The sequence below is a fragment of the Heteronotia binoei genome, chromosome 3 (genome assembly GCF_032191835.1).
Source record: "Heteronotia binoei isolate CCM8104 ecotype False Entrance Well chromosome 3, APGP_CSIRO_Hbin_v1, whole genome shotgun sequence".
Classification (NCBI taxonomy): Eukaryota; Metazoa; Chordata; class Lepidosauria; order Squamata; family Gekkonidae; genus Heteronotia; species Heteronotia binoei.
Window position 1 is genome coordinate 162847913 of NC_083225.1, and position 72089 is coordinate 162920001.

Here is a 72089-nt window from a genome sequence, read left to right on the forward strand (position 1 = left end):
TTAGGGTGGACCTTACTTAGCTTCTGAAATCTGGTGGGCTGGCCAAGGTTAAACAGGCCAGAGTGGCCATCAGCTACAAACAGAAGCTGTTATATATTTTTTTCAAAGAAAATCTTAAAATCTTAGCTAGAAGGATCCGTTGCTGCAGGTGAGACAGTGCTCTCCTTGGCTCTGCCATAACGATGGCCCTGTAAGGTGCTGCATAGGACTTCCTTGCTTGCTGTTCTCTGAGGGCCATGGAGTGCTGGAGGCATACAACCAGGGTGACTAATAATCTTTCCAAGCAACCTTTAGCCCTCCTTATGGCACATAATTCAGGAATTGTGACAGATGCTCTTTCTTGAGACCTCTGCAAAACTAGCAAGGGTCCTTATCATTGTATTCCATAATGGTTTGAGGGCAGCCAGCAACTGTATAAACTCTTTGTGAGTAAACCACCAGAAACAATAAAACTTCCATGCAAGGCGTGTATGGATGTGTTTTAGTACAAACGGAACAAAACAAAACTAAGGAACACTGAGCATTAAGTACAAGAAATTTCCTTGACTATTACTTTTCTTCTCAGCGTTCGACTCCTAACGATGCAGAGAGAGTAAGGAAGGAACTGCTTATGAAAGGAATCTTCATGGTTTCGATCATCTACTTCACCAACCTCCTTTCCCCAGTGTTACACGGAGCTTCAGCTCAGTTTTTTTGACATGGATCTACGCATGCTCTCATCAGCTGCTGCTGAGAAGAAAAGTGCTTACCCACCTTTGTGTCTACCTTGAGGAAGCCATTTCATAAGGCTGTTGAAAGACTGTGGGGAAATTTCTTGTATTGAATGCTCAGTGTTCCTTAGTTTTGTTTTGTTTAGCTTGTACTAAAATGCATCTACACGCCTTGCATGAAAGTTTTATTGTTCCCGGTGGTTTACTCACAAAGTCCATTTATTATATCAGTTCCAGTTGTTTTGATCATTGCTGTATAAACTCTAGCCACTCTGTAAAGAGTGAAAAAGCAAGATCATGTATCCAGGCCTGATGCCTACTAGGTTAGCTGGTGAGCTTTTTTTTGGCAGAGAAACTGGCTATATTGGAGTGACCTCAGTTCTTCCACTTCATTGATGTCAAAGCATGTCAGATGGACACAGCACCCCTTCCCCCTCTCACTGTCTTGCCATTTAGAATGCTGCTGGGTTGTGTGTGTGGAAATGCGTAACAGTGGGGAAAAGGGGGATTATGAACAGGGAAGACAATCAAGGTACCAACGGAGATTCATTCTCAGCTGCCATGCCTGAAGAAATTAATCATTCTTTGTTGAGGGAATGGGAAAATGTGTGCTTACTGCTTAAAGAGGTTGCCTCAACATACTAGATTACCTGAAGTATCTATTGTTTCATGGGTTATAGTTATTGGAGACATAGTGACTATCAATGCCATCCTAAGTAGATCTACGCCCTTCTAAGTCTGTTGAAGTCAGTGAGCATAGAAAAGTGCAACTTGGAGGAAGAGGAGGAGGAGATTGGATTTATACCCCACTCTTTACTTAGCGTCTCAGAGTGGCTTACAATCCCTTTTCCTTTCCCCTCCCCACAACAGAAACCTTGTGAGGGTATGTAGGGCTGAGAGGGCTCTCCAAGAGCTGCTCGAGCAGAACAGCTGCAAAAGAGTTATGACTGACCCAAGGTCACTCCAGCAGTTGCATGTGGAGGAGTGAGGAATCAAACCTGGTTCTCCCAGATAAGATTCTGCACACTTAAACCACTTCACCAAACTGGCTGTCCACCAAATTAGGATTGGACTGTAAGAAATAGAGCTGAGCCAGAATTTTCTGGTTTAAATTTTGCTTCTGCAGTGTGAACCCAGATAACAAGACCTAGGAGTTCTACCAGCTCTTTACTGACCTTGCTCCTGTGCATTTAAAAGCAGCCCAGTATGCAGAAATTTAGCAAGCAAAACCCTTTTCTCTCATGGCAGTGAAGTATTAGGAAAAACTTTACTGTCTAAATTTCTGCATGTCAGCCTGCTCTAGATATGCATGAAGGAGAGTTCAGAGAGCCAGTGCCTCGGATTGGTTGGCATGGCAGATGAAGATGTTCAAATCCCACTCAGCCACTGGTTGACCTTGGGCCAGTCACTATCTCTTTGCCTCAGGTAGCTTGCAGGGTTGATGTAAGGACAAAATAAGAATTGAAGAGCCATAAATGAATTCCTTGGAGGAAGGCCAGGAGAAAACAAAACAGATAAAAGATTGTTTTATTGTTTTTATTGGCCAGCCAACATGTCGGCAAGTGTAGCCTTACTGGGTAGCATAGTGTCTAATTCCTGGTTTCCAAAATACAGGATAATACCTTACAGGCCAGGGTTGTTGTAAAATGGAATAAAAAGAATATATATAAATGGTATCCACTGTTTTGAAATGCTGTCTAAATACATCTTAGTGTACTTTTCTGACTCTGTTTGATATGCAAAATCCCCCATAAACCCAAATTAAAATCCTTTTCATGCTCCAGAGTTTTGTTTTGGTTTCTTCTTCAAAAAAATAGATGCTGCACTGATCGTATCAGAAATGTATGCTTACTTCTCCAAGTTTAGAGGGATGATGAATGCTATTTTGTCAGTGAAGCTTCTATTAATGGACCCTTTTTGAAGACTGGTATTGCTGGTTAAGAGTGGCTTCAGAAGACACAAATCTGCTCTGAAACATTAACTGGAGAGCTAATGTCATCCTCCATCAACTTGTCTGGGAGGCTTATTCAGTGTTCATAAATGTGTAGCCCTTGGCCACTATGTTTTTATTTTAAAGCTTCTGTCAATGTGAGATATTTAACAGCCGAAATATGTTATGTGAAAATGTATAACTGCTGGAGTCTCTATCCATCTTAATTGATAGGAGTACATCTGTGGATTTCAAAAGGATTAGGACTGAATACTAAGTAATAGAATTAATCAGAAGATTCTATGAAAATCTCCTGGCACAGGCCAGTTGGCAGAATGGGGCACAAGCAGTTGTTGCTTTGCTGATCCTAGCAATGATACTAAGGGGATAAAGCAGTATCTTTAATTGACCTGTTTCTGTTGGTTTAGGAGTAATTAAAGTTTGGAGTTACAATAGAATGTTATCACATTAGAGTACTGTTTCTAGCAACCTATACTGGATTTTTCTTGCATTCTTTTAAAAAGCAATTGGAGGCTGGTTGTAAAAAATCATTCTAATAGTGCAACCCTAAATTAGACCATTGACTTCAACAGGGTTAGCAGGCTGTAACTCTGCTTAGGTCTGCACTGCAGAATGAGGATTTTTCCCACTGCTATACTGACCTAAGGCAGGGGAAATCTTGGATAATTAGGAATATGTTGTGTTGCTCCTAAGAGAATCTTACTTACAAAAATGATAAGAGTTTGGGGTAATTGCTATCTTTGCTTCTGTGTAACTGCATGGATATGGCCATTTTCATTGTGTGTTTTCTGGTTTCTTTTAACAAGGTCTCCTAGGGTGGGCAACTGGTTAATCTAGCATAATATTCTAAATCTGAAACTAGCCAAATATAGATGCTGCAGGATGGTGACAAGGTAAGGTTTGGGTAGAATATAAATAGTTTTGCCATATGAAGGAAATATGTTATTTGAGCCTGCAAAGGTTGATAGAAATTAGTGCTGAACCTTGGGTTGCATTGCTAGAGGGCAGTGGGTGAGCCCCTCTCCCCTTTCTAGAATACATGGGGTTATTTCTCAAATGCCTCTTTCTCTGGACAGCTCACTGGTTCTATACATGGAGAGGGACACATTAGTTAAGACACAGGAGATCCATGGCTGAGATAGTCTAAGGATTTTCTTAAAGATTAAAAGCAGAATGTGGACTCCAAATCAGACTGGAATCACAGCACTGGAACGGCGCCCCCCCCCACCCCCAAATATTTGCCTAAAAGATGAGAAGGAGGAGGAGGAGATTGAATTTATATCCCACCTTTCACTTGGAGACTCAGAGCAGTTTATAATCTCCTTCCTTTCCTCTCCCTACAATAAAAACCATATGAGGTAGGTGGGGCTGAGAGAGCTCTTTGAGAATTGCTCTTGAGAGAACAGCTCTGAAAGAACTGTGACTGATGCAAGGTCACCCAGCAGCTGCATGTGGAGGAATGGGGAATCAAACCTGGTTCGCCAGATTAGAGTCCCCTGCTCCTAACCACTACACCAAACTGGCTCTGACAAAGATGTTGCCAGATGAGCATTCCTTGAAAGAATGCCGTAAACTGGGTGCAGTGACAGAAAATTTCCCATAGATACCTGCCTCATGATGGCCATGGACACTTCATGATGCCAGTTGATTCCTCAAAGAAAATATAACTTTGCCCCTTTAGACATTTAGCTGAATGTTTAAAGGAGTAGCTTTTTTTTGCTGAATCTTGTATATCCTTCATAAATCTAAAGTGGTAGTTCTGGTAGATGTCTTTGGAGTCAATAAAATATTTGTGATGATTGAAGAGGTGGGAGCTGGGCTGAACTGATTCAGTGTATTCTGCCACCTTAAGAAAGGTACATCCATTGAGCTCTGCTGCACCACTGCTGGCCTGTTATAAATCAAGCAAGGCTTTGCTTGATCATGGCTGTAGGTAGAGGTAATGCCTGTTGCCTCCTGTACGGCCAAGCATGAACAGGTATGTGGTGTGTCCCTGTGGTTTGACTTGGAACTGGCCACAACTGCTTGAGTTGATGTCTTAGAGAACCTCTCCATGTCAGGAAATGGGTCAGGACCTTCTGTGCCTGGACATACAGATTCTAGCTTGTGATCTGCTCTGTAATTTATTAACTGGATTATGTATTAATCTCTTGAGGACAATGATTGAAACCATTCCACTAATCAGCATGCTACAAAAGTAATTAAGGGTTTATTACACTGACAATGCGCCAGCAGAGTTAAAGTCTTTTAACTTGAGTACAAAGTCTTAAAAGCACATTGGAGTTTCAGCAGGAGTATTAAAATATATTAAAATATTTTAATGAACTGTATTGTAAGCAATTTTAAAAGTAAAAAAGTGCCAGAGGAAATGGAAGCTGCTAATAATATATCATTAGAGCTTACACAAAATAAATGTGTATGACATGGAATCAGATTCAATAAGACCACTATTTTTAGGGCCATTTCACCCAACCACATGTGGCCTGTTGTGAACGGCAACTTTTAAAAATGGTCATTCACTTTCTTTAGAATACATTCCGCTTCAGACAATGAAATGGCACTTATTTAGGTCCCCCAAACTGCCAAAAGGGGGCTGTATGGTTACAAAATGTGGGCTGAAATGTTAATTGGAGATATGCAACCCACTGACAAATTCTGAATGCATTTACTCAACCTAACTTCCTGCCACTGCTGATTTGATTATAGCTTATGAATGGTCTCTTATTTTTGTAATACTTTCCATTTTTATTCTAGCTTCTGTTTATTGCTGGGTTTTAAAATCCCTCTCAAAAATTAGTTCAAAGATTTTAAAAGCAATTTAACAGTGCTGTTCTAAGTATAGTTACACCCTTCTATGTTCATTTTCAGTGGTCTTAGAAGGGTATTTCTATTTAGAATGGCAGTGTAAACCAATAATGAAAGAACAGCTTCAGGTATTTTTAAAGTATAAGAGAGGCAACTAGAGATCCTGGGCCAGTTTTGGAGGAATGCCATTATTGAGTCTTCAGGAGCCAATAAAAAGGTAAAGGTAGTCCCCTGTGCAAACACCAAGCTGTTACCAATCCATGGGATGATGTCACATCATGGCGTTTTCTTGGCAGACTTGGGGTGGTTTGCCATTGCCTTCCCCAGTCATCTACGCTTTACCCCCAGCAAGCTGGGTTCTCATTATCAAACGTAAATCTGCACATTAATCTGAATCACTACTGGAGTTTCCCATCTTTTAATAGGAAAAATCTTTCAGTACTTTGGCAAGAGTGACCATCCTTCATTATTATACCAGAGATGGCATGAAGTACAGCTGGTCAAAAGCTGATTTGGGAAGCTTGTTCTAAGATGAGCTTTCCATTCCTCATGTTGATGGAATTTAGTTTTGATTACAGTACTTCTAAATAAAATTAAGCCATTATTTAACAGAAACAATACAGTTTTTCCATGGCACCTCTTTGGGGAGCTAGACCCGACTAGTTCTCTTCAGTTGTGTAGGTGACAGGGGGCCAAACTAAACATTGCTGTCGTGAAAAAGGATGCTAACACTCCATGGAGAGCAGCAAAATTGGGGAAATTACTGGCCCATAGCACAGGTTCCACATGGGAAATGGCCAGGGATGGGATAGAGGCAGCAGCCCTTCCTTCTTCCTGTGGCACTGTTCTGAGCCTATTTAGGCTCTCCTTTTTCTTTTAGACGCTGTCCCCCACAACTGCTGAATGGCAGCAGAGAATGTGATTTGTGTCCGGGAAGCCAGATCCCACTCTTTAAAAAGAGTAACATTTAATTTGGTCCCAACAAAACAACACACCAAGATTAAAACAGATTAGCTTGCTGACTCCAACAAACAAATGGGAAGGGGGGCTTTTAGAACAGAGGGTGTGTCAAGCAAGAGACTATAGATCAGGTTTAGGGATATGTATTTATAGGAATGAATCCAAACGAAATTTTCTGCTTTCAAAAGGCACTTCTGTCAGGAGAACAGAACTTTTCTGCTCCCCCTCTCTCTGCAGCTCATGATCTCCCTGAAATGCTCCTCTGGGGGGCACAGGGGGCAAATTCGGGATCTGCTGTGGAAAGGGGGCAATTGGCAGAAATGCCACCTATTCACAGGGAATTTTCTCTGGATCCAGCCCATAGTCTGTTAAATATGCTTTTCATAGCATATGAAGCTGCCATATATCATTAGGCTGTTGGGCCATTTAATTCTGTTTGATCTATCAATATGGGCCACAACTGTCTGAGATCTCAGGTAGAGAAAGGTTGTTCCCCACTGCCATCTACCAAACATTCATAGAATATACCCTCATCTGAATTTAAAATCTGCATACAAAGTTTAGGTGTTAAACTCCATGATATTAACTGATTTCTATTTGTTAACTAGGTTTACTTTTTCTGGACTTGACAATGGTTTAGCCCAAATGTTTTTTATGGCAGATTCCTCCAAATCCCATCTAGTGAGAGAGTCTGTCCTTGTGGGACGAACAGTCCAGATTCTATCCAACATATATTGCTGGACTGCCAGCTATATTCTAATCCTCGGAGGAACCTGTTTGGAAATCTGTCTCTACTTCCCTGTAACTTAGTGAATGGGATCGACTACCGTTGCTTACTGAAAGATAATGAAATAGAAATCACATGGGCTAGTAAATTTCTGGAGAAGTCCATTAAAATCTATGCAGGGCATGTTCGCTATAAATTCTATTAGTTTATTGTTCTTATTCTTGGGCTGTATATATTTCTGTCCTCATTTCATATTATGCCTGAGTATGCCAATAAAGGGATGATGATGGTGGTGGTGGTGGTGGTGGTTTAACTGTTAGTTGTATCTTTAAGTCAGAGTTTTTTGACTAGCTACTATAAGATCTGTGCAACAAAATCATCCCACTTTCTCTCTGAAGAGATTCTTTCCTGAATTGCTTTATCATCCATGCCAACCATATCTCTGCAATAAAAAGGTTAGAGACGTTCTAAAAAATTAAAGCTGAGAATTTAGAGGAGTTAGTAGATTAAAAAAACTTTGCTGTGCTATAGTGCAGTAGTAATTATAGATTTTTTTAAAAGTCCCCCAAAAGCTCTCAAATTATTATTATTATTAATTGGATTTATATCCCGCCCTCCCTGCTGAAGCAGGCTCAGGGCAGCTGACTATAAAGGGTGATGCAAGTGCAAAAGAAATGGTGATTGTCAGAGGAAAGTACACACAAATTTCCTGTGTGGGATATTATGAGGATGATGACTGAGAAATGAAGAATCCTCACTATTTAGGTGGGGCCTGGACTGCTATCCATACCTAGCAGTTATATGTGCCATATAGCTGCTTTGCACAGAAAGCAGCTAAGTAAAAAAATGAGACCCCTATATGAAATCCTATAGGTGAGTGCTTTTGCCTTGCCAGCATCACATTTAAATAAAGAATCAGTTCCCCTTCACCCACATTTTCCAGTTTCATTTAAAACAAATACTCTACCACCAGCTTTTGTTTCAAGTGATTGGGAGGCTGCCCCACCAGTGGAGAAACTGGGGGAGGAAGAGACTTCTTTGGGCACATTAAATGTGACTTCATTTTATTTTAGGAATTCTTTGTGCAGTCTGCATTACGAGATTATAGTAAGTAAGTAAAATTTTATTTATATCCCGCCCTCCCCCGCCAAGCAGGCTCAGGGCAGCTAACAACAGCAAAATAACAATACATTTAACAAAACATTAAATTAACCCCAAACCGATTAATACATTAGTTAAAACAGTTACTAAGTCTAAAAACATTAAGTTAAATCTGGCGGGGTCTTGCTTTCCATCTTTCACCCTGACCTGGATAGCCCAGGTTAGCCTGATCTCATCAAATCTCAAGCTAAGAAGGGTTGGCCCTGACTAGTATCTGGCCAGGAGACCTCCAAGGAATACCAGGATTGTGATGCAGAGGCAGGCAATGGCAAACCACTTCTGAATATCTCTTGCCTTGAAAATACCACATGTGGTCCCCATATATCCACTGGGTGGCAAAATAAATAAATTCTGCCACTGGGCAATCCTGTTCTACCAAAGCAGCATTCCTGGGCTAAACCAAATTGTGACTTCACATAGATTAAACTGCTTGAGGGAGCCTTACCTGAACCTTGCAGAGACCAAACTGTAGTCTAACCCTAGGGATGGGATATTCAGCATGGCAGTTTCTCTAATTTGTGAGGAATCCAAGGGTGTCAAGTGTCTAGCATAGCGGGAGAGGCTGCAAATGAAACGTTCCTCATGACCCTGAAAATCTTGACAGATGGTGTCCACAAGCCTGAAGACGGCCTAAATAGGCAAAATATTACATGAGAGATCCTCAAGACGTTTTCTACCAAAGGGATTAGATAGGACAGGTGGGTGGCTAACTGAAGAGAGAGAGGAGGAGAATGGCATGTGTTTGACAGTAATAGGATCACTGTTGCCTTCTGTTAGCTAAGGGCTTGTCTGTAGGTTCATAAATATGGATAACGGAACATTAACATACCAGAACCTGCCCCCAAGGTACCCATAGGCAGCTTCTGATTAGAGTTTTGGATGAGTCCTGAGGATTTAATGATTTGAGAGCACTATAAGATACAGCTCACTGCTGGATTCCCTTCTGCCATGCAATACCCATACCACATCCATTTTATCATCAGAACGTCTTTCTTGCTTTTAGCCAAAGGCCACTACAAGTTACCAAACCAAAGAAAACAAGAGACAATAACATACAAAGTTTAAAAAGTACAGACCTCAAGAAATTAAAATTAGCAATATTAAAACAGTAGAACATGGATTTTCTGGACTTAACATAATTTAAAAACAGCCTTTAAAAGAAAATGTCAGATGCATGGAAACTGACTTTTGCTTGGATTTTCATAGCTGCCAGTACATTTAAAGAAATTTTATAAGGTACTTAGGAATAGTCTCTTAGCCCCTATACTGGGGTCTCCAACATGGTGCCTTTGGGCACCATGGTGATTGCTGGCACTTTTCTTGGTGCCCACCAAATGTTTTTAGAAAGTGGATGGGGTTAGGTGAGGCTTGTGCCCAGCAGGGCTTCTGACTTGCTGTACAAATTAAATAATGTTTCAGAGGCAGCTACAGTATTGGTTTTATTCTCTTTCTTGCTACTCGTTTCCAGTGTATTTTTAAAAAATTCTTACTCTTGTCTCTGGCATGTGGGCTTCCTTTGTAGGTGACTTGCTTCATTCTCATGGCTGCCGTTTTGTGGTTGGGCTCCATCTCCCATGGTGGTCATTTTGTAGTTACACCCACCACCTTGAGTCCAAATTCCAAATGTGCCAACAGGCTCTAAAAAGTTGGAGATCCTGCACTATATTGTCCCAACTTTGGATATCCTGGTAGAAAGTTGATAATAGGATATGAAAAGCAAAGGAAAGCTGGAACAGCAATTTTTTATTTTGCTATTGACTTCATATTGAGACTTTCCAGGCTGTGCCTTGACTTTGCAGCTTTCCCCTTGCCCTTTATTTGATCTTTCAAGTTCTGCCCTGAAACACCTGATGTGCAGTGCTCTATCCCCAGTTCCTCCCCCATTTTCCCTTTTGTAGTTTGCACCATATCTGACCCTGACCCTTCCCACTTTTCAGAACAAAACCCAGCTAACCTGCTCAAAGATTATTCTACTCCAAGGTGTGTTTGCAAATCTGATCTTTCTCACTTTGCAAAATACCACAGGTCTTTATCAGAACTGGGTCTTAGTGCAGCTACTTGCTGCTTATTTATTTATTTAGAAAAATTTTATGCCACCTCTCCAGAGAACCTTCCTGGGGCAGCTTACAAAATAAAACATAAACACTAAAAGTATTTAGTTAAAATCCAACATTAAAAATCCAGCCAGAGCATAAAAAGAAGATTGCTGAGCAGTTTAAAATGAATAGCATTTTTCAGACTTACAGCCCAATCCTATGCAGCGTTACTCCAGCCTAAGCCCCCCCAAACAATCAGTTTAGATTGGAGTATCTCTGGATAGGATTACTCTGTCAAACACATTGTAAAGATGATGTTGGATCAACCACTGGGTAAGCAGAAACGTTTTGGCTAGATGCCTGAAAGAGTAACAGAGGCACCAAGCAAGCTTTTAATGGGAAGGATATTCCGCAGGTGAGGTGCCAGTACTGAAAAAGCCCTGCTCTGGTTGCCCCTCACCTTACTGCTGAAGGTAGGGCCACAGATAACAGGGCTTGTAAGGCAGATCTTAATTGGAGGCTGAAAAATATAGGAGGAGGTGGTCTTTCAAGAACCCTGGCCCCAAGCCATTTAGGGCTTTAAACCCAAGAAACTGCACCTTTTGAATTATGCTCAGAACAATCAGGTAGCCAGTGCAAATCTTTTAGTGCTGGAATGCTGCTGCTGAATTCTTTATATCTCTCTCAGGTGGGGGTGGGGCAATGGCAGGTCTGAGTCTCTTCAGAGCAGAAGAGCACTTAAAGAGTATTAAGGATTGGTGGCTCACCAAGACACAGTCTGTCAGTTGCTAGTTCAAATCCATACAGGCTACTTGAAGAGTGCTGCTTTTATCAACCAACTTAAACGAAATAATATGTGGGAGCAGAGCTTACTAGACTGACATAATACATTTAGCATCTCGAAAGGGGGTGGGGGTGGGATTTCCACTTAGGCTGGTGCAGTTTTTCGAGGACTATTAAACACTGCTTCAAACTGAGATATATGTCCGCTTCTGTGATTTTCTATCACCCAAGGAAGTACATTTAAAGAATTGCTGTCTTGTAGCATCCTCTTTTATTATGCTTACAGGCTGAAATATAACTAGTGACTCATATTGTCGATGTTATATTTTGCTGACTGCTTCTATTACACAATCTTTAATTGGCATAAAATATTATGGCAGTTGAATTCCACTGCTAAAAACTGAACACACTCAAGGCTAATAAAATTGTTTTGTGCACAAGCATGTTTGATTTAGTGGCCCCTCTTTAATTGAAACAGGAAGACAAGTTGAACAAAATGGGCTTTCAAACTTGAGCTCAGTCAGTACCTCATACTTTTCTTTTAAAGTTGTATTTACTAATATTACCAATGGCATTTTTCCCTTTTAAAGAATTATCTCTGTGCTATAGGTTTGCAGCTGAATATAGTTTGTGGAAATATGCAGGCGTTTTTGTCTTTTTAATTTTTTGAAATTCAGATTGAGTATCTGCAAGAAAGGCAGAGTATAAATGAAGTGAATAAATAAGATCCAACTTGTTGGTTAAAACCAACATCTGATTCCTCAGCTCTGTACCTCCTAGCCAAGTGCAGCTCTATCTGTTCCCAGGATCAGGAACGAATGTTCCAATCATAGAGATGATGGCTTTGTGCGTACTTTGTGTGATGCAGGGTAGAGCCTCTGATTTGCATGGGGAAGATCCCAAGTTGAGCTCCTGACATCTCCAGCGGAAAGGTGGTGTGAAAGCCCCTGGAGAGCTCCCGCCAGTTACAGTAGACAATGCTGACCTTGCTAGACCAATAGTCTTTGGTACAAGGCAGCTTCATGTGCATCCAACTTATGGTGCTGTGTCCCTCTTTCTCTCTAAGCACGTTGGCACAGTACACTGATAAGTATGCAGACAAGGCTTAAAGCACCAGCAATAGTGGCCACGTGTTTGCTCACTGGTCTTTTCTGCACATATGCTTGTATTCCAGCATGACTCTGTTTTGCAAAGGGAGGGATGGGGGGAGGAGAGAGAGAGCATGCCCTGGCCTGGATAGTCCAGGCTTAACCCAGACTCATCAAATCTCAAGAGCTAAGCAGAGTTAGCCCTGGTCAGTATTTGGATGCTTCACTGCCTTTTCTCTCTTCTCCACAGCAATATTTTATCTTTCATCCCTTACTGCTGTGCTGGTTCACCAAGGATAAGTTACTCTGAGTAGTGGTCTATAACAGGGATGTCAAACTCATTTGTTATGAGGGCCAGATCTGACATAAATGAGACCTTGTTGGGCTGAACCATGTCGGACTGGGCCATGTGTGTACCTATTTAAGATTAGGTAGCAGAGATATAAATTTTATAAAGGACACAGACAAACACAAATATATATTTTTTAAAAAATTAAAACATGCTTAAAACATTAGCACTCATTGGTTTTAAAGATACTTTCTTTGTATTTCTTCCATGGGATCCAGGGAACTAGGAAAGGAAGCTCTGACTCTTTCCTTCCTTCCCCAGGGGACCAGGAGGGGGAGAAGCCTCAGCCAATAGAAGGAAGAGAGGCTTGGCTCAGTAGCTCTGCAGTGTGATTAAGAGAGCCTGGCAAAGCAAGGTATCCCTCCCCTCCTTTGTCCCTAAGGGAGGAGCCTTTACCAATGGAGAAAATAGAGGTTTTGCTCTGTAGCTTCTGTGCAATTGAGCAAGCCTTCCAAAGCAAGCTGTTATGCAGAAGGAAGCAAGAGAGAGGGAGAAGGAAGCAGATGACAGCCAGTTGCTCGGGGGCCTGATAGGACCCCTCCGAGGGCCTGATTCGGCCCCTGAACTGCATGTTTGACACCCCCGGTCTATAATTTTTATTCTTTTATTTATTTAGTTTTACAAATCATTGTCTGATTAGTTTGTTGGGACTTAACATAGTAGTTTCATTATCATCAACATTTATTATAATTGAAAGATCAGCCAAAAACAAATTAACCTCAGAGTGTGCATAGAAATGTAAAATTAATATACAAAGATTAAAATTCATAACTGGGACTATGGAATAATTAATTCTACACAAAAATATTAAAATGTTTGAAATATCTGCTTCCTTATGGACAAAGCTTCAGCTCAGAATTTGGCCACTTTAGAGGTGGTCTCATTGGAGCTGACTGCAAGGAGATACGTTTAGAATTTACATTTTAGTTTCATGCCAGTGACTATATTATACTGAGATACCATAAGGAACAGTTACAAATTTTCCTCTAATGATACGCTAGAGGGAATCAAGTTATTCCCACATACATTTTCACCGTCTGTAAATACTATTGACACTAAACAAAGCTGATCATATGGCAGGGCCTAATCTTTTGCCAAGAGAGAGAAATTATCATTCTCTGTATAAGAGAGATTTATCTATGCAATGCCCAGAACCCATTATTAAAGGTCATTTTTAGGGTACACTTTGGTGGCACTGAATGGCAGTTAAACTACAGACCAGCCTATAGAAGCTCAGCTCCCCAAACAGCATGTCTAAATGTACAATGTGTGTCATGGCTCTGTCAGCGTTGAGACGGAAAGACAAAAGAATGATTCTCAAAGGAGGTCTGTTTCATCTGTTTGAATAAATGCAACAATTTGATTTGTTTACCCAGATCTCAGCTCCCTGCCCCCCCCCACGCAAACTGTTTGGCTAACCTGTTAGTCTCAACTCAGACTGATAAAACCAGCTAATCTGATTAGTTCTCTCTCTCTTTCCCTCACACCCACCCTCGGAAGAAGGAAGGCTGCTGGGAAAAACGGGCCCTCTCCACATTTTAAGGCTTCAACTTGGATCAATAGGTTAGGGATCTGCAGAATGCATCGTGTGGTGTAACCCAAGTGTGGAGCCAGCCACAGTGCATCTCAGTGGGGGAAGGAACATCCATCCATTTTCTCACTGGGACTTTGGGATCACGTGAATATTAGCCATGTTCCAAGTCACGTTCAACGTGGTGACAGAGAAAGTTACCTTCACCTTGGCAGCCTGCCCCTCCATCTCATGGAAGGTAAGCTTTAAAAACGTACTGAATGTGAGGGAATTTAAAGAGGAGGAAAGATGGAGGAGGTTAGTCTTTAATATTGCCAAAGGCTAGAGAGGATCACAATAAAAGGCTGTGCATTCATTAACTCCCTCACATTTTCTCCTCTGAAAATCTCTAAACTTTGAGCAGTGTGAACAGGTTGATTGTCCCTCCAAATCTTTTTTGATTTTTTTTTGCTCTGACTCTTAACATTCTATGCTTCTATTCTTGTCACAGTGTTGAGGGGGGGGGAGGGGGTCTTTTGGTTAGTATACAAATCCATACATAGGGAATTCCCAGAGTGTGTGGCAGCCTCTGCTTTGTCTGCGGGTGGCCTGATTTTGCTGTTCTTATGACTGGCAGGGGAGGCAGCCAATTTATTATCGGATATATTGAATTATGTTAGGAGGGGATCAAGCTGTAGTCTAGTCTTCATTCAGTTTAAACAAAATGAAACTTGACAATATGTCCATGCAATGGGAGATGTGCAATGTGGAGACTCCTAAATTTGCAATAGCTAGAGTTGTAGAAGGTGCTCTGAACCTATTTCTACCTACTTCTTCATTACTCCACTGGCTTTTGTGAGATTCCATTCAGGAGGGTTTTCATCTTTTGAAATAAGAAAAATACCCATGATGGAAAATAGAATGGAGGTTGCTGTTGGGCTGCAGTTGGTATAGGCTGGGCCAAGAACTTCCCTGAATGAAATTAATAACACAGTCTGGCTTTCCTGTGCCACAAAAGGAGGATTTCAAGTCAGCTCCTACTTCATGGATTAATTGCAGGGTTTGTATCCCCTGTTCAGGTATACATGTGTTGAATGTACCATGAAAATTACTCAGTGTACATATTTCAAGGTCAAGCATACACTCGACGTGGATTGTACATGTATTTGCTGTAACTTGGGAACAGACCTTAAGTCTCTTCCTTGTGCTCTTCTTGGTTCTGTAACATCCTCAGGAGGGAAGGTGGCATGATATAGCCTGATCTCATTGGAAGCTAAGCAGGATAGGGACCTGGAAGGGAGACCTCCAAGGAAGACTCTGCGGAGGAGGGCAATGGCAAACCACCTCTGCTTCTCACTTGTCTTGAAAGCCCCTTGCTGGGGTTGCCATAAGTTGGCTGTGACTTGGTGGTACTTTACACACAAAGAGAGAAGCAGAATTTCTGCTACCTGAAGGCTGCAATTGCAGATTGTTGTCAGGAATATTACAGTACATGTTTGGTAAATTACATTGCACATATGTTCATTCTGTCATGCGCAATGCCAAGCACTAGTGATGTCTTACATATCAATGTATTTTGTACAGCTATTGATTTTTTGTGAAGAGGGCAGTGGTGGGATTCAAATAAATTAACAACAGGTTCTATGCCCAGAGTAATCTTGCCGATATTAGGCCGATATTAGGACGGCCTCCCCCTCCCACCTAGTTATCTCCACTTGCACTTAGGTTCGCACCCCACCAGCCACTTCGGTCCCTCAGTTGTCTGACTCACTACTTATTTACTCAAGATTAATTAATTTGAAAACCCACCCTAATACTCCCTCTAATTGATTAGTCGAAAATTAATAAATTCATTCCCAGCATTATTAATAAATAATCTCCCCCATCAATCTTCCCAATTAATAAGCTAAAAATATAAATATAGATATATATTCCAATATATAAATATATAATAATAATTACATTTACCAATCAATTGACTAAAAAACCCCTGATTAATTAATTAATAATAAATTCCAACTAGTGGTCAGTAAAATCTTATAGTCAGTGGGATGGAAGTCCAATTACTAAGTCAAGTTGAGTTAAGGAGGTCGATGATATATATTGTTCATGAGTGCTGTTCTTAAAGTGCCAGTGCGTTGTTATCAGAGTGCAGTTCGCATGGAAGTGGCTTTCTTTGGGCCTGGTAGTACTCACAGCTTGGCGACCCGGGGGGCGGGTGAGACCTCCCCCGTGTCCTCCCAGCTGCTCAGTTGAGCCCCTACAGCTTCGGCCAGGGAAGAGCACAGCCCTGTCGGCACCACCTCTTCTCTGATCTTTCACAGCTTGGCACACACCCCGGGACTCCCCGTATCATCTGAGCCCCGTACAGGGCTTCCCAGTTGGGGAGTTCCCGGTTGCCCGCCCAGCCGTGCCCAGGTAGTGTTTGCAGGGTGGGAAGGTGGAGAGTGGGGGGCGAAAGTTGGGGGTGCCTACCGAGGCCGACGCCCTGGGGGCAGTCCGCCACCTCGCCCACTCACAATACTCTGTTCCTCGGCCTCCGTCTGTCACAACCTCCGGTCACACCATGCAAATACGCTCGTTGTCAGCGGCGTTCTCGCTGCACCACCCGGCTCTGCACTCCTTTCCCAGCACTGCTCAAACTTCACACACACTCGACTCCGCTTGCCCATTCATCCAGAACCTATGCTCGCCTGCCTGTCACACACCACCCGTTCGTATGGGTGTGGGCGTCCCAACCGCTCCGCTCTGCACTCCCTCCACTCGCCGGCCGCTCCTCTCGCCATCCGACCCTGCCTGGCCAAACAGCGCAGTCCAGACCGGCGTCTCAGCCTCCTCCACACTCGTCGTGAGGCCCCACCTCCTGAATCCACCAGCTCGTTGTTCTAAGGCCTGGTTTTCACTCCTCTGCCCACCCGCAGCTTCCTCGTTCTCTCTCCCACGGTTTGAGCCCCGAGCACAACGCCAGTCCTGCTCGAGCTCCAGCTGTGGCAGCTCTCTACACGGTTCCTCCCTTGCCTCCCCGACTCTCCATCTCAGCTGCCTGACCGAGCTGCTCACCTTAGTCCACGGTTACAACAGCCACAGCCTCCAGCAACCTCCCATTCATTCACAAAGCAGCGTCTTTCGCTGCACACTCCACCCGGCCGGCTTCCAAGACCCCCCCCCCCTCCAGCCAACTCCTTGTGCCTTGCCGCCCCATCAGCGACCTCCGCTTCGCACAGGCCACACTTCCCGGCTCTCCGTCCCAGTCGCCCGGTCAACCGTCCAGACCGCGGTTGTGGCGGCCCCAGCCTCTGGCACTTCCCGCACGCCTCACTCAGCCAGCTTCCAGTGACTCTCTCTAGCCACCTCCCTGTGCCCCCACCACCAGTGCTCCTCCAGACATGCTTTTCAGTTGATAAGTAAATTCAACAGACTCTACGTTTATGTAGTTTCGGTGTTTTGCTGTGTTTTTGTTATTTTTCCTCGGAGCCTCAGCGCTCAGGCTCCTCACCGCGCCACCATGTTGATTAGCAGATTAAAAGAGTTTGTTTTAAAAATTAACAGCAGGCACCAGGCCAACAAACGGTTCTGCCGAACCGATAGCACATTAGGTATCGGTTCTATAGAACTGGTGCGAACCTGCTGAATCCCACCACTGGAAGAGGGGTGTTTTGATAATTCATCTGTGGATATATAAATAGACTATATCTGAATTCTCTACCAAATGTAAATACCTTTCAATTACCTTCTGCAATAGAACAATCTACAGCAACCATTTCTGCACAAGTTGCACTGGAATTTACTGGAGTGGAACAAAAGCACAGTGCTGCAGTTGTGCTGTGCTGTTTACTTCTGCTTGGGACCTGTGTTGGTCAGGAGATGCTCCTGGTGGATGATGCTGTCTGTCCTTTTACTTCTTCTTGGAAACCATGTTGCTGAGAGCTAAGATTGTCTCCGTGCAACCAAGAACTTTCTTAGTGTATGGTGTGAAACTGAGTGTTAACTGTCGACCATGAGAATTAGTACCGTGTAAGATGTTAAATAATGGATATGGGGGGGGGGGGGTTGTAGCAGGAACTCTTTTGCATATTTGGCCACACCCCTCAAGCTTACAGGGCTCTTAGTACAGGGCCTACTGTAAGCTCCAGGAGGATTGGCTACATTGGGGTGTGTGGCCTAACATGCAAAGGAGTTCCTGCTACATAAAAAACTCTGATTGATATTATGTTTTAAGATCTTTTTTTTTTTTACTTCATTTATACCTTACTTCATACCTTACTTTATACCTTACCTTTCTTTACAATAGGGAGTCAGAATGGCTCACAAACAACATTATCCTCTGATCCATTTTGTTCTCACAACAATCCTCTATGGTAGGTTAGGCTGAGATGCTGTGACGAACTCAAAGTCACTAGTAAGCTTCCATGGCTGAGTGGAGATTTGAACCTGAGTCTATCGGATACTGGTAGTCTGACACTCTAACCACGCCAATACACTGGCAAAAGAGAAAAAGCACAAGGTAAATCTAATCTAAATCTTACCTCAGACCAATTTCGCACTCAGATTACCCCACTGTCACGTTCCTCTTCTCCGTGCAGCGTCCTTCAGATTTCCCACTATCTGCTCTGGAGCTGCAGCAAACATTGCGGTTTTCGCATGGCAAACAGAAACTGGCTTTTAGCGGTTTCCATTTGCCGCACGAAAACCGAAATGTTTGCGCAGCTCCGAGCAGATAGTGGGAAATCTGAAGGACACTGCGCGGAGAAGAGGAACGTGACAGCGGGGTAAGCTGAGTGTGAAATCGGTCACAGAGTTCTGGTCTCATCTGAGATCTTCTGGGGGAAATTTTGAAATCTGCAGTTGGTCAGTTTCAATTGTGTGTGGATGGAAAATGTAAAAAGGAAAGAAAAAGAGAGCTGTGTATTTGCAATAGTGCTTTGGGTATTCTCTCCTGAATAGCAAGGCATTCTCTCTAACTGTATCCAGATAATAAAGATGCATTGCCCATGCAAAGGGCTAAGGGGCAAAAATATTTGAATATACAAATATTTTATAGATGTGTCATATAGCAGCACAGTAGACAAAGTTAATCTCTTTCCATTAATGTTCTCTTTGTAAACGACTAGTTAATTGACATTTTGAACCATTTTAGCATTTCAAACTCATTATTTCCTCTATTCCTATTTACTTTTTGTCAAAGGATATTAATGAGGTCACTTTCAGTGGCATCTTAATTTTGCGTGGCATGAGCCCCATATTGCTAGTAATTTTTTAAAAAGAAGATAAGATTTACTGCTTTGGACCATTAAAAAGAGAGAAAAAAATCATTTATGATGTATTATATGTATTACCTACATCAACGAAATACATACAGCCAATAGAGTCTCTAGGCTGAGCTATGAATCAGGGAGCTCCCAGTTTGAATTTTCCCTTTAAGTTGATCTCATTAAGTGGTCTCGGGCAAACCACTTTCTCAATACAATTCACCTTCCGCGATACAGAGTTAATATTCACCTACTTTACAGGCTTATAGTAAGAAATAAAAGAAGAAAATGTTTGTGAAGCTCTTTGAACAGTTGAAGGCAATACAGTAATCCTAAATAGTTGTTTTCAATTTGTCTTGGGTTACTTAATTGTTGGAAGATGTGCTGTGAAGATGGTTTTTCAAAATCATATTCTTTTTGTTTAATCCCTACCCCATCCCTGTACCTAACTGTTACACTGCAGAATCAGCCTCCATTTAATTATTTTGCGAATTTGATCTTACAGGTAGAATGGCTGTTGTGAATTCATAGGTGCCAAGTAGCATCTTCAGGTCATTTCTTTCCAAATAGCTTGAGATATTACTTCAGCATTCCATTGGTTTAATAATGTATGACAGCAAACTGGGTCTGGGGACTCTAAGAGTCCATGAGGTTATCCTAGAGTGGCTGTGAATCCTTTGTAAGGACAAATGGTAGGCCTCTCTTGCATCCATCTGGCTCGAGGAAAACAGAGCTCTTTTGGATTTCTTGGAATGGAGGGAGGGACTCTCCATCTCAGAGAAGGGGGCAGCATTGGCTTTCTACAGTTTCAGAGAAAGGAACTCATAAAGCAGCAACTCCCTGCAGCTATCTAGCCTCCAGATCACTTGTTCAGAGAAAGTCAGGCTGAAAAGTATTTAAAATAAATACCTCTGAGCACTAGACAGAAAATGCATTGTTTGGTTGCTGGGAACAAATAACTCAGCCCTAGAAGCTCTCTGTTGGTTGACTGGCACCAAGGAGGTACTGTCATCATTATTACATCTGATATACAACACAGTTGGTTTGTAGTATGGAGAAAAATAGATACCATTTTTTCGATCCATAGACCTTTTTTTGTTATCAATTCACAATTGACTTATGGCAACCTCATAGGGTTTTCAAGACAAGAGACAGACAGGTGGTTTGCCATTGCCTACCTCTGCATAGCAACCCTGGACTTCCTTCATAGTCTCCCATCCAAATACTGGCCAGGATCAATACTGCTTAGCTTCTGAGGTCTGATGAGATTGGGCTAGCCTGGGCTATCCAAGTCAGAGGATAGAGACAATAATAGATACTGTCTATTTTGGAGACTCAGGTTCTGTGTGATGCTGGTCTGTTTCTGTGAGCGGCTCTGAAAGTTTTCCCCTTCCCTTTCTACCCCTGTTTAGCTGATCTTTACATAAGTAATTTATAAAGGCATTTCTTGCAGCCTGGAGTGCAAAGTTTGTTATAATCAAGGAGTGATATTGATTTGAACTTTTGTCAGGGTCTTTTGAGCTGAGGCCCCTTGCAATTTCTTTTCTTTTTCTTTTTTTTAGTTTTTGAAAAGTTTTATTTATTTAGGAATAGGAAATAAAAAGGGGTAAGGGGCAGAAGTACATATTAGTCTTATTCTGCATACGAAATATTTTCAAAGAATATAAGTCTACATCTGCAATGCTTTCTTAAAATACATAAATTGCCTCTAAACTATGCATCATCAACATTTTGATATTTTATGTTATAAATCTTTTTGTTAAAATGTCTATTGAATTTGACAATTCCAATAAAGGAAATTTAGTGTTACAGAGTACAGGGGGGGTGGGAAGAGGTATACATTCACACCTGTAAAATTACTTTAAAAATATAGGTCTACATCTGCAATACTTTCTTAAAATACATAAATTGTTACATATTATTGTCTCTCAATTATGCATTATCAACCTTTAGATATTTTGTTTTAAATCTGTTTGTTAAAGTGTCTTTTAAATTTGATAATTCCAATAAAGGCAATCTTGTAATACAAAGTACAGGAAAAGAGGAGATATGAGTTCACACCAGAGAATCTTAAGAGTCTTGAGTGTCTAGCCAGGCATAAAATTTCATCCAGTGCTTTCTTGCTTCTTCCTTAGATTTCCCAGCCAACAGTTGGGACAAAAAGTCCAGCTCTGCTGTTTCCAGGATTTTTCCCACTAAGTCCATTCTCGTGGGAATTTCCTGAGATTTCCATTTCTGCGCCAAGAGAATCCTGGCTGCTGTGTTGAAATGTGCCAACAAATGTCTCATTTCTTTGGAATAGTCCTCAGGAAATATATTCAATAAAAACAATCCTGGTCTGATTTGAATCTGTGTCTTCATAATTTTCTGTAATAGTTCATGAACCATTATCCAGTAGTTTTTTACCGTCTCACTTGTCCACCACATATGATAAAAGGAACCAACCTGTTTAGTACATTTCCAAGATTTGTTAGACGTATTAGTATATATCTTACACAATTTCTGTGGAGTCAAGTACCATCTATAAAACATCTTATACAAGTTTTCTTTAAAAGTTAGTGACCTAGTTAATTTAACATTGAACTTCCACAATCTCTCCCATTCATCTAATGTAATATTGTGACCAAAGTTTTTCGCCCATTGAACCATACCGTCTTTAACCACTTCGTCTTGCGTCTTCATCTGTAGTAGATATGCATATAATTTAGAGATTAGTTTTTCTTGAGGGCCTAGGAAAATTTTATCAAATGGGTACTGTTCTGTGTTAAAGCCTATCATCTTGTCTTTGACATACCTAGATTCGACTTGCATTCTCAACCACCAATTCATTTTAATGTCCATGTTTTCCAACTCCTCACTGGTTTTCAGTTGATTCTCTTTTCCCAACAGGTCATCATATCTATAACTCTGATTAGGTTTTAAAAGATTTGGATGAGTAAATGCTTCCACTGGAAATACCCATCTTAGAATTTTTTGGTAAATTTTCGTTTTTAACCATGACCGTGTATGATACAAAGATTTCTGAAACCAATGGTTCTTAAAATAAAAATGTCCTTCAAGTCTTTGATATCATAGATATGCATGCCAACCCATAGTGAGATCATGTCCCTCTAACTGCAGTTGTCTCTTGTCATTCAATAGTATCCAGGCTCTTACCCACAACAGCACAGAAGCTTTGTAATGCCAGTCTGGGAGGCCCATACCTGCTTTCAGTTTAGAGTCTTGCAATATCTTTAGTTTGATTCTAGATTTTTTGCCTTGCCAAACATACTTGGAAACATTCAATTCTTGAAAAAACCCACTATTTAAAAATATTGAAATAGTGTGAAATAAAAATAACAACTTTGGAAGGATATTTATCTTTATTGAGGCTATTCTTCCCATTAAGGATGAATTCAAATCATGCCATTTTTCCAAATCTTTTAAAATTTCTTTAAGTAGTGTATCATAATTGTCCATTTTTAAACTGCTGCACTTATTTGAGATAAGAAAACCTAGATATTTGATTCTTTTCTCATGCAAAACCTCCTGATTTTTGTTGAAGAGATTGGATTTGTTCCATCATCATATTTTTTGTCAAAAAATTTGTTTTGTGGTAATTGATCTTCAGTCCTGCCCAGTAACCAAATTGAGTGATCTTGTTTATAAGACAGTCTATTGAGTCTATTGGTTGCTCTAATATAAAAACTAGATCTGCGAAAGCTCTCAGTTTATATTGTTCACCTTTAATCACCGCTCCTTGATACTTGTGTCTTCTCTTATCTGATTATTCAATATCTCTAGAGATAGAATGAAAAGTAGTGGTGAGAGTGGACAGCCTTATCTTGTACCCTTTTGAATATTAATTGCTTCTGTTAATTCACCATTCACTGTGGAGGAGGAGGAGGAGGAGGAGGATATTGGATTTATATCCCGCCCTCCACTCCGAAGAGTCTCAGAGCGGCTCACAATCTCCTTTACCTTCCTCCCCCACAACAGACACCCTGTGAGGTGGGTGGGGCTGAGAGAGCTCTCCCAGAAGCTGCCCTTTCAAGGACAACTTCTGCCAGAGCTATGGCTGACCCAAGGCCATTCCAGCAGGTGCAAGTGGAGGAGTGGGGAATCAAACCCGGTTCTCCCAGATAAGAGTCCGCACACTTAACCACTACGCCAAACTGTCACCCTTGCTCTTTGAAAAGAGTATATTGCTTCTACTGCTCTGAAAAAATTTTCACCACATTCCATACCTTTCAGTTGCTGTAACATAAATTGCCAACAAACATTATCGAATGCCTTCTCAGCATCTAAACAGATTAATGCCAGTTGTTTCTCTGGGTGAGTCTCATAATATTCCAAGATATTACAAACTGTTCTGACATTATCTTTCAAGTATCTTCTAGGAAGGAATCCAGCCTGGGCTTGATGTATTGTAGACTGCAGAACTTCAGACGTTACGCCAATATTGCAGCAAAGATTTTATAATCCACATTTAAAAGAGCAATTGGATGATAATTTTTTATATCTTTCAAATCTGCACCTTCTTTTGGGATTAAGGATATTGTAGCTTCTTGTCAAGAAGCTGGTATTTGACCTTCATCTTGAATCTTTTCAAGGAGACGCTTAAATGGTAGCAGTAAAGACTCCTCATAAGCTTTGTAGAATTCCGGAGGCAGTCCATCTGGGCCCAGGGCTTTGCCATTCTTTTGAGATGCCATTACGTCTCCAAGTTCTCTTGTTATTGGTTCATTTAAAATTTTTTGCTGTTCTTCTGTAAATTTGTTAAGATTATTTTGGTTAATGTAATCTTCTAAATCTGTTTTATGAACTTGTTTATCTTCATATAGTTTTTTATAGAATTGTACCACGATTTGACATATCTCCTGTTTTTGAGCTTTCTCTTTATTATTCTCATCTTTCAAGACCGATATTATTCTTTTGGCGTTCTATTTTCTCATCCTATAGGCCAACCACCTTCCAGGTTTATTGGCATGCTCAAAAAAATTTTGTCTGGCATATCTCAATTTTATCTCCATCTCCTCCATGAGTAACAAGTTCAATTGGTGTTGTATTTCATTCACCTTATTTTGGAACTCCTGTCTTGTCGGTTGTTTTTTTAAATTCTTTTCAGCTTCTCCAGCTTGTAACATTAGTTTTTGAAAATTTTCAATTCTTTCTTTTTTTTGACACTATATCTAATTGCAAGGCCCCTAAAGTATGCTTTAGCAGTATCCCAAACTACTTGCATCTTTACATCTTGTGTTATGTTCTGTTTGAAAAAGGATTCCATTTCAACCTTAGATTCTTTGAGAAAATCTTTATCTTTCAGAATTGAGGTATTTAACCACCATGATCTTCTCATTCGTGTACCTTTGAACTTTATCATTACAGGACTATGGTCTGAGATAACTCTTGTTTGAATTTCTGTCTCAAATCTTTGACCAAATTTGTAGAAAGCCAACACATATCAATTCTTGACCATGTTTGGTGATAGGTAAAGTCTTTAGAATTTGGGTATCTTGTTCTTCATACGTCAACCAAATCCAATTCTTCTGCTAGCTTCCAAAAACTTATTGTCAATTGAAGACTTTCACTTTTAATCTGTTTATGTGTTTTTTTGTCCAGTTGTCTATCAGAAACTGCATTAAAATCTCCTATTAAACAGTATTCCACATATTCCAAATTTGATAGTTTAAGATGTAAATCTTGAAAAAATTTCTCTTGTTGATTGTTTGGTGCATAAATATTTGCCAGTAGGCTTTTTTTATTGTCCACTGTAATTTTCACTAATAGGAGGTGTACTGCAATTGTGGGTATAGGGTATTTCTCTTTCTCTTTCTCTCAGGAAGCCTGTTAAAGCTTGGTAATCTCTCCTGGCCATGGTACCTCTCTTAAAATTTTCACCATGTTTCCAGCTATCATCATAGGTTTGTCTCTTGCTTGCTTCAAAATGTCATCTCTGGTCCTCTTTCTTGTGAGCTTCAAGTGGACTTCACTGGGTAGTTTATTCCGTCTTGTGAAGCTTGATGGCACTCGTCTAACTTGATCAAACTCTTCTTCCACCCTTTGAGGAGTCACCTGTAGAATTTCAGCCAAGGCTTCACTTAGTATTTTCTGCAAATCTTCAGTTTTCTCTTCTGGTATGTTTTGGAACCTCAGCATATAGGCAGCTCTGTCTATTTCCAACTGCAAGAGTCTGGAATCATGTATGTTCTGTTCTTTTCCCAGTTGTTCCACCTTTTGTGTATTATCTGTCACCTGGGCATCTAATACTTTTAAGGCTTTATTGGTCTCTGCTGTCTTTTTACTGTTCTCCAAAAGCTCTTGTATGATCTCTGCCATCTATTCTCCAATTTACCAAAAAATTCCAAGATGGGTTTCCCTAGTGGAAGCATTTACTCATCCAAATCTTCTAAAATCAAATCAGAATTATAGGTATTATGACTTGTTGGGAAAAGATAATCAGCTGAAAACTAGAGAAGAGTTGGAAATTATGGATATTTTGTAGTATTATTATGTTTTGTGTGTGTATATGAGTGAGGTGTTCTGGATTACTTATTGAAGTTCAAAAGATTGCAATATTGTATCTCTTATATGGAAGTACATATATATATATATATATATATATATATATATATATATATATATATATATATATATATATATATATATATATATATATATATATATATATTCTTTTCTTTGTTGAATGTTGTTGTTAATAAAAAATAAAAAAAAATTTGAGTTTAAAAAAAAAAATGAACTGGTGGTTGAGAATGCAAGTTGAATCTAGGTATGCCAAAGATAAGATGACAGGTTTTAACACAGAACAGTATCCATTTGATAAAATACTTCTAGGTCCTCAAGAAAAGCTAATTTCTAAATTATAGACCCCTTGCAATTTCATGTAAAGCAAGTTAGATGCTCAAATATTTTCTGATCATCCTTGGTTGAATTTATCATTTATCAGAATAGAAGAAAAATCAGTTTTGACATTCTACAAGATTAAACATGACCACATTTTTGTGTATGTGTGTGGTATTGCGTTGTCAGAAGCTGATTTTGTCAAGGAATTTGCTGTGTTGCTGGGAGTACCTCTGCATACTGCAAGAGTCTTTCTCTCAGTATGACTTGACCTATATTTGAAAAGTTTTTCCACCTAGAGGTATTAAAAAGTGCTATCAATTCTAAGCAGATTAGGTGCAGCAGCCTGTAACAGGGGCAGATGGTGGGCATAGAATGCTGGTATAGGGTACGTCACATTGTGTACTCACTGTGTGAGAATTAGCTATACTCAAGACTGGTTTCATTTTTCTCTTAATGATGGCTGTTGCTTTAATGTAGTTGGTTGCAAGGGAACTAGCAATAAATGCTTCACGTTGTATCGTTTCTTTTTTAAGTACAGGAAATGTTCCTATTGATGGATGTTGGCATAGTCTTGACATTTCTTAGCTCTATGACATCATGCTTCATACAAAACGGGTAAAAAAGATAATGAGATTCCGTCTGCCTAACAGCAGAATCACAAACATGTTGCCAGCTTTTAAATATGAGCCATGCCTGGGGTTAAAGAATTGTTGTTGTTTTTTCAAATACTAAGATCCATTAGGAATGAGAACTTATCCATATTCAAGTCTCATCTAACCCTGTAGTAGAGTAGGTTATTTTTAAAAAAGATTGAAAGGCTTCTATTGAGCCACTGAAAACAAAAGCAGTAACCATGAAAAAGGAAATGGGACAAGGGCAATTAATTTTAGTTATTATCTGTACAAAATTTCTCTATCATGTTTTCTATTAAGCAGTTTCTGCCTTATTTACTGTTGCATTCCCATCTCTTTTAAATGCTGGGTATAATACATCTGACAGATATCCAGTTCCATAATCATTAACATTGGTTTGTATCCAGTGATTTCCTTCTGCCAAGTTGGATCCAATTATTCCCATTCACTTAGTCTCCACCCGCCCCCTTTGGAAGAAATCATCAAAGGACTTTGTGTAAGGCGGTCATTGGATACAACTTGGCAAGATGGAATCATTGGATACAACCCATAATTTCAACAACACTTTTACACAATATTCATCTAATTCCTTCTCACAGTTCTGTTGTAAAGACTGCATTGTATAGTCAAGCAAACAAATGACTTTTCTACTGTACCATTACTGCTTGCAGGTGTTGCGGGGAGTAGTATGTTTGAATCCTTCCCCATCTCTGAGACTCTACATGTATACAGTAATCTTTCCAGCTGCAGCATTTTGTACCAATTGTAGCTTACAAACACTCTTTAGTGCATTGTTGTAGTCTAATCTAGGTGCTACCAGAGTATGCATTACTGTAGCACTGTACACACACCCAGAGGAAGGGCCATGACTGGCTCATCACCTGAAACTGGTGAAAGGTGCCCTGGTCCACTACTATCACCTGCTTATCTAACAGTAGGGTTGCCACGTCCAATTCAAGAAATATCTGGGGACTTTGGGGGTGGAGCCAGGAGACATTGGGGGTGAAGCCAGGAACAAGGGTGTGACAAGCATAATTGTACTCCAAAGGGAGTTCTGGCCATTACATTTCAAGGGACTGCACACCTTTTAAATGCCTTCCTTCCATAGGAAATAATGAAGGATAGGGGCACCTTCTTTTGAGGCACATAGAATTGGACCCCCGGGTCCAATGTTTTTGAAACTTAGAGGGTATTTTGGGGAGAGGCACCAGATGCTACGCTGCAAATTTGGGGGCTCTAGCTCAAAAAACAGCCCCCCCAGAGCCCCAGATACCCGTGGATCCATTCTCCATTATTTCCTATGGGAATACATCTCCACAGGGAATAATAAAGTTCCCAGCAGATATTTCACTCCCTTCCCCCCGCTTTCTGATGACACTGAAGCGGGGGGAGGGCCTCCAAACCGGGGGATCCCCTGCTCCCACCTGGGGATTGGCAACGCTATCTTAACAGCGACCAGCAGCACCCCCAGGTTACAGACCTGCTGCTTAAGGGGACTGGAGCCCTGTCCAGGACACCGGACACCTCAGTTCCTGGGTCAGTCTCTCCTCCCACCAGTAACAATTTATGTTATCAGGATTAAGTTTCAGATTGTTTGCACTCATCCGTCTCCAAACTACCTCCAGGCCCCAGTTCATGGTTTCCACAGGCTCCCTGCAATCTGCTGGACATGTGACATTGTCTACAAAGGCACATGCCACAAGAAAATGAGATACAGTTGTTGGTTTTGTTTTTTTTTAAAGTCATTGCTAGTGTTTGGACAATATCGCATGCATAATATTGTTTGAAAATGGATACCTTTCAGTAGAATCTTAGCAAGAGCTCCACCTTGTGGTGGACACCTTTCTCTTATTCCCTACTTTTATATCTTCAACCTATCCTAACGTTTTGTGAAGTCTGAGACCACATGGTGATAATGCTTTGATTGCAAACAATGAAGGCTTTCTCCTTTGAGGACTATATCATTCAGTGATGTACAATTAAAAATGCTTTCTGGTATTTTACACAATAAAAGGCATCTCCTCCCCACAAAGAACTTTGCTATCTCAGTTTAGATGGAATGAGGGAAGGAAGCATGAAGAGAGACAAAGACTAAGTGCAAGCACATGTAGTCCCAGATGCTCAGGCTTAGTTCTTATAAGAGGATGAGTACTAAGTGTGGCAGGAATAAGCCTTTGTGGAAGGGATGTGTTCTGAGAAGGAAGGGAGAGAAATAAGCAGCAGAACGTCGATGTTTAGGGAGACAGTTTGAGGCATAAAGGCAGAGTTGTTTGAAGGAACACATAAAGCTGCCATATACATTGGGCAAGTCAGCATTGTCTACTCTGACTGGCAGGAGCTCTCAAGGGTTTCAGACAAAGGGCTTTCATATTGTTTGCTGGCTTTCAACTGGAAATGCCAGGGATTGAACCTAGGATCTTCTTGCATGCAAAGCAGATGCATTACCATTAAACCACAGGAGACTAGCAGTGCTATTCTAAAAAAAGTTCTACCCTTCAAAGTTTTTTTGAGAACAAGAAAGATGTAACTCTGCTTAACATTGTACCATAAGGCTTGGGGCAGCAAATGCAGTTGACAGAAAGATTGTAAGGATTTGTGAGAGTGTCGTAGCCTTTCTTTCTCTCTTGAAGCTGGTATCCTGCGTTTTGCCTGTAGAACTCAGTAACATACATAGGGTTCCTTGGGAGTCCCTCATCCAGATACATTCTTGAAGTAACTTTTAATATTTTTGCTTGGTGCCTCTAAATTATTTTAGATCTCTTTGTTAATTTTTCTGCTACAGCTTTGCTTTGGCTTACCCATCAACAGGGAAAGAGGTGCATTCCTTAGGATGAAGTATCTTTTGGGAAATCTCTGAAGTCTTGCAAGCTTATACAGTCTTAATCACTACTCAGAATATGATTATTCATATTCTGAGTAATGATTCCATTTCAGAACTACATACTGTAGGTTCTTCCTAGCTTGCCAGTATCCTTTTCCTATCAGCCTTCATCCTAGTGTGTGGTGCTTAAAATAGTTTTGGTATCTATTGTATGACATTGAATGAAGGTTCATTACTTTTACATTTCAAATAGCGAGTGTAAGTGATTTCAGAAGTACCTAATTGCTTTGCATATAAGAAATAATCTGTGGGTAATTCTAATATGAGGTCAGGTTTGCATGGCAGAGTTCTATAACTTGTTCTGGATGCATCACTGTACTTCAAAATTCTGGAACAAGTAGCTTGCTTAAGAAATGTGGGAAGAATAGAGAAGAGAACAAATTAAATAGCTCACAGAAGAAAGACATCAGCAAGAAGGGCAGAGGGTGCAAAATTAACTTCTGATAGTACTATTTTGCAATTTACTGCACCAGCAACTGATTTAGGATGGCTATGGAGATTGTGGTGGTCATGTAACAACACAAAACATTATGGCCATTACTGTTTAAGTGACTTGAATGGATGAGTTAAGCATGTTCCCTCCCACTGAAACTAAAAGTGTTTTAAAAGGCTTGACTTTGACTGGATTGTACCATATGTATTAATAAAACTAAGAAGGGTTGCAGGGTGATGTGCCAGGGAGCTATTTTATAATAGAAGAACTAAAGTTTAAATGGAGGGTTGTAGAAGTGATAATGTTGTATGTTAACAGGTCCCCGACACCAAGTACGTATGTCTATAAAAAGGTTATTGGAAGGGAGTCACCTTGCAGATGTTCACAAGGACCATAAATTCTTAGAGACCGAGACTTCAGGTTTTCTCTGGTTTTGCAGTTCCTCTTCTCTTTCCCTACTTTGAGAATATTGTATTAATTAATATCTTTTTCCCATGGTGCAGTAGTTAAGAGTGTCAGATTAGCTTAACTCTGCTATGGAAATTTAATGTGTGATTTTGGGTCAATCAGTTTTTCTCAAAAGGATTGCTGTTAGGGTAAAGTGGAGACGAATATGACAATGGAGTAAGTTGTTGAGGGTCCCCACTGGGGAGAAAAGCTAAGTATAACTATCTAAATGAATAGAGCTAGGAGGCAAATGCCTTTTCTTGAATTGGTCTTTAATACTTTATAATCATTTCAAGAAGGTGATGTTTTGTTGGGAGGGGACTTAAATGATATAGTGGCCCATCAGTTAGACAGATCTAGACCCTGTAATGGTAATAAGAAGGTGGGGGGGGGGAGAGAGTGTTAGGAGGAATGGTAAGGTGGAGTGGTATAGCCCAATCTTGTCAAATCTCAGAAGCTAAGCAAGGTTGTTATTTGGATGGGAGGTCACCAAGGAGGTCTCTGCAGAAGAAGGCAGTGGCAAATCACCTCTGATTTTCACTTGCCTTGAAAGCCCCTTGCTGGGATTGCCATAAGTCAGTTGCAACTTGATGGTACGTAGTGTATGTAGAGTTATGAGGATGACCTGGATGGCCCAGGCTGGTCTGATCTCAGAAGCTAAGCAGGCTCGGCCTTTGCTGGTATTTGGAAGGGTGACCTCAAAGAAATACCAGAGTCATTATGCAGAGACAGGTAACGGCAAACCACCTCTGAAATGTCTCTTGCCTTCAAAACAGTCTAGCTTGCCATCTAGTTGGTGCATTATGCTAAAAGAACTAGAACATCTGGCTGCCAGACAATCTCAGGATCTCCTGGCTATTCTACACTCGCTGCCATGTGGTAATTAATTACTTATGAGGATGATCCCTCCAGTTCAGCATCTTCAGCTGGATAAACTTTCTCTTTTATGAAGATGAATTTTTTTAGTTATACAGGTTTTTTATTCTTAAAGGCTTTTACTCCCCTCCCCACACACAGATCAAGACCCAAGGTGGCATATGATAGAAGTTATGCTAAACAAACATGCTATTGTAAACAATTAAAAAGCACTTTAAAATCTCTCACATAATATCTGAGGTGGGATAGATCATAGTCTCTTTTGTCAGGCATTGATTCTTTAAGTGCCTCAAGCGCAGAGCACATTAGGGGAGGGGGGCATCGCTGATCTCCCTCTCTGCTAGGGGGTGACTCAGTGGTCTGATTGGCAAGAGCCTCCAAAACCAAGGGAGAAAACTGTGTATGAAAGCAAGAGGAAAAGGGCAAATCCAAATCAACACTGGAAAGAGTTAAAGAATCTGACCCTGATTGTTCTGTTTGCCTGTGCAGATGGGAAGAAGTCTGAAGGGAGGATTTTAGGGGAATAAAAATGGGAGTTCATCACATGAGGATTCCTGCCTAAGGAAGCAGAGTCCAATCCAAGGACTCTGCACAAGTAACTACGTCATCATCATTGTCCTTCTGTCTGGCCCTCTCAATATTCGCTGAACCATGTGGGAGCTGATTCCTTATTATACTAATACAAGTGGGGGTGATCATGTGAGTCTTTCCCAGTCATTTTATCTAGACAGATGTTTAATGATCAGGAATAGGGTTCCCAGCATCCAGGAGGGACCTTGGGATCTCCTGGAATTACAATTGATCTTCGGCCTACAGAGATCAGTTTCCCTGGAGAAAATGGCTGCTTTGGTGGGTTCTATGGCATTATTTCTTGCTGAGGTTCTTCTCTTCCACAAATCTGTCCTCACCAAACCTCTAGGAATTTCTCTACCTGGATCTGGCAACCCTAGGGTTTAGTTTGTTTTAATGCTCTTGTACATGTGCATGTAAAACCAATACAATCATTTCATTTATTTGCAAATAACAGGACCTAAATTGATTCTTTTGGGTCCAATGGGCTACAGATGTGCAAACTATACTTGAGATCACAACCATGGTTTTTTGCGGTAATGTGATGGAAGCAGGTCTAGAATTCTTCGTTATCCAGGGTGACTCTTCCTCTCTTTGTGTCTTCCTTCAGCTTTTGATTAATTTATAAGTTGTGCAAACAGATCAGTGACTGACGTGAGTTAAGGGGGGGTGTTATTCAGGATAATGAACCATGTAAATAAGTGCTCCAGTGAAGGCCTACACTGAATCAAGGCATAGATTTTATCAGTTTTCTGCCATCTGTAGCCAACAGAAACAGCACAGCCCAATTAACACAGAGTCACCAATTTGCTTGCATGCAAGATGATTAATCTACTAGAGCAAAACAGCTCAGTTTGCATCCAGTAATTTGTTTCTTTCTCAAATGATAAGATAGATGGTGGTGGGGGTTGTCCTTCTAGATCATTGGTCTTCAAGATCACCAAGGTTTTGTGGTTAGAAATTTAGTAATGGGCCTGCCTGTCATTTGTAATTGCCTCATATATCGCGCAGCTTCAGAGAAGTGTTTGGCAAATTGTGGGGCAGACTCTGTTTGTCTTGGCCAATCTTTAGACCCAATAGACTATTGTATCAAACAAATTAGTATTTAAGTTTCAAACTAGGTTTATTGCAGATGTTAAACAGGCACAACAGCTGCTGCATCACTCAATAAGAGAGACTTCAGCCAAATCTGTTTTCTATTTCTTGTTCTACCATAGTACATCTCCCATCAGGCAGTGCTTCCAGCTATTTATATCCACTACTGTATCTAGGACCACTATTGTGCCCACTTGGGATCTGAACAGCCTTCTGACCTAGAAAAATCTTGAAATCTGGGTTTCTGACTATGTCTAGGGAACTGTAGAGTCCCTTGTTAGGTAATCCAGGGTTCCCGAACAAGATCAGTAATGGTGGACAAATTGTCTCTAAAAGACAGTGGGCTCACTGTTACCCATTTTCCTGCAATACATAGGTGGGCTTTTGCAGTATACACTCTGTTCACTCAAGATATTAGCTGAGTCAAAGAGACTCAACCTGCACCCCAAATGAACTTCAAGTGGAAGGTCTGGAGTACAAGGTCCCCTGTGACATGCAGGAGTTCCATGGAAGATGCGTGAAGGTTGTTCAGTCAACTCTTTGATATCAAAGTCAACCCATGGGTCCTGTGCTCTGCAGGCCAGCCCAGTGAGGTCTCCTCTGAAGCAGTGCACTCAGGTCTAAAGAGCAAGGCTTGGGTACTGGAGGCCAGGAGAAGGAACCAGAGGCCTGGAACTGGCGTACAGGCATGTGCTAGTGGACCCATTGATCCAGCAAGGCAGCTTCCCCTAGCCTAAGCTTAACAGGCTAGGAAGTAATCAGGCTCAGCTGCCCTGCTGGCAGGTATTAAGCTCTTGTGGCTGCACCATGGTTTGGCCGGGATCCTGTGAAGAATTATTGCTCTCATTCTTTGGCTCTGATGTGCGGTTGTGTGCGGCCAGCTGAGCACTTCACCTCCTTTGGGCCACCTTAGCTTGGACCTTCTGCCATCACTGTTCATGCAGAGTGAGTGTCCCCTTTGGGGGAGGGGCTATGATCCCGGGTTTGCATCCTGCTCACTGAAGTCCTGGTGACTATTTCAGGAGCTGATCCATTGCAAACTCAGCCAGGACCATTGTCAGGAAGGTGCCTTGGCCATGTCCAGCTGCCCCTTGCCCTGCTGATCCTCAGCTGGTGGCCTTGGCTCTTTGGCCTTCTCCTCTGAGGACTCTGAACCTGAGTCACAGTCACAGAACCTTTATTGGCATAACACCTGAGTCACTGAGTTGATCAGCAGAGGTCATGACACCACGGGATTTTAGTGGTTGAGTTAGAATATCCAAATGGTATTATGGTGGGAGGTGTGTGTGTATGAATATATACATAGAAGGGACTGAAAATGACTGGACTGGAACATTTGAGTAATCAACCTTTGCCTATATATGCCTCTCTGAACCCTCCCCCATGTCTGTTACTGCCTCATCTCCTCAGTCACAATGTATATTCCTCATTTGAAGACAACCGTAGGTTCATTCTATCTCCCAGTATTTCCTGCTTTGCTGAGAAAGTCTTGCTCATATCTAGTCCTGGGTAGGCTACTGCATTGTGTAATGCATGAGGATGCAGCTGAGGTTCAAACATTTCAGCCAGTATGGATTATGGTAGCCACTCTAAGATTTCTACTAGCTTCCACCCCACCTTCCCCCAAACATAATCCGGAGTGTTGGTTTTGACCAATAAGATTCTTAACAGCCTGGGAACCCAGAATCTGTAGGGTCACCTTCTTCCATATGAGCCTACAAAACGTGAAGAGGCCACTTTCTGTCCTTCCCCATCTTTGAGACTTGGGTGGATGGAGACTTGAAATGGGGTCTTTTATGTGGTGGCACTCCATTTGTAGGATCTCCTTTCCAGACAAAGTCACTTGGCACTGTTTCTTTTACCTTATAGGTGTCATGCTAAAATCATATTTGTCTAGGCTTTTGGTGTTTAATACAGTTGGAAATGGTTTTGCTATTTTAGTGCTGTTCATTTTTACATAATATGCTAGTCTCTTGTCTTAGGGTTTTATTATGTTTATCCTTCATTCTAAGGTTCATTGAAGAGAAAAATGATATTATATGAATATTTTAAGTAAATAAACCTAAAGCTGGAAATGAGTAACAATTGTTCCTTAAAAAGCTATCCCCCAAACCAGAAATTCAAAATTGCAATTTTGACTCATACCACTAGAGGTCGGAAGAAAACAACTGCATGTAGAAGACTGAGCCAGGGATCATGTAAATAATTTTCCCCCTTTTCTACTTGTCTTCTCAGTGAGTTGAACAGAATGCCTTAGTTTTTAGAACTAATTTTCCATCTCTGTTACTTTGCTCTGTAACCAAGAACTGCCTTTGAGATAATGTGTGTGCCAAGATTTGCCATGTATTTCTTGCTTATAAGATCAGAACTTGTAAAAACAAAAATAGTCTTACTAGTATAGTAATTATGGCATTGTTAACATTTTCTTACGTTATTTCAATAAGGGTTTCTGGCATCTGAACATTTTCTTACGTCTTATTCCTTGAGCTCAGATGTATTTCAAATCAAGACATTAAAAAGCCAGATAAAATATACAGTATTCTAAATAGACTTTCTTTGTAGTTGGTTGAAATATTATTAGCATCTTGAGAGGAACGGGAACACTGAGCAGATCAGAGCTACCACCCTCAGCTTTGCAAAGCAGTTGGCACAAGAAGCAAAAAATCCCATTTGTTTCTAGATTTCCGTGTACCAGGGCTTCCTTTTCAATCTGTGTTCAAGCTGCTGACATTTCCTTATGGTTGGTTTTATGTGGGAAGGTGTTTCCTTTATTTAGCAGTAACATACCGAATGATTTAGCCTCATGAATATCTGAGTAGTATGGGCCAGTGATATATTTTATAGAGCGATCATCTGCCTTCTGTTTTCTTCTTCTTTTGATCAACATTTAAAGGTATTAACTTGACAGTCAGTGCCACAGTCACAAGGCTGGGTTTATAAGACTTAGTTCCCCTCAGGAATGTTCCTTGAATTTTCAGTGGAAAAGAGCAAGAGTCCAGTAGCACCTTGAGAACTAACAACATTTGTGGCAGGGTATAAATTTTCATGAGTCATTGCTCACTCCTTCAGATACAGACATCTGAAGAAGTGAGCAGTGACTCACAAAGGCTTATGAAGGTAAAGGTAGCCCCTTGTGCAAGCCCCAGTTGTTTCTGACTCTGGGGTGATGTCACATCACAACATTTTCACGGCAGACTTTTTATGGGGTGGTTTGCCATTGCCTTCCCCAGTCATCTACACCTTACCCCCAGCAAGCTGGGTACTCATTTTACCAACCTCTGAAGGATGGAAGGCTGAGTCAACCTTGAGTTGGCTACCTGAACCCTGCTTCTGCCAGGATCAAACTCAGGTCGTGACTAAGCAGAGAAGCTTGGACTGCAGCTTTACCACTCTGTACCATGGGGCTGCTTATACCCTGCCACAAATTTTGTTAAGGTCCTCCTGGACTCTTGCTTTTTTTCTACTGCTACAGACAAACTAGCCACCCATCTTGAATTTCCAGCTTCCTTGAAAAGCAACCAGTGGCTTGCATCCTACCAGTCAACTAAGCAAAGCCTGAAGCTTTCTTCCAGCCCAAGGACCCTTCCTCTGATTTAAGGTTTTTTCTTCCAATAGAAGAGCCCCTTAAATTGGAGGGAGGCTGGTGAGTTAGGAGGAATTTTCTCCAGCTTGAGGTAGGGTACGTCCATGGTAATATAATATAGTTATAATGTGTTATGGCCTATGAATGCAAAGGCAATAGGATGATTGAAAGAAACAATATAATTCATTTAAAAAACTTTATTAGCATTTAATCAGTTAAATATTTAATGTTAGACTATTACCACATGCCTGCTGGCATTATTTCTACCCACATCTCCATTTAAATATGAAATCCGCTATACTGAAAAATGTGACTTAGAAACTATACCTTAGCAACAGCTGTTTTTATGTTTAAAACTTTACAGAACTGTGTCAAAGTTCCTTTAAACATAGGTTGCCAGCTCCAGCTTAGGAAATACCTGGATATTTTCCGGGTGGAGCCTGTGGAGAGCATGGTTTGAAGAGAGGAGGGATTTCAGTGGGTTATAATGTCATTCACATTCCAGAGCAGCCGTTTTCTCCAGGTGAACTGATCTCCGTCGCCTGGAGGTCAGGTGTAATCCCATGAGATCACCTGCCATCATCTGGAGGCTGGCAATCCTATTTAAAAACTGATTGCACATGAAAAAGTCCATGTTGCAGTGGAGTCCTAAGCAGAGTCATACCCTTCAAAGTGCATTGACTTCGGTTAACTTAGAAGGGTGTGATTCTACTTAGGATTGCTCTGTGACTCTGCTTCTGCTAAAGTGAGAAGCTAGTTCAAGGTGTTTTGCCACCTCAAGCAGATAGGCCATCTGTTGCCTCCTTGCACAGAAGCCTCAGCAGTGTTAACTGCACCACAGGTGCTCATTCTGGTCTTCTCAAGAAGTGGGAGGTGACAGGGAGCACAAGGCTTGCCCAGTGTCTCCTCCATGGTGCAGCAGCGGGGAACAAGCTGAGCCCTGGTGGCACATTGGCACCCCCTGCTCATTGCTGGAGATCTGGAGGAACATTTGGCTCTGACTGCATCTGACAGTGGGGCCACCAAGTTTGTCTCATGGCAGCTCATGACACAATAAATACATCACAGCACCTTAATAACTTAGTTGTTTTGATTTCATATGAAATGCCAAATGCAGGAAAGTGAAGAAGATATTGGATTTATATCCCACCCTCCACTCCGAAGAGTCTCAGAGTGGCTCACAATCTCCTTTACCTTCCTCCCCCACAACAGACACCCTGTGAGGTGGGTGGGGCTGGAAAGGGCTCTCACAGCAGCTGCCCTTTCAAGGACAACCTCTGCCAGAGAAGAAGAAGAAGACTGCAGATTTATACCCCGCCCTTCTCTCTGAATCAGAGACTCAGAGCGGCTTACAATCTCCTATATCTTCTCCCCCCAGAACAGACACCCTGTGAGGTGGGTGGAGCTAAGAGGGCTCTCACAGCAGCTGCCCTTTCAAGGACAACCTCTGCCAGAGCTATGGCTGACCCAAGGCCATGCTAGCAGGTGCAAGCAGAGGAGTGGGGAATCAAACCCGGTTCTCCCAGATAAGAGTCCGCACACTTAACCACTACACCAAACTGGCTCTACACCAAAGTGCACCACTACACCAAAGTGGTGCTCGAGCTTTGTCATAACAAATTTATGCTCCATAAATCAAGAAGACAATATTAGGATTCTGTAGTGCAGTTTAAGTCAAATCAAGAAGGAAGTTCTGCACACTTCTCTAGAAAGTTCTTGATTAGTAGTTTTTAGATGTAGATTCAAGATTACAGCCTGATTCTCCAAAATGGCAATGGTGGCTTTGATTAACACTGCAATCAATAATAAGCTAATAACAAGTCTTGAATACTGGTAGTATGGTATGTTAGATTGTAACTAGCTCATGCCAAGCAATCTTTTCCAGGGTGGACCCTAAAGATTTGTTGAGTTTCTAAGACGTTTATGTAGGAAACATCAGTAAGCATCATTATTCTAATATGATTACAGGAGTATCTCAGTGAAAACCCCAGGTAGGATTCAGCAGGGCATGAGTGGGAAAGAACATGTACGGTACTTAATAGAGATCTAATTGTGCAGGCCATAGCACATAAGAATATAAGAGAAGCCATGTTGGATCAGGCCAGTGGCCCATCCAGTCCAACACTCTGTATCACACAGTGGCAAAAAACCCAGGTGCCATCAGGAGGTCCACCAGTGGGGTCAGGACACTAGAAGCCCTCCCACTGTGTCCCCCCCTTGGGCAACAAGGTCCCCATGGGCACATTCACCAGTACCTCTCCTGGTGCCCACTAAGTCTTTTTAGAAAATGAGTGAAGTCAGGTGGGGCTTTTGCCCAATAAAGTTTCTGATAGCCAGTCAAATCCCCAAAGGCAGTGAAGATTTCTTTAAAAGCATTGCTTTGGTGGCAGCTGCCTCCACAGCACAAGGATGTACACTATGTTACTGAAGTTAAACTCTGGCCATCATTTAGTGTCTAGCTTCACCTTCAGCAAGTATTCTATGACAGCCGTTTTGTGCCTGCGTCCATCCATAGCATATCAGAATTTCAAAGGCACCTGTAGGCTCAGAAAGCTTGGGGACCCCTGATCTACAGCAGTATGTAGTGATTTAATATAACATTTTAAACAAAACTGCAATCTGCATAGGGAGCTATGGAATGTAACATGGATGGTCCAGACTCCAGACAAAACCAAATTAAATGAGATCATATCAGAAGAAATTCCCTGTGAAATGGCTTACACAGATTTGGAAAAGACAAATGGAGAGTGCTTTTAACACTTATTTTTGCTCAAAGACTGTTGTGCACATGAAAATCTTCCATGGAATCCAACCTAATGTTTTCTGAACATTCTGTAATCAACGCTTGATAGGAAATGTATGAAGTTTATTTCTGCTACAGTCCATCAGAAGATGTAAATCCCCCTCTGTCTGAACTTCAATATGTAACCTCAAAAACATTTGGCAGAGGGCAAGAAGAATTTCTGAAAACAACAGTGGGGGGTATTTTTGTGACATGGTTTTGGCTGCTGAATGTGATCTTCAGCCATTACTCATCACCACTGAATGAAGGTTTATCCGGCAGATACAATGAACATGATGCATCATGGCAAATGCAAAGGAATTAAAAAATCAAACCACCTCCTCCAAATGGAAGCTGTGCTGAAGCAGCAGACATGGGTTTTACTGCAGTCTATCTGCTGCAAACCCACATGCCCCAACTTTGGTTTTGCCAGCTGTCCACCATCCCAAGAACCAAAATGTCAAAAAGGACCCGTCAGAGAATAGCATATCAAGAGAGCTGAGCGGGGAACTTGGGTGCTCCCCTCACAGATGGCAGGCTGTGATTATGCACTGGGAATAATCAGATGGCAGGCTGTGATTATTCACAGGGAAATGTACTCTCAACATGTTCAGGGACATGCTTTTCTTCTTTATTCTGCCACATGTACCCAGGCCAGAAAGCTGGTGTTGTTTTGTTCTGGAGCTGAGTTGAAAACCAAACAAATGAATATTGGCTGGAGGTGGAAATACAATGGACTGAGTATCTGTATGGGCAAGTTGGGGAAGGGGGCAGAGAGAGAGAGATTACTTTTTCCATTACTATTCTGTTTCTTACTATGGAACACCAGGAAGCACATGTAGGGTTACATGTCAAAATTACCAGACTCAACAGCATCATGTGCTCTTAGGTCATACTCTGAACCCATATAAAGCTGGTACTGTCTTCCACCTTATGCTGGTGGGCCTTCATGCAAGTGTCCTCCTTACCTCCACTTGCCAGTGATCACAGATCACCTGTAGCTGGACACTGCTGATCAACCTCTGATCAACTTATAGTTGGAAGTAGGGTTGCCAGATCTGACTCAAGAAATATCTGAGGACTTTGGGGGTGGAGCCAGGAGCAAGGTTGTGACAAGCACAATTGAACGCCAAAGGGAATTCTGGCCATCACATTTAAAGGGACCACACACCTTTTAAATGCCTTCCCTCCATTAGAAATAATGAAGGATAGGGGCACCTTTTTGGGGGCTCATAGAATTCAACCCACTGGTTCAATCTTTTTGAAACTTGGGGGTTGTTTTCAGGAGAGGCACCAGATGCTGTGTGGAAAATTTGGTGCCTCTACCTAAAAAAAAAAAAATAGCCCCCCCCCAGTGCTCCAGATACCAATGGATCAATTCTCCATTATACCCTAAGGAAATTGGTCTCCATAGGGTATAATGGAGTGCCCAGCAGACATTTATAATGCGTTCAAGGGAAGAAATGAGAACAACATTAAGGAAGTGAGAAAATACGTTATATTTTAATATAACATGAGAGAGCAGCAGATATTGAAAAGCACCACTTACCTACTGCATTAATAATCAGGAAGACGGTCCCAGGAAGAAGAGTCTGAGGACTTGAAATGATATAGGACCGGTTTTTCTGTGTGTCATCAGACTATCATTATAGTAACAACGTGTTTTGACATTGTTCTACGCAACAGTGGGAACAGCGTGTGCTTTGCTTATTGGAAGGATTTTTGGCTGTATATTTTGTGCTTAATTTTGGACATTGTCTATCACTTTTAAAAAATTGTTTGTCAGTAAACACTTGGATTTGTTTATATTGTTAATAGTTTGCATTTGTATCACAGGGAGAGGGGTTTTGTGTTGGTCGGTTCCCCCAACTGGGGATTGGCAACCCTAGCTGGAAGCTGTTGGTTCTGATTTCCATCAGGTGTGGTGAAAATGACATTGCTGGATGTAGCGACTGCATCAGAAGTCCTAGAGCAGCAAAAGGGGGTAAATCTTGTCACTTTAAGATTATTTTGCCTACACTTTAATTCACCTGCATGGGTATGAAGAGGGAGATTGTAGGGAGGGAGACTGGAAAAGGACGGAGTCCAGTCTGAGGCTACCCACATGGAGATGGAGAGGGGAATAATTTAACGTCGAACCAGAACTGACAAAGCAGACAGAGCAGAAGTTTCTCTTTGATGGCTTCAGCAGTTCAAGAACAGCCTCCCGTGGGTGAAACTCCATTGTATTCCTTGTGGTGGAATAACATTTTTGAGTTCTGAAGTCTTTGAAAACCGTCCTTTCTTTGCTTGCTATTTTTCATTGTTTTGTGACTTTAACGTTTGTGGGGGAGTTATATTGTCTTGTATTGGTGTGTATTGTTCTAAGCAGACAATGAAGAAGCAAGCAAGACATTTCAAACAAATAAATTTCAGGTTCAAAGTTGGGAGAGGGCTCTTTGGTTTGTCTCCCTCCACCGCAGGCTGGACCTGCTAATTACCACTTCTCTTTGGCTGTCTAATTCTAAAATTTGTATGCTCTGGGTTTTTATTGGCTGAGTTTATAATGCTTTGTTAATTTTAATAACTTTATGCTTTTTTATGATTTCAGCTCTCTGAAGAGGGATTTCAGCTCTCTGAAGAGACAGCATATGAATTTTCTAAATCAATAAATGTGGGACTTAATAGTACTGGGTATGCAGACTCGATGTGCTTGAAAGCCATAATGATTCTGTGCAGAAGTATAGCACAAGAACAGCAGCTACAGATTTTAGAGCTGCTAGGTTGTTTCACAGTCCCCAAGAAAGGCATTTTTGGCATTAATCTGGGTAGGGGAAAATAAAACCACTTAAAATATCCCTCTGTTTTTAAAGGAAGAAAAAAATGACTCACTAGTTTGGAGCGGTTAATGTTCTTAATACTGGCTTGGAGGAGATCCATCTAGAATAGCTCTCTTTGTTGTCAACATGCTCCCCCAAAGAAGATAATAAACCTTGACATTCAAGCCACATTTGTCCCTCTCTCTGACACAAGGCTCTGATGTTGGCATGGGAAGATGTAGTATGGCTAAATGTCACTTCAGTACTGATGGGAACATTTTTATGGGGTGTAAATGGACCAGTGGGTATCAGCTGCCAAGTGCTCACATGAATGGGACCATTGGAATTTCACAAGCTGATAGCAACACTTTCCTTTTGTTCCCACCTCACCCTGCCTCCCCACTTCATGATAAATAATGAGTTTGTTCAAAAAGAAACAGCTTCTAAGTTTAAATCTAAGGACTGTCCACATCAAAATGACACCTAAGGACTACAACTGCCTGCAGTCTGAACTTCCAGCTGCTATTGCACCTGGTTCTTTGTGGGTGCTGAGTAGTGTCGTTCAAACTACTTCTGCAGTGAAATTCCTTTCTCTTTTATGTTGGAAGTCTGAGTGAAATTAGAGTTCCACATGCAAAGGACCAACAAATGATGATTGTAACTCTAGTTGTTTTCAGTCTCTGTGGTCCTCAGAACTATCTCAGCCTCTGATAGATACAATCAGGCCATGAAGTTTATAGCTCTGCCAAACCATTGTAAGTGCTTCCCCTTGACATCCACAGGATCTGTCCTATATTTGTATGTAGCATGCCATAGCAAAAATCAGTTTCCAAGGCTATAAAACATAACCTCTAACCAAGACATCCACACACACACACACAAACAAATCTTAAGAACCATGGCCATATTAGAAAAGCTGTGTCATATCAATCTTCTGTTTTATTTGTTTATTGATATTCCCATCAATACATGCACACAACGTTGCTTTCTATTGAATCAGACCATTGGTCCATCAAGGTCAGTACTGCCTACTGCAGGGGCCCCTGATGTTTTTGAGCCTGGGGGCACCTCTAGAATTATGGCAAAAAGCGGTGGGTGCAATAACAAAATGGCTGCTACAGGAGGCAGAGCCAACCACAAAAACGTCAATATTTGTGGTCATATAGAATTCTAATAGTAACTCTTCAATAGGAAAAAGTTCTTTTTAACAGGACACCTTTATATGAACACATTGTTTTATCATATTTTCTCACATATAAACACTTTACTTTCAGACATACAGTGGAGATCCTTGCACTGTGGTGGCAGTTAAAAAATCTGCACAAGAAGCCTTGCTGGCCACTTTCTAAAAACACTTGGTGGGCACCAGGAAAGGTGTTGCCAAGTGATATGGAACCCATAGGCACCACGTTTGGTACCCCCAGTCTACTCAGACTGGCAGGGGGTCTCCAGGGTCTTAGGCAGAAGTCTTTCACTTCACTTATTATCTCATCCTTTTAACTGGAGATGCAGGGACCTTATGCATGTGAAGCAAATTCTCTACCACTGAGGCATAGTCTGACTAGACAATACTGATTCAATATAAGGCAGTATCATGTGTGCTCTACTTTTCTTCCCAATGAGGACCTAAAGCAGCTTACATCCTCCTCTGTTGCCCCCTTGCAACAACAAGGAGATTGAATCTTGGTCTCCAATATTCCAGTCTAACATTCTAACTGCTGCAGCAGTGTGGCCTGCAGAACACTCTTTTTAGTTTCCTGAGCTGGAGATACACCATTTAATGTCATTCATACAATCTCATGGCAGAAGTCAACAGCAATGACTACCAAACTACCTGGCTTCAGTGGTGTTGATGTCCTGCCTCAGTAAATAACTCAGGTGAATTATTGAGCGAGGAAAGGTTTTTAACAGCGAATTGCAGTTTGGTTAAGAAATGCATTCCATTTCCATTTTCTTTGAACTCTACCGAGTGCAACTGCGAGCTGACCATTTTGTGTGTTCCTGTCTTGAAGAGAGGCCAGACCCACACTGAGGACATTATTCACTGATTCACATGATGAGTCTCCTGCGTATATTAATGGCAGCTGCACAATAATATATGCAGCTGGCATCCAAACCACCATCACATCTTATGAACTGCCACCAATATGGAAGTCTCCAGAGTAAAAGGACTTTTAGGCCATGTAGGCTCTATTTCTCATTGTTGTGTCCTAGGTTCAAATGGAGAACTGTTACCTTTGGAGGGAACTGTTACTTTTGGAGGGAAGCTGAACAAGCCAAGCTTGTACTCCACACCAGGGTTCCAGAGAAGGCCTAAGCATGCCCAATCAGGGGAAGGATTGAAACATAAGTAGCCAATCAACATCTAGGCTCATACTGTACCCTGATAGGCCCTTAGGCCTCTGTAAATAGCCAATCCATGTACATAGTTAAGGTCCAATCAGAAGGGGGCAAGAATTGTATAAAGGAGCAGGAGGTTTGAATAGAGCTCAGTTTGTGTTGGTGTTCCTGAAGTAAAGCTTGCTGAAATCACTCTCCGACTCTGGTCTCTTACTGCGCCGACCCCAGTACTTTACACTGGCGACGAGGATGGGATGCCAGTAAGAACCAGCAACAGAACCAGGAACTCGGAAAGGTGGCTAAATCCAAGCCATCTGGGTCCGCACCTCCGCTCTGCGCACACCCCATCTCTCAAGCCGCCCAGACACGCTGCCAAGAATGGAGGCTTCAGCTAACCTCCTGCAGCCCTTTAGCATCGATCGCCCCGAGCTGTGGGACTCGTGGGTCGAAGGCTTCCAGTCATACCTGACCTTCCGGAAGATTACAGAGACTACCATGCAGAGAGCTCTGCTTATCAGTACGTGTGGCACGGAGACCGTGGACTTAGCCAGGGCTCTTCTCCAACCCAGGAAGCTCTCAGAGACGCCGGTGGACGACATCATCAGCGCTCTGGAGAAGTATTTCCAGCCCCAGCCAACGAAGCTCACTCGGCACTGGGACTTCCGACAAAGGACACAGAAGGCAGGGGAAACCACGATGGCGTTCTTGACAAGCCTGCGCCGGGTGGCAAGCCGATGCAGTTTCGCAGACCTCAACGAAGCCCTTCTTGACCAGTTTGTATGGGGCTTGAGGGACGAAAAACTAGTACAGAAACTCCTGTCCCTCTCCGAGTGCGACCTAACAAAGGCAATCGATGTGGCCACCAGCTGGGAAAAGGGCAGATCAGCAGAGCCACGGCTGACAAGACAGGCTGCGGCACACCAGATCAACTCTGAACCATCTACAGAGGACTCAGACGAGGACAAAGCTCTACAAACCGGCTATCGTTCAGCAGGAAGGAAGACCACCCATGCCCCACAGGGCATGAGACACAAGACACCACCTGCATGTGCAAGCTGCGGGGGCCAGCACGAGCGAAAGACCTGCCGATTCCGGAATGCCACCTGTCGACTCTGCAACAAGGAAGGCCACATCGCCTGTGCCTGCAGATCCACATCCCGAGCACGCGTCCCGCAAAGATCTGCGCACTCCGAGGGCCAGCCAGACTTCGAGACCGACGCTCTCTACGCCCACCCATACCCGGTACAGTACCTACCCTCGCCAGTCAGGCCCTCCAAAATCCGGGTCAATGTAGGGATCGGGGGGGTGCCCTGCCAAATGGAGGTGGACTCTGGGTCAGCATCATCTATTATAGCGGCAGAGACATTTTTTAAAATCCCCACCAGGCTGAGGCCTCGTCTCAGGGACCCGGGGTTTACCTTAGTGGACTTCCAGAAGAATAAGGTGCCTATCTTGGGAGTGGGCCCGGTCCCAGTCCAATACAAGGGGTTCAAGGGCCAGCTACAAGTGCTAGTGGTCAAGAACCACCTTACAAACCTTTTGGGTCTCGACTGGTTCAAGCCCCTGGGAATAGAGATCAGGGGGGTCAATAAGACTGTCGGAGTGGACTTTAACAAGGTTTGTGAAGAGTTCCCGGCCGTTTTCGATGGCACCTTGGGCTGCTACACGGGTCCCCCGGTTACACTACACCTCGACCCCACAGTGCGGCCTATTAGGCTTAAAGCGCGGCGAGTTCCATTCGCGCTCAAGCCTAAAATTGAGGAGGAACTGGATAAACTGATTGCACAGGGAATACTAGAGCCTGTCACCCACGCAACCTGGGAAACTCCCATCGTGACTCCAGTCAAGCCCAGTGGGGAAGTGCGGATTTGTGCAGACTATAAGTGCACCCTCAACAAGGCTCTTCAGGCCCACGCATACCCTGTGCCCATCGTCAGCCACGTTCTAGCCACCCTAGCCGGCGCAAAATTTTTTGGCAAGTTGGACTTGGCCCAAGCTTACCAACAGCTGCCGGTGGATGAGGCCACGGCCAACGCCCAAACAATTGTGACCCACCGGGGGGCCTTTAGAGTAAAGCGGTTGCAATTTGGTGTGAGTGTGGCTCCGGGGTTGTTCCAGGAACTCATGCACTCTCTTTTAAAAGGACTTCCCGGAGTCACTCCATTCTTCGATGATGTGCTGATCGCGGCAGCCTCGCCTGAAGAATTCGCCGCCCGCCTTAGAGGAGTCCTACAACGTTTTGAAACAGCCGGCCTCAAGGTCAAACGGGAGAAGTGCCTCCTGGGCGTGGATCGGGTGGAATTCCTGGGGTTCTCCATCGATGCCCAGGGGGTCCATCCCTCCGACGCCAAGCTGCGTGCCATCAGAGATGCTCCAGCGCCCACCAACAAGCAAGAACTCCAGGCCTTCCTCGGCCTCCTAAACTTTTATCGTGCTTTTCTCCCCCACAAGGCAGCGGTGGCCGAACCCCTGCACCGGCTTCTAGACAAGAACCGACCCTGGGCGTGGGGTCGCCAGCACGCTAAAGCCTTCCAAGATATCAAGGGCCTCCTGATGTCCAACTCCGTCCTTGCCCATTTCGACGAGACCCTGCCCTTGGTCCTGGCATGCGACGCATCCCCTTATGGCGTGGGGGCAGTTCTGGGCCACCGACTCCCTGATGGGACCGAAGTCCCTATCATGTACTACTCGCGGACCCTCTCGTCGGCGGAGCGGAACTACGCCCAAATCGACAAAGAAGGGTTGGCAGTTGTGGCCGGTGTCAAAAAATTTCATGATTACATCTACGGCCGGCCCTTTACCCTCTATACGGACCACAAACCCCTCTTGGGCCTCTTTGCATCAGACCGGCAGACCCCTCAGGTGTTGTCCCCACGGGTCCTCCGTTGGTCCATTTTTCTAGCCGGCTACACTTACACCCTAGTGCATCGCCCGGGCAAGGCAATGGGCCATGCTGACGCCCTGAGCCGCTTGCCCTTGCCTGACGTGGATCCCGATCCAGCCCCGGCTCATCAGATCCTACTGATGGACATGCTTCCGGACAGGCCATTGCTTGCCCGCGACGTTGCTGCCCGCTCCGCTCGTGATCCAGTCCTCTCCCGTGTCTTGGACTGGGTGGGGAGGGGGTGGCCCAAGGGCTCGACTGGGCCGGAATTTACTCCGTTTGCAGCCCGGAAAGACGAACTATCCACCCACAAAGGCTGCCTACTATGGGGCAACAGAGTCGTCATCCCCAAACCCTTGCAAGACCAAGTGCTTAGAGCCCTGCACGAGGCACACCCGGGCATAGTCCGCATGAAGGCTCTCGCACGGAGCTATGTCTGGTGGCCCGGCCTCGATGCAGAAATTGAGGCTTGGGTTAAAAGGTGCCCGACATGCCAGGTGTCAAGGCCTGACCCCCCACGTGGCCCAGTGCAACCATGGGAATCCACCAAAACCCCCTGGTCAAGACTGCATATGGACTTTGCTGGCCCCTTCCATGGGCGGACTCTACTCATACTAGTGGATTCATACTCCAAGTGGTTGGAGGTGGTCCAGGTGCCCTCGCCATCATCGCAGGCGACCATCACGGCTCTGAGGGCCATCTTTGCAACCCACGGGTTGCCGGAGACCATCGTCACCGACAACGGCACAGCATTCACGTCCGCAGTGTTCCAGGACTTCTTAGCCAGGAACCTCATCAGGCACATTCGCTCTGCCCCGTTTCATCCAGCCACCAATGGCCAGGCAGAGCGGATGGTGCGCACGGCAAAGGAGGCCTTGAACCGTCTGGGCCCCTCAGACTGGCCAAAAGACTTGGCGTGTTTCCTAATGGCCTACCGGACCACACCCACCGCCTCCACAGGTCGCAGTCCAGCCGAACTCCTCATGGGCCGCCGCATCACCACCCTGCTGGACAAGCTGCACCCTGACCGAGCCCCAGACAGGCGACCGGCGCCGGAACACCTTAAAGCCCCCAGAGGGTTCTACCCAGGTGAGACAGTGTGGGCACGGAACTATGCCACCACTGGCCCCGCCTGGCTCCCTGGAAAGGTGGACCACGTCACCGGACTGGTCTCCTATGCAGTGACTTTGGAGGGTGGACATCTCCTGAGGCGACACATCGACCAACTCCGTGGTCGCCTGCCTGCCGGAGAGCCAAGGTCAGAGGCTCCAGATCCGGACAACGTAAGTCCCCGTGAGCCTGGCACAGAACAGGGTTCCGTGGAGCCCGCTTCGGCCCAGCAGAAGGAGACCCCCGACCGCGCAGCTGAACCCAGGTCTCCCGGGGCCGCCGTCCCAGATGTCTCCAGCTCTGCAGCCGCGGAACCACCAACCGAGTCGGAACGCCCAGTCCCCTCGGAGCTCCGACGCTCGACACGAGACCGCCGCCCTCCGGCATATCTCCAGGACTATGTCACCTGATAGCTGGAACTATGGGGGGAGGGGTGTTGTGTCCTAGGTTCAAATGGAGAACTGTTACTTTTGGAGGGAACTGTTACTTTTGGAGGGAAGCTGAACAAGCCAAGCTTGTACTCCACACCAGGGTTCCAGAGAAGGCCTAAGCATGCCCAATCAGGGGAAGGATTGAAACATAAGTAGCCAATCAACATCTAGGCTCATACTGTACCCTGATAGGCCCTTAGGCCTCTGTAAATAGCCAATCCATGTACATAGTTAAGGTCCAATCAGAAGGGGGCAAGAATTGTATAAAGGAGCAGGAGGTTTGAATAGAGCTCAGTTTGTGTTGGTGTTCCTGAAGTAAAGCTTGCTGAAATCACTCTCCGACTCTGGTCTCTTACTGCGCCGACCCCAGTACTTTACACTCATAGTTGGAGTTTCCGCCACTCTTCTCACCTAAACCTTTGAAAAGAGAGTGAGGTTGGTTGTCCAATGAAAGAGCCATCAGAGTTGAGGACAGGGCTGTCTCTTCAGATAAGAAGAGCAAGTCAGCTGGTCTAAGGGCTAGAAGCAGTAGAGAAGGAGCTGGGAGCAGTGGTGGCTTTGCTGGTGGGTGATAACCTGAGCGCTGGGTAGAGAAAGCTCTCCAACAAGGGCAATTGTATCATTTAAAAAATGCAGTTTTAAATACTTGAAAAGCTGACATTGTATTTAAAACTCACAAGAATATTGCATTGTTCTATTGTTGCATTGTTCTGTTATAAAGGCATAAGATCAGCTGAAAATTGTTTAGTGACAAATACATTGGAAGGTCTGAAACTATTATTCTCTTTGCAGTGCATTGCAGACAGTCTTAGAACCAGTGCTTTTTTTTTTTTGTAGAAAAAGCCCAACAGGAGCTCCTTTGCATATTGGGCCACACCGCCTGGCCTGGGAGCACGTGGCTGCCACACGGCGGGTTGGACCAGCTGGAGCTTTGGCCAGCCCAGGGGAGCTCTTCTCCTGTGGGCTCCAGCAGAAAAAAACCCAGTTTAGGACTACTCTGGCATCACTGTCAGGACACAGGAAGCAGAGCTTTATCATAAGCAGGATAAGATTGACTCATTTATAACTGGCCTGGCATCATTCATTAAGGGAAGAAAGCAAACTTCCTCTTCCAGTTTGGAGAGCCAGTTTGGTATAGTGGTTAAGTGTGCGGACTTTTATCTGGGAGAACCAGGTTTGATTCCCCACTTGACTCCTCCACTTGCAGCTGCTGGAATGGCCTTGGGTCAGCCATAGCTCTGGCAGAGGTTGTCCTTGAAAGGGCAGCTGCTGTGAGAGTCCTCTCAGCCCCACCCACCTCACAGGGTGTCTGTTGTGGGCAAGGGAGATTATAAACTGCTCTGAGATTCTGAGTGGAGGGTGGGATATAAATCCAATATCATCTTCTTCCTGTTTTTTTGTTTGTTTTGGAGCATTTTGGAATTAAAGTTTGTAAATTGCAAACTTGGGAGAGTGAGGGCTAGTGGCTTAGTGATTGGACAGACTGGATGGGAAACCTGTCTTTGAACAGGACTTATTCCATTTGAAGGTTATCATAACTCACCCTAAATTGATGCATTATACTATATATTGCAAGTCCTCTTCTAAAAGCTGCCCTTCTGGGATGCAGAGTTTGCTGCGACAAAGGAAAGATGGAACAGTTGCTCTGTGTATTACTAATTAATAAAAGGACAGAGGTTCTCCCCACCCCCCACCCCCCCGGAACCTTAAACTTTTGCCTGCCATGATCTGGATGGTCCAGCCTAACCTGACTCCGAAACTAAACAGGGTTGATCCTGTTTAGTATTTGAATGGGAAACCACCAAAGCTCCCAGGTTGCTATACAGAGGGAGGCAAAGGCAAATCACCTCTGATTGTATTGAAAATCCTATGGGTTGCCATAAGTCAGCCGCAACTTTATGGCACTTTCCACCACCACCAAACTTTGCCTTTCTTCTCTTTCCACTCTGTATTTCTCTCCTCCCCACCCTCCCAGCCTGCCCCAGTGCCTTCTAGCTGCTCCTCTTTGGAGTAATTGAAGATTGAGTTCCAAAATTCTTGTACCAGCCCAGCCATGAAAGGAGCTTGTATCAAAGGCTTTTTGTTTACTTCTCCGGATAAAGTTGACAGAACCAGTGGGGTGAACCATGCTTGGGTTCTCCAGCAGGATGTAGGAAAGGTTTCATGATTTTTACTTGTTGACTCCTTGAGTATTTTCTCTTCAGTGGGAAGACTGCATATACATGTGCTAGGAAAAAAATACAAGACATATTGTATAATATATCTGAGAGAGGAGAGAACTTGTCACAGCAATGCCATTTTTATCATGTCCTTATTGTGACCGTTAACACATGGTCTAGTGATCTGACTTTAGGCAAGTGTGGAGGAGGGGAGACTGATGTTGTAAGCAGCAGTGGGGAGAAAAAACAGTATACATATCTAAATAAATACATAATAGATAAATATTAATAACTAAGGATATTTGCAGGTAAAAGCTCGATGTATATTAATTCAGCATTCACTGTTCTGGGCATAACTCAGTGACTGTGTCATGCAAGGTCCTAGCTTCAATCCCCAATTGCCTCTCTTAAAAAAGGGGAGGGGGATCTCGCATAGCCAGTCTGGAAAGAAACTGGAGATCTTCTGCGTCAGAGCAGACCATGTTAGTCTGGATCGGGAGTGGCCAAACTGCGGTTTGGGAGCCACATGTGGTTCTTTCACGCATACCATGTGGCTCTCAACAGTGGTGGAATTCTAGCAGGAGCTCCTTTGCATATTAGGCCACATACCCCTGATGAAGCCAATCCTCCAAGAGCTTACAAAAAAAGAGCCTTGTAAGCTCTTAGAGGATTTGCTACATCAGGGGTGTGTGGCCTAATATGCAAAGGAGCTCCTACTAGAATTCCACCTCTGGCTCTCGAAGCCCCCATCACCTCATTGGCTGACTTAGAGAAGGCATTTGTCTCTTTAAATCACTTTGCTAAGCCAAGCCAGCTGGCAGTTTGAAGAATGCATTTAAAGTTAAAGTTGCTTTCTTTCCACCTCTCCCTCCCTCCTCTCCCCCCCCATCTATTTCCTTCCTTCCTTCCGACTCTCAAACATCTGACGTTTATTCTACATGGCTCTTACATTAAACAAATTTGGCCACCCCTGGTCTAGATGGACCAATGCCCTTCACATACAGCTGCTTCACATGTTCAAGTCAATCATTCTCTAAATACTTCTGGCCACTGTGAGAAAACCGTGACCTGGCTGGCATGGAACATGGTTACGTCAGCCTAAACCAGACAGGGAGCTCTTCTTTTGTTTTGAACCAGGAGGGTGCAAATAGGGCCTGAAGCAACCTAGGGAGGAGTTAATTAAAGAGAAATGAGTGTGTGTGCGGGGGTGTTTTCCATCTTATTTGTTTGGGGAAGATATTAGCGCTTCGTTCTTGGAGCCTTCTGAGGCCTTTGCTGTGATGGGATCATAACCTGTCCTCCTTAATCATTTCCCGCGTAGAACTAAATTACAGGTGTCAGGAGAACTCATTTGGTAGCATTAATCACAATGGATTAGATTTAGCTCTATCAAGGTTCCCCAGCAAGTATAACACCAAATAGACTTCCTTCAGGCCCCAGTTGGCTTCATCATCCACTTTGAAATTCTGTAGCCATCCAAACATTGATTGGAGTGACATATTTCATTGCATTGTACCTAAAAGCATGCTGGAGTTTATGCTCCTTCATGTACTTCTGTCTCCTCTGTTTACGGTATAACGGGGTTAAGTAATATAGTACATTCAAGCACTGGTAGATGGAAGAGTTCAGAACCTCAATTAAGATCCCAGGCAGCTTGTCTGCTTTGACGGTGTTTGTGATGATTGGTAATGGATTACCACAGAGCCTGTTCATGCTGCTCAGAACAAATCTACTCCCCCATATGAGACACTGGTATAATGCTTCTAGAGCCAGAAAGTTTTCTTGGCTTCTGCTCTGAACAGTATTTACCTCCTTTCTTTCCTCAGGAGAGAAAAACAAAGGGGGATTAGATCTTTGAAACAGACGTGGCTACCCCTCCCCACCTCAAATCTGTTTCAAGTGATTATTAGCCATGTGTTCCGGGAATAAAATTAGGGGTTTAAGACTGGCATTATGGTAGGTGTTTGTGCTCGATGTTTTTTTATAAAATGCCACAAACTAGTTTTGTACGTTAGGAGTAAAGATAGCACAGTCTACAATATGTGTTATATTTTCCGTGTTGTATTAAAGTACATATAGTGAGTTGGATCCAGCAATGCGTGAGTGGAAAGGGAAATGTACTTAGAACAGTTCCGCTTGCGCAACCAGTACCAATTGAATATAATTTTTAACAAAACAACAACGTGCATATGGAGCATGGAATGTACAACAGATGGTTCACATGACTTCATTTAATTTGGTTTGGAAATTATATCAGAAGGAATACCTTGTTCTGTGTCTTGTGCACGTAGAAAAGATAGCAGGGATGTAATCACATTTATTGCAGGCAGCCTGGGAGGACTTTATAACCCTCCTTTCTCACCGAGATTCAAAGTAGATTACAAAATATTTTCAAAAAGTTCAACCAAATGGCATAAGAGTCGACAACTACTGAACAGTATGATAGGACTAGGCTTATGGAATCAGGCAAACAAACTCTAAGACAAGACATACTGTGAGCAATGCAGAAAGTAGATCTCAAAGTTAGACGGCATTTTATCATTTCTGCTTGTGCAGTGACCGCTGCACTCATGGAATCCTTCTGACTGATCCATCATTGTGGTTTACAACTGATTCATACAAGTGCTGTGAATATATTACACAACTATCACAGATCAGACTCCTCCTGGTTTGGGAACTGAATAATCCTGGAGACTTATGTCACGACACTACTTGCCATATTGCTCCAAATTCAACCTGTTGATGAGAATTAGGCCCTGCCTCCAGTAGAGTTACTTGCTGCGTTTCCAGAAATGGGAAGCTGGGGTTTGCTAGCGCTCACACTTGGAAGTTTTCACAAAGCCTGTGCCAGCTCCGTGCTTGAAAGGGGGGGGGGGGCTGCCATGTGCTGAGAACAAGTGGTGAGCATGAGAGTTTTATGGGATTTGGACTTTCATTTTGCTTCTACCTGCACATTCATGGTTTGCATATCCACATTTCCATAATATTTTGCAATTTAGGAAATAACAGCAGAATAATAGATTACTCCTTTAAGCGGTGGAAATCCAGTCCAAGTGAGATTAGTAAAAGGGAACACAGGCTGTGGCAAATCAAATGCAAGACTGTGATCAGGCAGACAAAAAGGGACTATGAGGAGAATATTGCAAAAAACATAAAGACCAACAATAAAACTTTCTTCAAATATATTAGAAGTAGGAAACCAGCCAGGGAGGCAGTGGGGCCCTTGGATGACCATGGGGTAAAAGGATTACTGAAGGAGGATAGGGAAATGGCTGAGAAGCTAAATGAATTTTTTGCCTCCGTCTTCACTGTGGAAGATGAGAACTTTTTGCCCGCCCCAGAACAACTAATTTTGGAAGGGGTATTGAAAGACCTGAGTCATATTGAGGTGACAAAAGAGGAAGTCCTACAACTGATAGACAAATTAAAAACTAATAAGTCACCGGGTCCGGATGGCATACATCCGAGAGTTCTGAAAGAACTCAAAGTTGAACTTGTGGATCTTCTAACAAAAATCTGTAATCTTTCATTGATATCTTCCTCCGTTCCTGAGGACTGGAAGGTAGCAAATGTCACCCCCATCTTTAAAAAAGGTTCCAGAGGAGACCCGGGAAATTACAGGCCAGTCAGTCTGACTTCAATACCGGGAAAGTTGGTAGAAACCATTATCAAGGACAGAATGAGTAGGCACATTGATGAACACGGGTTATTGAGGAAGACTCCATGACTCTCAAGCTTTCTAAGGAGCCTTTGATGAGGAACTTTATCAAAAGCTTTCTGGAAGTCAAGGTAAACAACATCTATCGGGTCTCCTTCCAAGCTCTGACAAGATCAGGCTTGCCTGGGCTACCCGGTCAGAGCATGCATTTTAAAGTATTATTTGGTTATGGGTGTTTTGCTATACATCATTATATCTACTAATTATTAAAAGAAAATGACAAAAAAAAATCCTGCAGGGGCTGGAGAATGGCAGGAATGAGGGTAATGGGGTAGATGTGAGCAGGAAGTGTGAAAACCTTTACTTCCTTGTCCATATGGATCCTAATTCTGCTTTGAATACAAGCTTTATAAAGTAGACAGTACTGGCCTCAGTAGAGCAAGGCATCTTTATGTGTTTTATTTATCTTTTTCAAAGCCAAATCACAGAGTAGAGAATCTTTTCAAATCCATGTATCTCTGTTGATCTGTCTTGTTTTGCCCTGAGAAAACACTTGTTTGATTTCTAGGCCACTTGATTCTGGTATGTAAGTTACTTGAACCTCAGTATTTCAGAAAAGGAACTTGTACTGAAATTTAGGCAATATATACTGAAAAGGAACTTGTACTGAAATTTAGGCAATATATAAACTTACTTCAATGAAAATTGATTATTTAGGTAAAAGGATTATGGTTAATCAGCTAAAAATATTTTTAATTTGTGAACATAATCTCTTTACAGAACTTTGCCAAGATGTTAGTATTTGCTGATGCAAACAGTACAAGCCTACAGTCAATTAGATAACCCACACAGGGTTGGCCCTAGGCCACGCGGTGCCCTAGGCAGGCCTGCCACCTTCTGGCCTCCTCTGTGGTAGCACCCTCCTCTGTTGCGCTGCCCCCCTCTGCTGTGCTACCCCACGGCACTGCGCCCCACCGCCCACACAGTGAGGGAAGAGAAATGGAGTTGGGGAAAGCAGTGCAAGGGTGAGAAAGCAAGAGTGGGGAAGGTGGAAGGAGAGCGAGAAAGCTGGCATGAGAGTGGGGAAGGCAGCGCAAGAGTGCAGCGCCAGTGCAAGAGCGGGAAGGTGGCAGGAGAGTGAGAAAGGTGGCACAAGAGCGGGGAATCCGGTGCGAGAGCGGGGAAAGCCTCTGTGAGTCCTGTGGGGGACGCCCAATTTGATGCCCCCCACGGCTGGTGCCCTAGGCAAATATCTAATTTGCCTAGTGGAAAGGCTAGCCCTGAACCCACACTGAGATTTGAAAAGATTTTTAAAAGGATGTAACTTTTTTTAGAACTGCACTGTTAGTAGATAATCTCAAAAATTGATTGTGTTGGGGTCCCCCCCCACAACTTCCAACTTTTTTCTCCTTCCACAAGTCAATGACTTTAATTAGCCCACAATCAAGAAAACTATAGATGGGTATAACCTCTTCCCCCTTGACACTGAGGTCACTGGGCTGTTGAAAATGCTCACCTCAACAAAGTTCCCTGTTGCAGTGCCATAAATTGATTTCATAAAAGTCAAGGGGAACCATTCCTTTCTGACAAAGAAAGCAGCCATCATTAAGGTTAGGCCAACACTGAGTATCTGGAACAGACAGCCACTATGTCATGAATGACCTGGCAAGTTTCTCCCCCTCAGCTGAGCTCTGATTGTACTTTCTCCCACAGAAATCAATACAAGGCTGATTGGCCACCGTGGCTTTATTCAATATGCATGGGATTTAATGTGAGTACTTTGGTCTTTATTAGATAACATCTTCCACTGACTCTGAGGGAGCTCTCCAGCTAGCTATTCATGCATTTTCTAAATAATCTGTCATGATCACATAGGGACACAATGGTCACACAATGATATTTATTGGCCGTGATGACCTTTTGACACTGTGACAAACAACACACATTAGGAGAGGAGAGTGAAAACAGACTGTTTTCCAGTCAGAAAAGCAATTTAGTTGACTGACTTTCCTCTCTGCCTGAGGCCACAGACTGCCTCTCCATGTGTGTGTGTGTGTGTGTGTGTGTGTCTCTCTCACACACACACACACACATACAGAGTCACTGACTCACTCACTCACACACAAGCTGTGAAAATCTCACTCAATTTTTTAAGATGTGAGTCTTAATCTTTAAAGTATACACAAAATGGACTGGCTTTTATGGTTGTGGAGAAATGTCAAAAATGTTTTGTATGATAAGCCTTCTGACTTCTTGGGGATAGAAAGTGTAAAAAGCAAGCCAAGATTGTGCTAATATTTATTAAATTTGTATTGTAGTCAAGTGCAGTAGATAGAACAAGTAAGTAGACCTGATCTAGGTCTGCAGGTATATAATGTAAATATTTATTATTAATCACATTGGCATCCCGTCATTCCTGCAAGATGCTCAGGAAAGCATATGTTGGGGGAAATCCATTTTCTCCTTCCAACAGTCCTTCTATGGTACACTGGTATAGAAAAGGTAACTGCACTGAACTGTGAGAAAAAGGAATTTGGGCAACTAACTACAGGTAAGTAGGGTGTAGAAAGACAGCTTGCTTCATTTCTTAGTATTAAATTCAGTATAAAAACTGGCCCCAGTTTTATAATCTAGTTTGGTCCTAAACAGGGCTTTTTTTGAGCAGGAACGTACAGCAACGCAGTTCCGGCTGGCTTGGTGCCAGAGGGTGTGGCCTAATATGCAAATGAGGTCCTGCTGAGCTTTTTCTACAAAAAGCTCTATGTGAAACAATGGTGATGTCAGAGGATGTGGCCTGATATGCAAATGAGTTCCTGCTGGGCTTTTTCTACAAAGACAGCCCTGGTCCTAAAGGAATGTCTTAAGGGAAATTAGAGATCTATTTAATTAAGATTTTGCTTTAAATTATCATATTAAATGATTTATTTTTGCTAATGAAATCTGCCTACACTTTTTTGTATCACAGAAGGCAGTGTTTCATTATTTCTGCTCTCCTTTCTGCCCGAACAGGACCACCATATGAGCATGATGACTTCTTGTCACATGAACTTGAGGACTGATAATGGGAAGCTGTGGTACAGTGAGAACTGGAAATTACAGAAGTAATTTAAGGCTTTAAAATGTGAAATGGCTTCATAAGCTTTAGCATTCCCCCAAGGAAACTGAATTCCAGTTTTTACTACATGCTAGTTGTGTACTACACATAATGTTATCAGAGCAGGAGACCCAACATCAAGAAAAACAATTGCTCATCAAAGGTTCCTTGGTGCGCATATTAAAACCTGGCTTCTGAAGTTAAATAGCATGCTGTGATAAAACACAAGTAATTTGAGCTCGAACTTTGAAAAGAAAAACATCCTTCCTTATATAAACTCCGTTTGTTAGCTTTAGAAGAATGGATTGGGCTGGAATCTGCATCAGTGGGTTCCCCCACCCCCTAAAACTTCCCACAACATCCCAGAGTTAATTGCTATGGAAACTTGTCCCAGCCTTCTGAACAACAGTGTGGGAACCTCTAGGCAGGGGGTTAATACTAATGTGAAACTTCAGGAGAAGAAAATCCTATTTTTGCAACTATATCCAGATTATATTAGGCCCATGCAGTAAACTAGAAAATAAGATAGAAGGATATGGGATGTTGTAACAGAAAGAATTAATTGCACCTCTACAAGAACTGCCGGTTGGCTGTGATAGAATTCTTACATAGGACAAGTTTATTATTATTATTATTATTATTTAGTATAAAATCTTATCTTGTTTATATGTATGACTGCAGACTTATGCATCCCAGTGCAGGAATGTATATGCTCTTGCACGACTCCTGTTAATTTCAGTGAAACTTGCTTTGGAGGACCTCACTGAACTGTGTCTCTCTTTACTTGGAGGAGTACTGATAGACTTGCAGTAAATATTAAGACTCTTGGGTGCGCAGCTAAGAGGTTATGAGCAATTTCATATTGTTTCTCTGCCCTCAAAAGCTTTTTTCTGACTTCATCCCATTAAAATTCTTGCTCTTGACAGTCCTCGAGTAAACCTAAATGAGACCTCCCCCCTCCCTGCTTTTGACAGTCACCTTTAGCAGAATTCCAGAAAGGTTTTCATAGCTCATTCTTCACTGCTCATTAATTACCTTTCCTTGGTTCCAGAGATAACACAGCCCACCTAAACTAAATCTTAATCTTATCCATGAACAACTGAGCCTTTCAGACTTCATTCTCCAAAGTGAACAGTGGTGGGCTGGGGAACTCAGTATATTTATTTGATTCTTGAAAGTTTTATAGCAAAGTTATACATACAGAATTTCCAGTTCCCAGCAGGCTGGAGCAAGGTGGAATTGATATATAAAATGACTTACAAGAATATGCCCCAATTATCCACCTTTTTTACCAAGCATATCTCCTAATTTTTGTTATCAGCCTGCTCTAATCTGTCTGTTTTGCCTTTTTGAGGAATGGGTTGGAGGTGGAGATACCTCCATAAAATATTAACAATATCACACCTGTAGCACTAAAGTTGTGCTATCACTACCTTCTGGTAGTTACATGTCTGAATGTGAGAGACTTTAATGCAAGATGTATGTAAACGCACACACTTGAACTGTTTGATTCAATTACCTGTTGTATAACAGGGTGCTGTAGAGTAAATTGATTCAGGGTACCGTAATGCTAAAGAGACTGCAAAGGCATCTGATATCTGGGGGCAGGGGATTTCTTAGTTTGTAAAAAGAGGGTATTTTAGTAACACTTGACAAACATCCTGTTTCTGGTCTATGAAATGGTGGAGAGACTGCAGAAGTATGCTTGTTATGCCTAGCAGTGGATTTTATGGGATTTGCTGGGTATTACGTTTGTAATCACCCTGACCTGGACGGTGCAGACTAGCCTGATCCAGATCTGAGAAGCTAAGCAGGGTCGGCCCTAGTTGGTATTTGGAGATGGAAGACCACCAAGGACGTCCAGGGTCGCTATGTGGAGGCATGCCATGGTAAACGCCTCTTGCCTTGGCGGCGTAAGGTGGCTAAGACTTGATGGCTCTTCTACCACCATCATGTTTGTAATCCTATGGAGCAATGTTAATTCTAAATCTAAGAGGAATGCGTTTCTTTTTTAACCAGCACTTTAAAGAGCAATAGAGCAGGCCTGTGAAAGCTGTGATTCACCAAGCTAAATGTAGCCCAGAGCATCATATAAGATTTTTAATTAATTTTTTTTTGCCTGCCTGGAAATGCAAACAGTGGAGTCTGCCTTTGGCACAGTGGATTACTGGCAGGGCCGGATCTCGGGGGGGGGGGGGGGGGGCGGCAGAAAGGGGTGCTTGCTCTGAGCACTGACAGTGGGGGGGGGTGCTGAATTGGGTATGGAGTCCATTGTATTCTATGGGATCATAGGATAGAATGGCCCATAAGGGGGCACCATTTTTAATTTTGCCCCTCCTCAAAAAACATGTAGATCCAGTCCTGGTTACTGGAATGGCTATAGATCCAAAAGTCCTTTCTCTTCACCTACGGCCTATGCAGAAAGTCTTTTGTCTATGGTTCCCAACCACCTGGACCCACCACCTGATTGCTGATCAGCTGGCTGGTGGGGGGAACTTACCTTGAAAAAGATACAGGCCCAGTCGATGTTTCAGCAACATGCCTACATCACTTCCAGTGTGACCTGGAAGTGACATCACAATATTGAGGATGTTAGGGCAGTGCTCTGGTATTTGGGCAAAAACTCTGTGGTAGAAGCCAAATTTACCATAGAGTTTTTGCCCAAATACTGGGGAGTTATCCCAATGAATGATGATGTCAATTCCTGGTCTCTTTGGAAGTGATGTAGGCATGTTGCTGAAATGTTGGCTGGGCTTCCCTCCTGCTCCCAGTAAGCCCCCACCCCATCTGCTGATTGCCAGGAGGGATCTGGCAACCCTAGTCTCTGGGTTATACTGACTTTGGTCTTAACTGTTTTGTGCTGATCTGATTTTGTCCTACAACCTGGTGCTGTGTCTACAGCTCTAGGCTTACAGGAAGTATTCCTGCTCAGTTGTAATGTTGCCAGCTTTATTGCTGGCATTGTTCCTGTACATTTAATAGCTGTGTGTTTGTTCCTATTCTCCAGGAATCATGATAAAGAAATGATAAAGAGCTTTAAACTGATTTGTGTGGGAAAGAGAAGGGTTGGTGGTTTGTTTGTTTTTTGCTGTTTCAAAAAAGAATGATAATCTATAAACAATGAGCTGCACAGGGTACAGGTTTTCATTAATAAAGAGAGTCTTCCCTCCCCTCCAGTACTCTTGAATGCATTACTGGAATGAAACCTCAAACAGCTTGCTAAAGAAATTCAGTGAAAATGAATAAATCAGTTGCCATATACAAATTAACCCTTTTGTTAATTCCTCCTCCCATTCCATTTAATTTAATTTATGGTCCTTATACAGTCAAATGTGTCTACCTGTACAAATTATTCTGAAATACATAAGAACTTTTTCAACAGTATGGCTAAAAAGTTTCTTGACAGCAGTTATAGCCAGGTCCTTTTTTGAGCAGGAATGCACAGGAACGGACTTCCAGCTGACTTGGCATCCGAGGTGTGTGGCCTAATATGTAAATGAGTTCTTGCTGGGCCTTTTCTACAAAAAAGCCCTGCACTATCTGTACTTAACTCTTTAGAGCACTTAAGGGCAAGTTCACACATACGTGTTCATTTGTTGTTGGATACAACATAAAATAATGAACTTACATGTGTGGTATTAGCATCCCTGATGAAATAAGCAGAGCTTTAGTCACAGATCAGGGAAGATTTAGGAAAAAGCAAGAGCAGAAAAACAAAGATGCTTCGAGTCACTTTGGCACCCTCGATGGTAGCAGGACATGATAATAAACAACTGACAATGTACTGCCTTTTAGTGGAGCCACCAAATACAGTGGCTGAAAGTCACCAAAGACAGTGCCATTCTTCCCAATTGTAGGGCTCTGGAGAAAACTGTTTATTCTTTTGCATGACAAGGAGAGGGTATGTTAGCATGTCTAAGGCTGCAATCCTATGCACACTTACTTGGGAGAATGTTCTTCGGAGGTATTTGGGACAATTCTAGGTAAACATGCATCAAATTGGGCAGAAAGTACATTAGGACTCTGGGAAGTGATAACAATAACTGTAGACATTTGTTTCCTGGAATTTTGAAAGGAGAATCCCATAGGGTACTTTCCAACAGATGCATGTCCCTTCCTATAACTTAGAACATGCATAGGGAGAACCTGCAAGGGCTGAATTCTCACATGGATTTGGCCTTTTATTTTCCATCTATGGTTGCTTCATGGACAGAAACTGTAATGCCTAGTTACTTGCAATTGTTATTGCTGTCACTGGCTGTTCAATCTGTTCAGAAGAGAACAAATTCAAACTTTCATAAAGAACCATGTGCTGCTAAACCAGGACATTTATAAAACTGGCATTGGTTATATAACCAAACATAGTGCTTAATTAAACGTGGATTAAGTGTTGTAGGCTCTTTTCAAAGGAGAAAAGTGAAAAATCTTACAATCTGGTATACAATGGAAGGAATATAGTTGACTTTTCCATATTGTAATAGAGAGAAAATACATTTCTATTTTGGATACTGTGTTACATTTGAACTTGCCACTCTCCAAAAGATTTTGAACAGTCTATCTGAAGGCTTGTTCATTTTGGATTCTGAATTTAAATCTGAGTTGTTTTCTTGGTGTGTTTTCAAATGATGATTCTTCTACCAAAATTGGAGTCTTTGACCAACAAGCCTGTTTACATATCTCTGTGTAGCCAACTGCATCTCATACAGCTAAAGTAGTGCTGTGACTCTGGCAAATATATTGTCTGAATTGTTTGACATAAGTGCAAGCTGATTGCAGATCCTCTAGTTGAGTATTATCACATTGGAACCCCAGTATGCTAGAGCAGATAGACTCTTGGATTTAGGCTTTCATACCCTTCTTCCAAGCAGCTCAGGGTGGTATATATAAATCATATACCCCCTTCCAATGCAGCAACCTAATGTTTTTTATTTATATATGCAGCAGCCTATATACTTTTTCAAAACTACAATATTGAGTTTAACAGAGATGGACAATTGCAGTCCATTTCTATATTGATTAGTTTGTCAGCATTTAACTTGTAGATTAATTAGTGAGCTAATGCCATTGCTAAATGTTGTGTCTGAGGTAATAGTAACATTCTATCACAGTAGGACAACATTTGACTCCAGTGGCACCTTTTAGACCCACAAAATTTTACTCAAGGTATAAACCATGATGTAAAAACACACTTCTTCAGATACGAAACTCAAATGTTGTCCTGCTGCTTCAGATCAACATGGCTACCCACCTGATTCTGCCATCGTGTTTAGGCATGCAAGCCAACAAGCAAGGCAGAATTTGCAAAGTGGTGAAAATACATCTGTGAACTAGGAACTTTGACTAAAAGGGGATGCTGAGTGAGTGTTAACTCACAATAGTGACTAAAGATGTCATGCAACATCACAATTGGCAGGATTCACTGATGAGGTACAAGAAACATCATAATTGCACACATACTTGAGAAGATCATTTATTCCAAGACCCATAGGGAGAGGAAGGAAGAAGTACTTGGGAGCTGGAAACAAGGGAGATATTAGAATGAAGAGATGAAGACAAGATAGAAATTATATAGCCTGAGGTGTAACAACTGATGGATTTTGCCCAGGTATGACAGATTATTTTATTATTAGCATTAAAAAGGGAGTGGTGCATTTACTAGAATGCTTTTTCATGATCAAAATACTTGGAGGCATAAATTCTCTTTTCATGTGTACTTAAAAACAAAGCTGAAGTTGACACACCTCTTGTAAAGGTTGAACTGTCTTTTGCACCAACCAAGATGAAGCGGGCTCACTGGGTCTCATCATCAGTCCTTCTTTCTTAAGTGTGAACTTCAACAAACCTGCAGACTCTTTACTTCAGCAAAACCCTTGAAATTCTTACATTGTGGACCAGATTCAATACAGTTGTGCATGGATGAATTTTGTAACCTATTGAGTTATATAAGTAGCCTTTAACATACATGTAAATTATATTGTCTTTAGTTACTTTTTTTTTTTTAAGAGGCATGGAAATACTAAGTGTCCTTTCACTGCAAAAGTAAATGGCTCTAAAAAATTAATCAAAGTGATGAGACTGCTGTTGCAAAGAGATTGGTGTGTAGCATATAAAGTTATTGATGGCAATGACTTAAGTGGGGGTATAGATAATTTTCTCCAGAATGAGGAGTGCTTCTCTCTTCCTGTGAGGATGTCAAGTGGAAAAAAAAAAGAGCTGTGGAGGTCTGGAAGAAAGTCAGCATTCAAAGTACAAAGTGGGAAATTTGTCATTTGTGGGAGGAAAGGGGTCACTAGGTTGCCTCACGTCACAAAAAAACCTGGCATGTTAATTCCTCCTTTCCCATGTCTGATCTTTTCTTTCTTCTTCTGTGCCTGTTTTAACTCCAAAACTCTTTGGGGGGAAAGGGCCCAAATTTTCTGTTCAAAGATGCTCAGTATCAATAATTTTTTGCTGAAACAAATGTTGTGCCTTTAGGGAGAGAAAGGATCACTGCTGGAGACAGTAGTGGTCATAGGAACTGTGTTTATTGGAACACTACAGACAGCTAACAAGAACAGGCCACAACTAGGCAAGCTCTAATTCCAATATACCACAACAAGGCCACTGGAGACAGGGCTACCACAGCCCCCCCCCCCCATAGCTATAGGCCTGTAGGAGGGGTTGAAGCTTACTAAGCTTCTGTTAGTGGAAGAGGATCCTCCATCGCAAGCAGGCACTTCACCACTGCTGCTCAGCTGGTTGGTGGGGGAGGAATAGGAAACCAGGGAAACAATAAACAGTGTGCTGATGTGCTGACACCACTCTGTGCCCAATGTGACATCAGTTTGATGCCAGGGATGTTCTGGCATTTGAGCAAAACTTTACAGTTAAACCCTAGAAATGCCAAAGCATCCCTAGTGATACACTAACATCACTTCAGGGCACATGGGAAGTGATATCAGCACATTGCTAGTGATATCAATGTATCACTGGTGATGTCATTAAGTCACCAATTATGGCCTCACCCAGCACAATAAGTCTCCCCACTGGTTGCCTGGCAACATGTGGGGATTTGATTTTACTACTAAAAGATGGCGCAAGCAGTTCTTTTTCTTCCTGTGCAATTCCTAGTCCGACAGTTGCCAATCTCCATACAGGGCCTGGAGATCTTCCAAAATTGCTGCTGATCTCCAAACTACAGAGATCAGTTCCCCTGAAGAAAATGGCTGCTTAGGAGGGTGGAGTCTGTGGCATTATACCCCTCTTGAAATCTCGCCCTTCCTGGGCTCCATGCCTAAATCTTCAGGAATTTCCCAATATGGTATTGTCAACTCTAGTTGTTATGTCTGTTCAAGTTCTACAGTAAACCTTGTATTGTACTTAAGCTGTACTCAGTTGAATTATACAATCATGTTTTTTAAAAATGCCCAGTTGAAAACTAGATATTTTTGTTTACTTGTGACATTCCTCTGTCTCACTGGATACAGCGTTGGAAACATCAGTGTGACATAAATGGTTGTCTTGAATATCAGACCTGTGAAGCAGTTAAATATTTGCTTAACTATATCATTTATAAAGATTTTTTAAAATGCCACAAAAATACTGTATGGAGTTCAATTAAAATAGAAGGTGAAACTTCACAAAAATGATTGAAACAAAATGTCCTAGGTTTACTAGCAAACGGTATTTTACTTAACCTGTACACTAAATGTTTCCTGTCATGTAAGCTTCAAGAGATAATAGTAAAACAAGCCTGAGGCTTCAACTTTGTGAAAGACTGCCTTTGAGAAGATAAAATTGTTGTAATGAGCCCAGCCATGTAAGAAATGGCCTTTAAAATAATGAAGATTAGAATAAAGTGTATTAAATGTGGGATATTTTAGGAAACAGTTTATGTCAACTAGAAAAGTTTAGAGAAATCAGAAGTAGTAAAGAAAATGTAATATAAAAATGGATTTATAAGATTATGTTGTTCAGTGTGTTTGTGTTATATACTGTCAAGTTGCTCCTGACTTCTGGCAATCCTATGAATTAATGACCTCCAAAACTTTCTGTTGTTAAAAGCCTTACTCAGGTCTTGCAAACTGTGGACCAAAGTATAAAACTGTGACCAAAGTACAATAGCCTTAGTTTAGTCAATTTAACTTCTAGGGACAGTTCAAAGAATTCTTGTTCAAACAGTGTGGAAGTTACTATGCTAGAAACATATATTGGTTTTATATCCCTGAAAGTGTTTTGATTTCTTCTGAGGAATCCTGGGAATTATCATTTGGATGGTCTTGAAAATTCTTTGTTAGAGTTTCCTACTCCTTGCAGTTTAGGTTGCTTTCACACTAGAACCCTTTAGCCCCTGTTGAGGCTTTGCTTTTTTATAATTGGCAAGGTGGAAATAAAGTGGATATTTCATATGGCAATGTCAGTGTGATCCTAAGTAGTTACGCCCTTTTAAGTCCATTGAAGTCTGCTTAGGATAGCACTGTTAATGTATAATAGTAGCTCTCAGGAACATTTAATGAAGTTTATGGGCAATAGGTACAGGACAGATAAAGGAGATATCTGTTTATTTATTTACTCAATGAGTAATTAATGTGGATTTCACTACCAGTGAATGGCCACAAACATAGATGGCTTTAAAAAGGGCTCACACAGTTTCATGGGTTATGGGTCCATCATTAGGTGATTAAAGGGAACTTCCATATTCAAAGGCAGTAAATACCTGGAACCCAGTGTTAGGAGGAAGACCTTGGCCTCTGTGTCCTCTCTGTTGGCTGTTCAGGGCGATTGGTTGGCCCCTGTGTGAACAGCTATTGGACAAGATGGACCACTGGCCTGATCAAGCGGTGCTCTTATGTGCTTTATGAAGTATTGTAAACGCCATATAAATCTGGCAATATTCCTGTGGAAAAGATCCTTCTATATATTTACTCAATAGCAAGTCATGTTCACCCAAGTTCCTGCTTTCCCCTGCAGCAGGACCTTCAAAAGTAAAAGGCAAGAAGAAAACAGTATGTGGCTGTCCAAGCCACCCCATGAAATTTGGGTGATATGGGGTATTTCGAATGGCCTGGCCAGGCAAAAAGGGATGAGAGGGATGCCAGGAAACCACTGGGAGGGCAGGGACTGCTTCAATGGAATGGGGCATTCAGCCTAGAGGAGACCACAAGGGAGACAGCAGGACCTCCATCTCAGAGGCAGGGAAGTTTTGAGGAGACAGGAGGAGGAAGAGGACAGAGGGACCATGCCCCAGAGAGGCATGGAGATGGGTCCAACAGCTGGGAAGGAAGCAGTGGGGCCAAGAAGGGCTGAGGAAATAGCCACTGAAACAGCCTCTACCAGCAAGCCCTGTGAAGTGGAGATGGGCAGGAAGAATCATCAGGTGAAAGGAGCCAAAGTGTAAGCCAAAATGCCCTCAAAACCGAGGTTGGGGAATTGACAGGTGGGCGCTTGACTTTAAAAGGAACAATAGTCTCTATATACAGGCTCCACGTCCAGAAACTATTGCTCAAATATGCCAGGGACACTAATTAAGTAAAAACAATTAAAATTTATTCCAGAAAAATATAGATCACACACACAAGATCAAAATACTCATAAAATCATACATACAGTCCTAAGAAAATTAGATAGAGATATAGAGAAACACATGGGCAGACGAATAGGGTGATATTTACCAATCGTAGTCTTCAGGGAAGGCTCCAATGGCAACGAGCGAGGAAGGGGGAGAGAGGAACCGGAAATTGGCCTTAGAATCGGGGATGGATCTAGACAGCGGAATTGGGATACTGCTAGAAGCACACCTGTGGGTAGCTAATCCACAGGTTATAAGGACTATCTTGAGCCCTTAGGGGATGGGAGGTACGAGGGAGGAGGAAGGTGATCAGCTGATGCATGACCTCCCAAAAAGGGGAGGCTTCGCAGTGACCATAAGGGCTGGACTACTGCAATAGCCAATAGCAAGTTAATTGGTGGCACCTAACTGGGTGCCCATAACTGACCAATGAACAGGCTTGGGTCCTGGTTACCTGAGTGAACTTTCAGGTTGAAATGGACGAGGGTGGGGATGCTCCAAGGTGACAGTACAGAGAAGAATGGGGAAAATCACTGGGGTGGAGGTTCATGGGAGTGGTTTGAACTAGGCCAAGGTGATGACAATAGATGGCCAAATGGTTATCTAAGGTAACACCCAGTCAATAAAAAGACATTTGGCTCTGGGTGCAGATGTTCTTCCTCTTCTCCAATCTTCTATTGTCACCAGTGTTTTGTCCAAAGTTTCGCTGGACAAAGACAGTGGTGGTTGGACTGTTGTCCATGCCTGGGGTGGGTCAATTGCCTGCAGTTACAGGTGAGATCTGGCAAGTACATGAGCCGTTCACTTTGCTGGAATGGAGTCTGGCATGGTAGGAAGATAGTTGCGTGTGGTGTTAGCCCTCCACAGTGGATTCCATGCTTCAAAACCGTTTGCCTGGATAGCTCCTGGCGGCGCAACCTCCTCTACTCCACGGCCGAGATGGACGTCATACAGAAGGACGGGAAGCCATCTGTTCTCCTGGTGGGGACTCTTGTACCAGTCTTGAGTGCCTTTGTAGCATTATGGCTGCTAGTACTGCATAAGTCCCTTTCGCCCCTGGATAGGTTTACTCACACTCTCTGGCCAGATGTCTGTGAGCTACTTCTCCAGGTGCTCTGGCAACCAAGTTGGTGACTATGACATTCTACAAGGGGTTTTTCCTCACAAAAGGCGGAATGGAACACTGACCAGAAGACATGGTGTGAGAAGGGCACCATGGGAAGGCTGCTAAGGGCGTGGTACATCAGAAGGAAAGACAAGGAGGATCCCCAGAGGCTGTCGTACAAGTGAAAGAAACCAGAACCTGGTCTGAGGTCACAGGTGATAGTCACATTAATTGTTTTGTTTCCTCATTGCAGAAACAGCAGCTGTTCACTAATGTTTTAAATTTTCTATTACTGCAATTGCAATCTAAAATAATTTTTTAAAAAATGAGCAGTTGCCTTGGCTGTAAAGAAGAAACCCTACTCTCCAAGAAAACAGGAACCAGCTAATTAAAGGGGTTTCAGGGATGCCATGGCCTCAAAGGGACAGAAAGCAACTAGTGAAAGTGACAGAAGGTGAAATCCGAAACTCATTGAATAGAGCAAGGAACAAAATTAAAGGAAAACTTCTGGTGTACTTTTCAAGTACTCATTATAATTACAGTTGTATTAAGGACAAAAAAAATCAGTACATATCCAGTCTCAGAAAAAGATGAGAAAACAGTACAACTACTGGAATACAATTGGTATCAGTCATGTTGTCTGAATTATCTGCAAAAGCACTACATCCACACTAAATTACACAGTTGTAGAAACAACCCTGAAATTTCCAATGGCCATGGCTCAGTGGCAGAACACTTTTGCATGCAGAAAGTCGCAAGTTCAGCCCCTGGCATCTTCAGTTACAAAAATTCAGGTGTCATCTCCAAGTAGCTGTGGCTCTCCAGGGTCTCAGATAAAGGGCTTTCCTGGTACCCAAACCAGTTTAAGAATAAAAATGGACTAATTCAAAGTGATTCATAGAAGTAATAAACCTTGGGGTTTGCATTGAACATGCTATGACGCCCTGCACCCCTTAAGGCGACTTATGACGACCCCAGCCCCTCTTGCAGACTTTGTTTCTTCCTTCTGGTGTTACCTCACGACTACTGAGTAAAGGGGGTGAGTATAATAAGGATTTCTAGTCTCTTTGGGGGTCTCTTTTATTTTCAGATAGACGGATAAATATGTTTGTAGGGGACCACTGCTGATTTGTTGCTGATTCCCAAATACTCAGGCACCAGAGAACTTAACAGTTAACCACAGATTTTTATTTACACACAGTCTTCAGCTGGGGGAAAGGGATGTATTTACATAGGCTATTTTGTATCTTGGATGAATAACAGTTGCTAAACAGTTCAGGCTTTACAATACAGAGGTTCACTGAGGTATCTCAGGGTCCACAGTTCTTATATTCTTCACTTTCCAAACTCTAATTAGGTTGGCCTCTTGGGCTTTATGTGTCTGGTCTCTTGAGTCGACTGGTGTGTCTGCTCCCAGCCCTCCTGACTCCCTCAGACCCACATCTCTCCCTCAGCAACCTTGTTAGTTCTTAAGAGTAGTGTAAATATTTCTGTGACCACTCAGGTCTTTCACTATGACACTCGATTGTCACTCTCAGCCACCTGGCTGTCTCCACAGAGCTAACAGTGAGCTTCACTTCACCAGAAGTCTCTTCCCAGCTCTCTCTTCAGCTCTCCTGCTGACCATCTACTACTCACTTCAACTGTCTCCCTCTGACAGTTGCTGATGGTTGACTCTCCAGCCGTTATCTGTCACTCACTCATCCTGAGATTTCCGAGCACTCCAGCCCCCACCCTCAGATCACATGACTCAGACTCCCTGAGTCCTTAGCTTTTCTATTAACCCTTCCAAATCCGTCACACATGCTATCAGCTGCCAAGGGGAGAAAAAGTATTAAACATTTCCCTTTTGTAGTTTAGAAACAGAATAATAGAAAAGTGTGAGGATTCTTAAAAATGGATAATATAACATTTTATGAGTGTTGCCCTATCTTTTATTTCTTGCAGTGGATGGTAAAAATACTCAGAGTCAGAGTATACACTGCAATGTACAATATTACAAGCAGGACCCTGGAAAACCACAGGATGCAAACACATTTCAGATTGAAGAATACGTGAGGTACACAACTGTAACAGAAGCTTTATCACTTTTTCCCTAGTTCTCCAAGTCAATCTTACTCCACTTTTTGAGCAAGAATTAAGTGAATCTGAGGTGGTTTTAATATGGCATAAAGCCCAGGGGGCTAATACACCTTCCTTATGTTTCTTGGGGTAGAAGGATATTGCCTTCCTTATCAAGCCAGTGGTTCCATCTTCTTGAAGCAGAAAGTTATGTCACTGGCTCTTAATCACAGGAACATAAAAATGCCATAGTCTAGCTAGAGCACTAGTTCAGGACAACAGTTTGCAAATTTACAGCTTCCAGATGCATGCTGCCTCCCACAAATGAGCAATTCCTTTGACAAGGGTGCACATGGAAATGTGAATGGTATCTGTTTGACTTTGGTGGCCTCATGAACTGCAACCAGAATTCTGAAGGATGTCAGTTCACAAGAATATAGGGGAGCCATTTACAGCCTGAATCTCATGTTGCAAGAAATCATCCTTACGCTATTAAAGACAATAAAAGATCATAAACAGAAGGTGTAATTAACACCTGACAGAAAGATAAAGTGAAAAGAAAGAGAATGTACGTGTGGATTAATCTGTACTTATTATTCGCCATCTTGAAGCATAAGATATAAATAAATAAATGCTACACTGCACCAAAGTGAGTCCACAACAGCAACACTCAGATCAGTAGCTGTAGGAATGTGTTCTTCATCATGTTTGCTTGAATTAAAATTGTAAATTTCTCAGGATTGGGACTTACTGCGCCTTCAACTAATTGAAGGACTGTCATGGAAGCTGTCAGATTCAGGAATATGAAGACTGAAACAATTCATGTTTGCCAATAATGTGGGGCTTTCATTCAAGGCAGGACGACTAACAGAACCAGAACATATTTTGCAATAAATTGGAAGGACAATGCTGAGGCTTAGCAACCCTAAACAGCACAGGATTGCTTACAGAACAGGGAACTTATACGTTGTAACGAGGCTGTGTAAAATGGCGAGGAACATCCAGCCACTAATGGCATGGAATTGCGTTGTAATGGAATCAGTTTGCACTTTTTAAAAAAGGTGCGAGGCACCATTGTGGGCGGTCACTTTGGAAGCTCTCACTATATCACATTGTGCACGCTTACGCACTCCCTTCCGGAAAATTGCGCGTTGTTTGGGTTACTGAGGGTACAAAAGGTGTACAAAAGTAAATCCCACCTCAATGAGGAGGAGGGATGGTTGAGATAAAAATCTGGCAGGGGGTGGACAATCTTTCCCCAAATAGATGGACTCCACACCCATAACCACGCTTTGAAAGCTGCACCAAAAAAATGGAACACTGGAAAAACCAGGAGTCTGGAAAACATGTGCGAGAAGCAAAAAAGCTGGGCCAGAATCTTGACCTGGTTCGACATGTGGGGAACTATTTCCTAACAGCCGAGTATGCTGT